The following is a 72,089-nucleotide window of genomic DNA, read 5'->3' on the forward strand; positions in this document are numbered from 1 at the left end:
TGAATACTTTGTGCATACATGATAACAAACCAACCCACACTTCAAATAATCAACATGGTGACTTCAATACTCTATGAATTCAAAGTAGCCTCTAGTAATCTAGCATATCCCTCAAAAAGAAACATATATGATTCAATACCACAAGCCATTTCAACCCAAACTTTTACAACACTCCTACATCACCCCACACTGAACTCATAGATAAACTCAAAATTAACACAACATAGTATTCAAGTTCAAGCAAAAATGTGTATACATAATCACCACTACTACAAGCATGTTTTCAACTCAAGATTTGGAACAATAAAAACTTCACCCCACACTATTTTCACAAATCAAACCAACTTCAACACATTACTTTATGCATGTTTACTCAAGAATTCACCACACATTGTTCATAACAACCAAAACATCCAATTTGTTTCTAATCATCAAAATTAGGGTTAGATTTCAAGAACTTTCCCAAAATCAATTAACCACAACAAACAATTTCTAAGAAATTTTACACACCCATAAGCATTTCAATCTAAGAACAATGAAACTCAATTATATTGATTCAAAACCTAAGGCCCAAGAACTTACTTATGTAAATGTCAACCATTTATATCATAAAAGTAGTTCAAGAACACATACCTTGTTGGTGTGAAGTAGAAACTCAAAAAACAATTCTTGAATTTGTTGTGTGCGTCGCGGATTTGCCTTAGAAGAAAGGAGGTGTTGAGAGTAGAAGAGAGAAAATGGTTTAATTTGAGGGAAAAAATGAAGTTGAAAAGGTCTTTTTTGGTGTTTAAAACTGATTTAGTCGGGTACACCCATTAAAAATGGGTTAAACCCGTCTTTTTAAATGAACGATCCCAAAAAATATCTCAGGTCCACGATGCGGACTTGTCGTAGACTTTACTGTTTAGCGTACCAAAATTCCAAACTGCAGTTTGTGCTTAAATAAGATAGGTCCGCGACGTGGACTTAGAGCGGAATTTACTTGGAACTTATTTTCACCAAAAATATTCGAAAACATACCTGGGAAAAATTTGAACTGAAATGAACAGGTTCGTGACGCGGATTTATTGCGGACCTTAGTGTCATCCAAATTCTCTTTTTATTTTCTTTTATTTTTATTTTATACACTTACTTATATACTAAAACAAAATAAAATTTTAGCAAACAAAAAAAAATCCATTATAACCTCTAATTAAAATTATTTTACACTATCTTACGGGTTGCCTCCCGTGCAATGCCTAATTTAAAGTCGCGGAACAACTAAGGTGTAGCTTCATTAATTCTCGAGCTCAATTCTTTCTTCTTTACGATCGACATCTTATCTAAAGTAGTGCTTCACACGCTGGCCATTTACCACGGATGTGGTTGATTTGGAGTGATTCCATAGTTCCACAGCTCTACGTGCCGACATTCGCACCACCTCAAATGGTCCACTCTATTTTGATTGAAGCTTACCTATAAAAACACACAAACGAGAGTTAAAAAGTAAGACTTTTTGACCTGGCTCAAATGTTCGAGCGACTATATGCTTGTCGTGCCATCGCTTCATCTTCTCTTTATACAGCTTTGCATTCTCATAAGCATTGATTCTGAATTCCTCCAATTCATGAAGTTGATCCATATGCTTTTTACCTGCCAATTTTAGGTCTAGGTTCAACTTTGATAGCCCAATATGCTTGGTGCTCTAATTCTATCGGCAGGTGATGTGCTTTTTCAAAAACCATATGGTATAGTGAAGGGCCAATTGGTGTTTTATATGCAGTTCGGTAGGCCCAAAATACTTCATCTAGTTTGATAGCCCAGTCCTTCCTCATAGTATTGATGGTTTTTTGAAGGATCTATTTCACCTCATGATTTGATACCTCAACCTGTCCACTAGTTTGGGGCTGATATGCCGTGGCGACCTTGTGCCTGACACCAAATTTAGCTAACAGATTCTTTATCATTTGGTTTATGAAATGCTTACCTACATCGCTGATGATATCCTTCGGAGTGCAACACCTTGTGAAAATATGCTTCTTGAGGAAGTTATTTTCCACTTTAGAGTCATTGGTTGGCAATGCAACAACCTCGACCCATTTAGAAACATAATCAACTACCACAAGTATTTACTGATTTCCATATGATGATGGGAAGGGACCCATGAAGTCAATTCCCCATACATCAAAGATCTCTACCTCCAGGATGTTATCCAAGGGCATCTTGTGCCTTCTTGATATTGTGCCCAACCTTTGGCATTGATCACAGCCCTTCATAAATCCTGCAACATCTTTAAATAAATTAGGCCAAAAAAACCCTGACTGTAATACCTTATGGGTTATTCGTTCGCCTCTATGATGTCCATCGTAAGCAGACGAATAGCAACTATGTAGAATTTGTTGAACTTCAGACTCAAGCACAAATATCCTTATCATCTGATCAACACCTTTTTTGAACAAATAAGGTTCATCCCATACATATAACTTTGCTTCATACATTAGCCTCTTCATTTGTTGGGAGTTTTCTCTCGGAGAAATACTCAACTCACAATGTAGTTCATAATATCTGCATACCATGGGAGGTCTTGTACCTCTATTTCTAACGGTTGCTCATCCAAATGCACACGCAAGTTATGCAGTCTCAAAAGTAATATAGTGACCCTTTTTAAGAGCCAGATATCGAACCCATAGGAAAATTTAATTAGGCGTTAGTTAGCTTTTCCATGAATCAAATTATTCATGTGTATTTTCAAAGAGTTGAGTTCATTTATATCTAAAAAATAATTATACCAAAAATAATATGAAAATCTGATTTAACGATATTAGAGAAATTTTATCAATTTAAAGTAGAGTCCCAGGGTTTTAGCACTCATAGATTCTCAGTCTAACCTCCTTTACTTTGGTATTCAATGGGTTTTTCGATTACTGATTTATAGGGTTGATTTTATAATTATGATCTTTCGACCTCTAATTGCCTACTCTTGTTGATAGCTTAACTACATCATTGAGCGGGGATAATCATGAACCAAAAAAAATGCATTAATCATATCATCTTGTTACCAACCAAACATGGTGTATAGATATGCGTCACGATCATTCTATACACGAATTATTCTAGATAATTCTAGGACAAACATGCTCCTTACATTCTAGTGTTCTATCCCCTTTCCATTTTTTGAGTTCTGTGTGGACAACAAATTTTTTCTAATATTGATCAAGCATGAAAAAAATCAAAATAATAATATAAGATTAATCACATACAAAAACCCATTTTCATCCAAAGCAATAAGATTTAAAACTTCATCTTGTGCCTACAACCCAAGAACAGGGGGATTTAGCCACTCATTGTTTGTAACATAATTATATAAATTAGTACTAACATAAAAACTTGAATTCCAATGAAAAAAAGAAGAAAATATCATCAAAGTAGTTCTTCCTTCGTCTTCTTCAATCCTTTCCCGACAATCTAGACTAATTTTTTAATAAAGTATGTAAAAGTGTTATTTATAGCACCAAAAACACAGAATTAAAGTAGGTGCATTGAAGTCCGTGATGCGGACTTGGTTTATTTCAGTGCAATTTTTCAATTTCTGTGTCGATAGAAATTAGTTCTATCCAGAACGAGGTCTGCGAGGTGGACCTGACGCGTACCACACTGTTGAGTCGAATAAATTCCAAGTTTAGGAATGTAATCACTGAAGATCAAGTCCGCGAAGCGGACATACTTTTTTATAGCGCATTTTCTTCACATTTTGTTCCCAACTTCTCCTTTGAGGTCCACTTTCAATCTGATCAAGCTTTGAATGTCCATTTTTTCTCAATTAGCCCTGAAATTGTCTAATCATGTTGATTGGTTACAACAATACACAAATATGCAAAAAATATGAACTAAACTCTAGTAATTTGCTCTCAACTTGACTAATGAATTATGGGTTTTATGTGCTATTGGACACATAAATGTACCCAAGATCATTGAGCCTTGTCATTTGAGAGATAATCGCCATTTTGGACTAGAGTGTTAGTTTCAGAAGGTTGAGCTTCAGCGTGGATTATTTGTTTCTGAAGTTGAGATTGGAATTTTAAGAGTTTCCCTTGCTTGAGTTTCTTATTTTGGCGGGTGTCGCTTCCCAATGTTTAGATAGTGTCAGAGGTATTTAGGTTAGCTAAAGATTGGTAGAACACCCTTGGTGGCTAGAAGAGGATGGATTTGGAGCATAAGGCAAGTATTTTGAATTGTGAATTGAGTAACATCTGTTACGGCCTTGTGTCTCTCATCTCAGTGGTTTCAGTTTTTTTTTGGTTTTCCTTAGATGAATTTGGTGCTTTTGATCAAGTTGTTGGGCGAGGGTTGGAGCTTAAAAGGATTTGGAAAAGTTTTGGAGCTTTGAAGTGATTTTAGAGGTTTTTCCTCTCAGACTAGGTTTTGTGATGGCGTTGTTTGAATCAATAGGGTGTTTGAGGGTCAGACAGAGTGTGCAGGGCTGGTATCTTCATCTTTTTGTGCCTTCAGGCTGAACTGTCCTTATATTTTTGCAAACAAAAGTCCTTTTAATATTGGATGTTTTAATCACCCTACATGTCATTTCCTATATTTTCCAATATTTTCACCGTTTAGAGTTATCCTATAGTGACCCCAAGTCATTTATGACTTTTTGGGACTGATAGTTCAATTGTCTGGTCGTTCGTTTGGTTTTTATACCCATTTCCTTATTTTGGAGCCCATAGACCTATAATAGTTGACTTTGGCCATAATGTTAGGTTTATTGTCTCAGAATGGGTTTTTGATGGTTTCATCAGCTCTAGAATGGTCATATTATGCTAGTTGCATGGATGACTTAAGTCTCGAGGCTTTCAATGTGAGTTTTAGCTATTAGGCGTTTTAGCCTGTAAGCTTTGGCCTAAGTTTGACTTTGCTCAAAATTTTTGGTAAACATGCTCAGATTGGAATTTTGTCACACAATTAGTGCCAAAATATCAATTTTGGTCTAGAACAACCTTTCATGTGCTTCTTGAGGTTCTGATCTCATTGTGAGGCCCCTTGTAGAATTGGCAAAAACAACACTTGGGTATGGACCCACTTTTTATCAATATGACCTCAGATGGAAAGTTTGAGTGCATCGTTAAGACTGAAATGTCAAATTTGGTGGGTAGCATAGTTCATTTATGTGCATGGGGTTTTGAAAAATTCCGAGCACCCTTGGGAGACTTTGGAATTGGCCAAAACTAGCTGATGTGCATCAGTTGGTGCATGCCAAATTTACCCTTTGTATTCCCAGCAAGAAGCCATGGTCATTCCAAGGAGCTAGTTTTTTGGAAGCTAGTGTATTGGCCTCCGCGTTCATGAGGCTTGAGCCGCATTCGCGAAGGCTTAACAGTTTCCCCTCAGTGTTTGCGATGCCAGGGCTGCGTTCGCGGAGCACTAGTGGGTTTCCTTCTGCTATCATGGGAGACCCTCTATGTTTGTGAAGGATAGTAGGCCTGGTCTCTGCATTGGCGGACCTCTTCCTCAGCATTCGTGGAGAATAATTTTGACTGGCTTTAAGTTAAAAGACAGGCGTGAACTCAGCCCATTTATTTATGTTCAACTCGCGATTTTGAGAGTTATACACTTTTATTTGGGTGATTCAAGTTGCATTGGTCCGAAATTGGCGTAGGTTTGTAGAAAAGTTTTTGGAGAAGTGCGAGGAGCTTCGTTTTGAGGTAATTTCTGCTCGGATTAGGCTGCTTTATCTCTTGAATTGTGCTTGAATGGTAAATTTATTGCATGGGCTAATTTTTTCATCTTTGAGCATCAAATTGTGTCATATTTTGAAACACAAGTTTAGTAAGTTCAAATGATCCTTTTCAACCAGTTGATTTTAGGATTCCCACCGCGAGTCCCACAATTCTGTTTTAAACCTTATTTTTGATCAGTCTCCGAATAATGCAATTTTGGTGTCAAAATATCTGTATTGATGTTGTGATCAATATTTTATTAGCGTGGTGGAAACTAGAGGTGATTCAATAGTGAAAAGCTTCAAATTGGTGGGTCTATACACTTGGTTATGATGATCTCTGAGAGTCACTAATGATGATGCTGGTTTTCTTCAAATTTGCATACATTCGCATCGCCTATCACTAGTATACTTGTTTGATGTTTGGTCCCCTGGTTTTATGGGGGCTAGAGGTATGTTTGTATTGTTTGTACCTTCCAGGGGTATGGGCGCTCGATCGGTTATTGTTTAATTATAATTGGATTTATCTTATGTTGTATTTGTTGTTAGTACTCCATGCTAGGCTAAGTTGGACTAGTCCTTAGGTGACTAGGTAACTAACAGTGATCTTCGGCTTTCGTCCTTTACTAGTTGACTCTTATAGTGTTTCATTGTTGATAATAGGTTATTGGCTTGCACTTTCATGTATGTTTTTTGACTCTAGTTCTTTTGTGGCTCCGGGCTATGGGTCAGGCTTACCTACTAGTGAATTGGAGTAGGTGTCATCACAGCCTGAGAAATCGGATCGTAACAGTTGCAAACCCCTCTACTTTAGATTTGTTAGAGTTTGTTGTGCTTTATTCAAGGATTTGCTTCATGAATGGTTTCAAAATGGGTTAATTTGGTTAAGTTTTGGGTTGTAGTTGGTTCTCCCACCAGAGGGTTAGTGTGAGTGCCACTCACGGCGGGTCAGGATTGTGACAGTATTGCTTAAATGTTTCAATTGCTTCATCCTTATTGCCAAGCAAATAAACATAGGAATATTCAGTGTAATCGTCAATAAAAATTATGAAATACATTTTCCCATCGTGAGATGGTACTGACTTCATGTCACAAATATTTGTATGAATTAAGTCTAAATAGTTGGAATTCCTTTCAATAGACTTATAAGAATATTTAACAAACTTAGATTCAACACATATTTGACATTTTATTTATTGCACTAGAATTTAGGCTACTTATAAATTAATTAATTTTCACAAGATTTTAAATTGACATGTCCTAAATGAACATGCCATAAAATCATTTGACTTCAATAAGTAAAAATAAGCTGATTTTTTATTTAGTGTGTCAATAACCATGACATTAAGCTTGAAAGGACCCTCATTGAGGTGGCCCTTTCATTCTGATTATAACTTTCTCCGAAACAAAAACACACTTAAACTCATTCTTAACGAGAAGTGCAATAGAAAGTAAGTTTTTCCAAGTAATAAGAACATGAAGAACGTTGTTGAGAGTTAACACCTTGTTAGAAGTCATTTTTAAGAAAATACTTCCACTTCCTTCAATCTTGGATGTTTATGTAGTTTTCATGAATAGCTCTTCTTTTAGTCTAGTGGGAGCATATGTAGAAAAGGTTTTTTTAATCGCACAGTCATGTTGAGTGGCTCTAGAGTTAATCCACCACTCTTTCAGATTTTCAACTGATTGCATTGAGAAAGCAAAGTACATAGATCATTAATCTCGTTAGTTTCTCCCATCATGTTTGCTTGATCTTTTTTCTTACTTTTCTTTGAAGCCCAACAATCTAGAGCTTTGTGACCAGCCTTACCACAATTATAGCAACTCCCTTTGAACTTTTTCTTGTTCTGCTCCATCCTTTATCCAGAGAGCTTCTTCCTTTTGTTGCTATTTGGATTAGTCTCCTCAACAATATTTGCTCCAATCATTGCAAAACTTTCACCTGATTTTTTTTGGCAGATCTGTTGTCCTCTTTAATCCTCAGACGAACAATTAAATCCTCCAATGTCATTTTTTTGTTTTTTCTTTAGGTAATTTTTAAAGTTCCCCCTCCCCCATAAAAGGGGTAACTTTTCAATGAAGGCTCCTACTTGAAAGGCTTCGTTAATGATCATTCTTTCAGCAATAAATTTATTGTTGAAAAACTAATTAATCAATATTTAAAAAAATATATTTATTTGTATCATTCCCTCAACAACCAAATCAAGAATGACCACTTGCAATGTCTAGACCTTAGACATGACAATTTTACTGTCGATCATTTTGAATTCTAGAAATTTGACAATAACAAATTTTTTTTGGTCCAACATCTTCGATCTTATAGTTCTTGTCTAGCGTGTTTCATAATTTTGTTTGGAAGTTTTACACATGTTGTATACTTATACTAGCTATATTATTCAGCATGTAGTTTTTATAGATAAACTCTGAATGGGTTCATGCCTCTGACACTATGAAGTGTTCATTAATCGAAATATCATCAGATATGACTGAAACATTCTTGGTTATAAACCTTTGCTAACTGAGTGTTGTTGTAACGATCTATTATGTCGTTATTGAAAATATTTGCGGTAAGAATATATGAATCTCATTCGTCATAGAGTTAGAACTAATTCTATGTTATGTGAATGCATTAGTTATGAATTAAGGTAGTATAATTCCCCTATCACAAAGTTAGGTTGAAAGTGCCTTACTGATTTAATTTCGGGCTTAAGTTTAAACTAAGGTCAAATTCAAACGACCATAACTCTTAACCTATGATAAATTAGGTGGATCATGACATATCAAATTAAATGTCTATAAGTATTCTTTCCAACACCATAAAGTTTGCACCATTTGGAGTCCGAAGTAAAAGGTTACGATCATTTTGCTGAAGATTTTTCGTGCTAAAAAGTTGAGGCCACTATAGCGAGAATTAGGCCACCATAGCGGTTCAGACCTTAAACTTTATTTTACTCACAAAACTCGTCCAAGATCAAGCTAGGACAAGGGAGGGGAGATTTCTTCAATTTTCCATTTATTTCCTCCGTCAAGGTAATTCCTTTCATCAATCTACACCCGTTTGATTCTTTAATCATTAGAATAACATTAGATTGATCATAATGGGAGTAGAAAGTTAACTTAGGTGAAATTTTTTGGTGTAAAGGGAATTAATAGGTTGAAAATCTCTTGAATTTGAGTTAGTGTTGATAGATTATGTCCTTGGGACTAGAAAATGATCTAACCATTTCAAAATATAAAATCTCTGAGTAGATTGGAGGGTAGACTAGTGAGTTTGAATTTCTAAGTATTTGTTGGAAGAGAAGTTTATTAATTACTCTTATAATTGTTATTATTAGATGATTTAGCCTTTGAAAATGTGAAGAAGAAGTAAGATCATGAGCAACATAGTTTACTTGTTACAACAGCTTGACACCCAGGTAGGCTAAGTTTCTTAATTGAGTAGTTATAGACTTGTTCTCATTGCATAATATATTGTATATTGATGGAACATTTCATGTCTAAACCTTCGGGTACAGAGTCTGGATGGCTAAATGTGTTATTATTGTTGTTTAAGGAAGGAATGTACTATGCGGGTTATGATTATTATGTGACTAGCGGTGGTTGTTTTATTTTTTATTGTTAACCTTAATACTTCTTGTTCAGATGATTGCTGGTTCTTGTAAAGTTTGTGTGTAAGAAAATTGCTGGATTATAGTGAGATCTTGAGATTCATGGTAATCAAGGGGAACAGAATGAACTGGAAGAGTATTTAATCATGAGATTTGGAAGGTAATTCCTGGGAATGAATGGATACTCATAAGGGGGTCCAGTATTGGGCGATTGATATATAGGTGTATATATCTATGTGTGTGTTCTTGTTAACTATTCCGCGTGAAATATTTGTGTAATGCATACTTAGGAAAAAATAAAGGGCGAATGTGAGTGACTTCATGTTGAAAATATCATGCAATGAACCTATTTGATTTACTTGTGCCTTCGACGTGTGGTGGTTGTATTTTGATTTGTGATTGTGATACATGATTTACTATGGATCAGGTACTACGCCGTCACAATTAGATCGAGTACCACATCGGTAAATTTGAAATGGGTGCCACGCCGGCATAATTAAATCGGATACCACGCTAGTACATTTGTAACGAGTGCTACGCTAGCACAATTGAATTGAGAATCATGTCGGTACACTAAACTATGTTTGAAATCGAATACCATGTCGGTAGACTTACAGTTTGAATGTGGGTTGCATGAGAGAACCAAATTAATTATAGTAATTGTTATTAATCATGTTCATTGTGTAAATTGATTCAAGCTAAGGACAAAAAGTCCGAGTGATGGTATATTCGTGATGTGATTGTGTATCATCTGTTTTATAATGTTGTGGCTATCTACTCGTATTTCATATTATGAGGTATGAGGTTGCGTGTGATCAAGTGGAGAGTAGTTGATATGTTGTTAAGTTAAGATTTGGTGACTTTGAGTCTGATTATGTTGTGGTCCTGTTGTTGCGTGTGATAATGGGAGTCTGAGGTATAATTTCTGAATTTTGACTCTGTGTGAGCCGCTATGGTGGGGACGCTATAGAGGGATAGTCATGGATTTAATATAGAAAGGTCTCAAACCATTTTTACCTCCACAGTCTTGTAAATGGTTTACTAAATAGTCAAGGATCAAGGTGTTGCGTGAGAGCTTGAGGAGAAATGGTAGTCTAGTTAAGCTGAATTAGTAGTGGTGTGTAGTTGGAAACTCCCTTATATGATAAAAGGGTTAGGCTTGGGAAGCCTTAGTATGTGTCAAGTGTTAGGCTTTAAAGGCGTTAGCATGATAAGGGAGCAGAATGATCAATGATAAAGTTGGCAGTGGAATAGGGTAGGAGGTTGGGATCAAGTGTACTAGTTATGGTTAAGGTAATCAGGATGATAAGAGTATGTGAATAAAGATTTGGGTGGTGCATTTTCTTATTGCATTTTTCTTCTGTATATTTACTTTATATTATGTGGTGGATTCAGGTCGATTAAGAATGCCTACCATTACATATTGTTTGTACTGATACTAGTCTTACAATGTCACTTGACATAGTCTAGTTGCAGGATAAGTGATGTTTCTTAGATGAACACGATGATGATCTTCGACATCTTCGACAGCTTCTACTCTTTCTTTCCTTATGGTGGGAGTTGTGACTTATTTTTTTTTTGTATATTATACTCTCTTAGTAGCTCTTATACCTATTTAGACTAATTCCTTGGGGTGTTAGTATGTTTCATCGAGAGGTTTACGTTAATTCATGGTAATTTCATAACCATTTAGGGTGTTATCTTACAATTCATTTATTCTCCGCATTTTATAATTGATTGGGGATTACAAATTCTCATATCTCGATGTTAGAATAGATACCCGCACAATCCGATGAGTTGGATCATGACAATTATTAAATAGAAGAACATTTTTTGCTGCCAACATTCGAAATCAATATCAAAATGTTTTCCGAATTTCTCTGCTACTGCCATATCAGACATATGTGTAGGACGACTTGAGGAGGCACAAGTCGTTGCAACAACATTTGGCGTTTCAGCACCAACACCATTTTCATTAGTCATTTTTTTTTCAAGACAAAGAACTTAATATTACCAAATACTAACAATAAAGACTTATTTTTATTCACACTATTTCTACAACGACGAAGTTTTTATATTCTATCGCTATCCAAATGAATTTTAAATCCTGACAAAGTTTCTATATTCTTCAAATCAAAATAAAATTCAACAAAGTAGAAAATCATAAGGTTTTAATCTCTATAAATCAAAGTACAGATTTAAACAAGCATTACAAGATGAAACACTGAAAATATAAGCCCACCGAATTTACAAAGTGTTTTTAAGGTAATTATTCCCCTAAAGCATTTGAGATTATGAAATATATTCTCCCAAGATAGAATGATTTATTTCTACGACGACAACGCGAAGCTTATATCCTTATCAACCCTTCAACAATATAAAGAAGTGCTTCTATATTTAAACACTTGAAAATTCCTTTCCCCCACCAATATGGAGGAACACTTCTTCCAAAAAAAAAGTGAAGAAGCTTTTTCACTTTCCTCTACTTTCCATTCACTTTCAACACTGAACTCGATAGTTGAAACTTAGAAGATACTTGGGGGATAGAATTAAAAGAGACTTGAGTTATCTATTTGAGGATTTAGGACACAACATATTCTCTCCTCTCTTCTCTTCTCTTTTCATCAATTTTTTTTTTATAATTTTCACAATCAAATCGGAGTGAAAGAATTGGGGAAAAGAAAAGAGAAGAGAGGAGAGGAGAACGGAGAAAATCGAATAAAGGAGAAAGAATTGGGGGAAAGAAAAGAGTAGAGAAGAGAGGAGAGGAGAACAGAGAAAGAGGAAGAAATGCGTTTAGAAAATGGATGGAACTTTTGATTTTGTTAAAAGTTTTTGATCTTTTAATTTTTTACCCTAAGTTTACAAATATTTTAAATCAACCCATCTCTTCATAATTAACTCCTAATTAAATGTTTATAACAAAAGAAAAGAAAAAAAAAATCCCCTATCCTTCATTCCACTCTCAAATAACCCTTAGCTCATTTTCCCAAGATACTTCCTCCGTCCATTTTTATTTGTTCACTATACTTAAAAATAGATATTCAATAATACCTGTTCAATTTATGAAATCAAAAGATAATTTACACGTAGTTCCTAATTTACCCTTATTATTAATTAGTAGTCATTTCCCTATTACATTTTTCTAGACATTGTATTTATTATATTTAAAGAGTGATATGGTAAAACTACCCTTCTATTTATAGTTTCTTAAGAATTGTGCAAAGTCAATAGTGGACAACTAAAGATGGAGGGAGGGAGTAGCTAATGAGAGATGATCTATGATTACTCCTACCACATTCAGTATCGTATTAGTATATGAAGATGTTATACAACAATTATTGACTAAATGATATAACTAAAGTAGAATTGACAGATTATTAAATTCTGTCATAGAGATGGTAAGATATTTTCTATGCATGAAAAACAGGTTATATAAATTATACTTCATTTCATATTTTGCGTTCAAGTGATTGACAATTTATTCCATAATTTCAGGAGCATATGATGATTTAACACTGCTGAACTACTTTTGTCACTATTTGTGGCAGTAATCTTCCCCACACCAGTGTATTAATGGGATAGCGCTTGCACGGAATATAGAGACATCAAGCAATGCAGCTGATGCATACCACATTTTGGTGCATTAGAGTGAGAATTATCATGAATACGTTTATGATCATCACTGTCTGCAGCAGTTAAAAGGGCCGGCAGACGAATTTGGGGGTAAGAAGAATCATAAGCCGGGAAATACTTAAAATCTCTTCAAGATCACTTATGCCGTTGAACGATGACCTCAAATTATATCCAGATATGCCAAATGGAAATGAGATTTCAGGGCCACAATATGTAAAAGCAAAATGGATATTCTAGTAATAATTACAAGTTAGTGATGCTATATTTGTATCAACCTGCACTTGATGTTCCTCTTACGCTACAAAATTTAGTTTATGGAATCTTCAAACGTTCTGGCCTCCAGCTAATCAACCTGCAAATAGATAAGAACTCAATCAGGTCTCAATTTTATGACCATCAAAACACTGCAATGTCCCACTTGCACCAACATGGCGCAAAAACAAAAAAAAAGAAACATCTTAACCCTTTTTCCTTTGAACTTATGAAAATTAGTATAAACGGCATGTGTAAAGTTCTATGCTTTCTTATTCTAATGTTGTCAAACACATGTATTAGAACATGGCAACAACCGCATACAATGCCCTTTTTAGGGCACTATACAGCATCAAGCATTTTATTTAGTTTCTCTTTCTCCAGTTTGTTGTATAAGAACCACCGCGTTATGGTATATATTACAAACAATAAGATCTGAATGGTAAGCTTGCCAGATTGATGATTCCCTGGATTTCAAACTTCTTTGCTGCTGCCGGATTTATTGTTACTGGGCTGTTCTACTGGCTGATTCTGCATTTAAAAGCCAAGTTTTATAAAATGACAGATCACTAGAGAAAGCATATGGAGCACATCGAAAGAAAAGGAGAGACAGGCTTGGACTTTTTCAAGCTGCATCCATCCTATAGGCACTCATTTAAGTAAAACTCGATTTGGCAAGTTATAGAAGTAATGCAAGAGTATCTCTTTCTTTTGGAACATAAATTCAATCTAGCACACAATCTTCTATGCAGTGCAATTGACCAATCAGGCAATGACCAAGGTGAAAATAAATCCTCATCGCAAGATGCAAAGAGTAAACTTGTTGCTGGTGGCCTCTACATGGACATAGTTATCACGATAAGCAACAAGTAGACTTGTTCATGGTGGTCACTACATTGACATAGTCGCTATGAAATGAGTTAAGGACCAAGTAGAAGAGGAAGGACTTGCCTGCGGTAATGCGACTTGCGCCTGCTGGAGACCAAAAATCTGCTGATATGGATCATTAAAATTCGGAAGTCTTGGCTGGTTCGAATTATGTGCAACAAGTGGATTTAGAATTGGATCTGGCTGACCTGAGGCTTGCATTCTGGATGGATGTGGTACTGGAACTGGTGGCAAATGAAATGGTGGGATAGGAAATCTAGGACCCATTTGTGCTGCTGCAGCTGCATTCTGCATCGCTGCACCTGGTAATAGAGGTGGATATGGCACCATTGGCCTGTTCATGCCAATCTCCATACCCATCACCACACCCATGCCCATTCCCATAGGCGGCATGTACGGCTGCATTCCAGGATACATCATCGGGACCATGCCACATCCCATGGACATCATCTGCAGACAAACATATATGATCAAACTACACTCTGATGAAAGTACAAATCCCTTTTAAGATAATAACAAATAGGAGTACATGACTATATCAACAACTAAGTTCAGCATAAATATTACACAACCAGAGATAAGTAGAGACACTCTAATAAAAGATACTCATGAAAACTTCTTCGACACTGAACATATGTAAACCAACTAAGACCAAGTCTGAGCTGGAAAAGCAGGTCAATAAGGAGAATACAACAACAACAACAACATACCCAGTAAAATCCCACAAGTGGGGTCTGGGGAGAGTAGGTCAATAAGGAGAATAATGAACTTTATTTTTAAACAAGCATGGAATGTCACTTTTGGAAGAGGAGGTTAAAGGCAGTGAGAATATGATGAGTGAACCCTTAATATTCACGATGCAACACTGAAGATGTACATTGATATTTTATCTATTTAAGGTGAAAGATTTAGGTTTATTGTTCCAGTGAAGGAGTTATATTTCCATTCACGACCAACTGAAAATCAATAATAACATTTGAGCACCTTTGTGGAATTTGAATCAAGAGTGTGCTACAAACAAATCAACCACTTAGCTCCACATAGTAGAATTTGATTAGCAGTACTTAATTTCTAAAAAATGAAAAAAAAACAAATTTTACAAGGTGAACTGCTCTTTTATGAGCAATGATGGAACAAGGAAAGAATAAACACGGTAAAGATTTTTGTTGCCGCGTGTAACTCAACCCCAAAAGCCAGCTCATGAGGTGAGGATTGCCCAAGTCCATATAAGTGGACCGTCAGTCGATTCACAACCAATGTGGGACTTTAACCCACTCAAACACTCCTTTCACACCTAGGTCCAATTGGAGCGTGAACTGGAAGCCCAAACAGGAATGGACCTGACTCTTATACCATGTTATCGGATGGAAGAGGTTATCTCATTCCAAAAGGTAAGCAATGATTAAATACAATAGATTGTTTGCTAACTTAGGAAAGAGAAGATGATTCCTACGAATCTACTTTCTAAATATGGCAATGTACTTTCCAGGAATGAAGTCTATATACATTCTATACCATATAAAGATATGACAACTGAGCCTAACTCAACTCCAAAAACTAGCTCGTGAGACTAGATTGTCCAAGTCCATATAAGCAAACCGACAATCAATCCCCGCCATTGCGGGACTTTAACCCACTCTAACACCCCTTCAAGCCCCGATCCAACTGGAGCATGGACCAGGAGCCCAAACGGGGATGAACCTGGCTCTGATACAATGTAACCGGATGGAAGAAGATATCTTATTCCAAAAGGTAAGCAATGAATAAATACAATAGATTGTTTGCTAACTTAGAAAAGAGATAGAAGATGATTCCTACAAAACTGCTATCAAAATATGGCTATGTACTTTACAGGAATAAAGTCTATACATTTCTATACCATATAATGATATGAAACCTGCGCCTAACTCAACCCCAAAACCTAGCCCATGAGAGGAATATTGCTCAAGTCCATATAAGCAAACCGTCGATCCATTTCCCAACCACTGTGGGACTTTAACCAATTGTAACACCCCCTTCACGCCCCAAGCCAACTAGAGTGTGGACCGGGAGCCCAAACGGGATGGACATGGCTTTGCTCTCATACCATGTAATCAGATGGAAAAAGTTATCTATTCCAAAAGGTAAGTAATGAATATATACAAAAGATTGTTTGCTAACATAGGAAGAAGATGATACCTACAAATCTGCTATCTAAATATGACTATGTACTTTACTAGGAATGAAGTCTATAACACCTGAGCCTAATTTAACCCCAAAAGCTAGCTCATGAAGGAGGATTGTCCAAGTACATATAAGTATACCATCAGTCCATCACCCAACCAATACAGGACTTTAACCCACTCTAACAAACACTAATGGAGCCCAAAAGAGTTCTCCCAAGCAGTTTTTAGGGGATAAGCGTTGAATGCCTTAAAGTGGCACAATTTAGTTATCCCTGCCCTTAGTAAGGAATCATTAAACTTTGGTCATTCTTATAGATAGAAGATGAAGAAGACCATGGTAATAACAGCACGGGTCGTAGAATTAACTTAATTAGTGTAGACACTGAAAATATTAGCAAATAAAAAATGAGGATTTGTTGTTCTATTTATAGAAAGGCTACCATTCTGTCGATTAAAATTCTCTATTTCCTCCTTCAACAAAAAGCAAATGTAATCTTTTAGCAGTAAATATTTGGAAACTAAATAGTTGTGTCATTATGTAGTGAACATAAATATATTGTATGCATTACATTTTGGAATCAATAGAAAAAATGAAAGTATAGCACCAGAGTTATGATTATACAAGTCTCCAATCGAACCCGAGCAACATTCACAACTTCATTTGAATAAGTTATACCACAAAGAAACACATAATTTTATACTTAAAATAATGTTAGGGAACACACACACACACACACACAGTGTGTGTGCGTGCGCATGTATGTGTTTATATACATAAAAATATATGAAAAATGCAATGTTATTAGATGCATGGGAAAGGCATGTGTTATAGCTTTCACTTTCGTAAGAAATCTGGTAGTGAAGTAACGACAAGATGACATTTGGTTTCCTTAGGAGAATAAAATTAAAAAATAGACTAACGCTGTAGTATTTGATTAACATGCAAGTTCTTAAAATTTGGACAACATCCAAATACTGTATTAGAATCATCAATATTTCTACATGAATTACAAATAATTCAGATTCTATATTTCTTAGATATCATATGATTACTTTATTAGATTTTTGTTTATTTGAGTATGTGTAGTGCTATGAGATCAGAATATTCTAGTCAACCCCAATTATCGCTCTGAAAAATCTAGTTACCATTACTACTTCCTACTAATACTGTAAACGAGAAAAAGTGTGTTTTGCCAAAAGAAAGGCTGTAGTTTGAATATACAATGTTGTTGATATACTCATAACTTACTAAGAGCATGTTTGGATTGGCTTTTGGCTTATGACTTATAAGTCGCAAGCCATAAGTTAGAAATCCTATTTTATGGCTTTTGCTTGTTTTTATGGTTTTGGCTTTAAACCAAGTGCTTTAAAGAACTGTTATTTTAATCCAAGCACTCTTAAAAATTATTTTAGCTTAAAAGCACTTAAAATAAGCATATCCAAACGGGTTATAAAAAAGAAATAAGAAGGATTTGACCATATAAAAACATTGAAATAAAGCAATGAATAGTGACTTGTAGACAACGAAAAAAATATAATATTTACATAAAAAAGAAAGTTCTAAATATTTCTAGTAATATCTTGACTTTCTATTATTTATATTTAAGATGCAAGCATTAATAGAATGATGTTTTTTAGGTGTAAAATTATCCAACTTTCTGGTGTTTAAGCCAAAGATTTTATAGGACTACCGTAAACTATTGCCTCTTCAGATAGGACTATCAAATTCCTTTACTATAAAGAAATTGAATAAAAAGGATTGGAAGTATCAAGCGGCAATACATGAAAAAGATGTTAATAAATGTACCTGCACTTGCAATTGCAGTGATTTCAAATACTCAATTGCCTCATCAAGCATTGAAGCTTTGTCCGTCTGAAATTCAACAAAAGATTAACTTAATATAGTAAGAGGACAGTGAACTATATGTTCTATATATTGTAGAGAATTCAACGAAGAGGCCAAAACCTTGTTACAGCGTGGTATGAGTTCCTGCAGGGCCTTCATCTTCTCATTTATTCTGTCTCTACGTCTCTATGGTGATTGGAGCATGGACATGTTCATTAAACAGTCAAACGAGAGAAACAGCTAAATTATCAAAACCCTCAAATAAACAATTCCACAACACATACCCTTTCGGAAAGATTATGGACCTCCGCAGCACGAGATCGCTTTGTAGATGTTGAACCGCGTGCTTGCTTTTTTGTATCAGGAGACCCAAATTCAGCATCCTAGGGAAATTGATACATAAGTTAATGAAGCATTTATAGTAAAATCTGAGTCATCAGAATCTATCAATGAGGAGCAGACTCTCAATGATCAAAGATAAGAATCATGATAACATCTGCATTGCTTCAAAGGTTATGCAGTTATATATGATGTGGCAAACTCAACAGAAAAGTAGAATTTGTTCTCAACTTCCAGTGCTTCTTGTCTTTCTCCTGCAAGACGGGGCATCACAAAAGTCGAGTTTAACAATCTTACAACAGAAAAGTTCGCGTGATCTCCCAAAAAAGTAAGATCACATATACCTTTCTAAGTACTCCTGAGTTTTCCATTGCTCCCACTTGTTGATAACCTTAGAAAGTATTTAGACTAAAATGTACCGCACTTCCTTTCTTTACTTCACATTTTATTTTTTCTTCGTTTCTTACTTATGGCAAAAAGGAAATCAACTTCATTTCCACCAGACTCCTTGTACTGTTCTCTAAAATAAATACAAGTGTCATGTCCTGCCAAGTATCAGAGTAAAGCAAAAGGGAAGAAAGTGGGATTTCATGTGACTAATAAATCCAAAAGAATTCTGCTTGAAACATATTAGTGATCCTTCAGAGGAACAAATTGATATAGAAGTAATATACAGGTTGGCCTGGTGCAATTCGGAATGCTGTATACAAACGAGGGTGTCAGGAGAAGTAAGGAACTATGAGGTGGGTTTCATCTGATGTAAACATTACGGTACTGAGGTATATATCCTGTTCAAACAGTTATTCACTCATACTCTGGTCCTTTATGGGAATTCAATGTTCCAAGAGAATTGAGAAAATGAGATGCTTCTCGAATTAATCGTGTAGTGAGGACTCGCTTGGAAAAGAGATTCTACTCTTTATCCACTCAAAGTTGTATCCTAAAAACTAACTACCCTGATTTGTTATGTAAAACTTACAAATATCCAGAGTACACAGTAGCAAACACAGAATTCGAAGGCAAATATGGTGCGTTCCGTATGGATGAAAACATTTTCATTACCTCACGAGTTGGGTATGGAACAAACACAGTTATTCACGAGTTTCATACCATAACTATCACTCCCTTTGTATTAAAACAAATCTCAATGTTTAGTTGGCCTACTCACACCTGTTGTCGTTGAGGGGAACATATATTTGGCCAACTCAACATCATTTGTTTTAGTATATTTTTTTTTGGGTATGTGTTTTAACATATAGGAAATGATAATTTCGGTAAGCAAAGAGAACAATGAATAGTTGAGATATGAAACTCATAAAAAATTGAGTTTGTATGTTTTTACTTTTTACCATCAATTCATTTTATTTTATAGGTGAAAACAATGGCGGAGTCAGAATTTTGATTTAGAAATTCAAAATTTGAAAAAGTAGACACATGAACTTGTCGAAGAAGGTTTAACATTTATTATATATACATAAAAAAATTATTTTTACCATGTATAAATAGTATAATTTTCTGCCGAAAAGAGTTCGGACAAACCCCTAAGCAATAGGTGGCTCTGCCCCTAAGTAAAAGTGTCATAAATGCCCTACTAGCATTCGAAAGTTTGGCACAACCATGACCCTACTTTAAAAATATGGATAAAATATTTGAAATTCTTCAACACTATTTAGTTTAAGATTTTTTATTTAATTATTACTAAATAAGCTCAGATGCATAGAAATCACATGATAAGTTTAAAGTTAGGAGTTCTAGGGATACTTTTTTAACTTTTTATCCACGACATGAAATGAAACAAAGAAGCTAGGTAAAAGTTTTTTTGTTTTCTGTTTTTTTTTCTATTTCAACCAAACACGAATATTTATCCTCATATGACCCAGTGATTTTAAAACTGTCAGAGTGTTAGAATATATGAAAATATATTCTTACAGATTGTAACAGATTGTATATATTTAATTCTTAATATATAGATATTTAGTTTCCTTAATTATAGCCTAATTATACTCTGGTATTTTGTGTATATAAACTGATGAGGTTAATGAAATAAATCAAGGGATTAATCTCTTTCATGGTATCAGCTATCTAGGGCACGATCCGACCTTCTTCATTCTTCTCGGATTACCGCTGCCGCCGCCCCTCTCCTCTCCCTCTTCCACTCTTCACAATCACCATGTCTAACTCTAAATCTTCCTTTCATCCTGCTCTTGCTGTATCCAACATCAAGAATCATGTTCCCATCACTCTTGAGATGGAGAACGAACAATATTCCATATTGGCGGAACTCTTTAAGATTCATGCAAGATCTCATCGGGTAATTGATCATATTATTCCTCCTGCAGCGGGCACGGAGAAACGGCCTCAACAAGAGGAGGACAAAGAGCTGTGGTCCACCCTTGACGCCACCGTTCTCCAATGGCTCTATGCTACTATCTCTCATAATCTATGCCATAATTTCAGGAGCATATGATGATTTAACACTGCTGAACTACTTTCCGTGTGTTTTTTTGGAATATCTGTCACATCATCGTGGGTATAAATGCTTTGATTTGTCATCTCGAAAAATCATCATTAGCCGTCACGTAATATTTGATGAGACGCAATTTCCTTTTGCCAAGTTACATACTCCTTAAAATCACACGTACCAATTTTTAGATGATGGACCCTCTCTCTATGTGGTTCGTCATCTCACTACCTCCACAAACCCACCGGATCGTTACTTTCCTCCCACACTGCTGCCCATCCCGCCGTGTCCAGCCAGCGGATCTGCCCCCTCACCTGGGCGGATTGCTCCTTTGCTGCCTGCTGGGCCGACCCCAACGTCTTCTTCCGCTCTCCCACCTAGCTCTCCTCCTTCACCCACTCCCGTCTCTCCCTCTAGTCTACCCACCGATCCTGTTACTAGGAGTCAGCATGTGATCTATAAGCCTAACAGGTCATTCAACCTTCTTACATCCATCTCGAAGTCCCATCTACCCCGTAACCCTGTGTCTGCTCTTCGTGACCCGAATTGAAAAATGGCTATGGATGATGAATATAATGCTCTTATTCAAAATAAGACGTGGGAGTTGGTGCCCCATCCTTCAAATGTTAATGTTATTCGGTGTATATGAATTTTTGCTCATAAAGAAAAATCTAATGGTTCGTTTGAGCGACATAAAGCTCGTCTTGTAGGTGATGGTAAAACCCAACATGTTGGCGTGGATTGTGGTGAGATATTTAGTCCAGTTGTCAAACCGGCGACTATTCGTACGTTTCTTAGTTTGTCTCTCTCTCCAAGGCGTGGCCGATTCATCAACTTGACGTCAAAAATGCTTTCTTACATGGCAAACTCAAGGAGACTGTTTACATGTATCAATGGGCTATCAGGATCCTGATAGACCCAATCATTTGTGTTTGCTGAAGAAATCTCTTTATAGGCTGAAACAAGCTCCGTCGGCTTGGTATAAGCGATTTGTTGATTATGTCCATACCCTTGGATTTTCTCATAGTAAAACCGATCATTTCTTGCTTTTTTATCGTCAAGGTACTTCTATGGCTTATCTTTTATTGTATGTCGACGATATTATTTTAACTACTTCCTCTGATGCGCTCCGTCGGTCTATCATATCGCTTCTTAGCTCTGAATTTGCTATGAAGGATTTGGGCCAGTTGAGCTATTTCTTGGGCATTGTTGCCACTCGTCATACAGGCGGTTTATTTTTATCTCAAAAGAAGTATGCGGCCGAGATCATTGATCGAGCTGGCATGTCATCGTGTAAGCTATCTCCTACTCCAGTTGCTCCAAAACCGAAGCTCGGGGCTCTCTTTATCGGAGTCTTGTAGGGGCACTGCAATATCTCATGTTCACGCGATCGAATATTACCTATGTTATGCAATAGGTATGCTTATTCATGCATGACCCACGGGATGAGGACATGTACTCTCTCAAGCGCATCGTGCACTACCTACAAGGTACTTTGGATTATGGTCTTCACCTTTATCCCTCTTCCACAACCACTCATCTCGTATACTGATGTTGATTGGGGTGAGTGCCCTGATACACAGCGTTCGACGTCGGGTTATTGTGTCTTTATGATCGATAACTTGATCTCATGATCCGCCAAACGTCAAGCTATTTTGTCCTGTTCGAGTGCAGGTTTCTGAGTCATGTTGGTTGCGAAACTTGCTTTTGGAACTTCATTGTCCTATTCCACGGGCTACTTTGATTTACTGTGATAATGTTAGTGCCATATATCTAGCTGGTAATCCTGTTCAGCCTCAACGCACTAAGCACATTGAGATGGATATAATTTTGTATGGAAAAAGGTGGCTCGTGGCCAGGTTCGAGTGTTACATGTCCCCTCTCGTTATCAGATTGCAGATATCTTCACCAAAGGTCTTCCGTTGGTGTTACTTGAGGATTTTCGAGACAGTCTTAGCATTCGGCGACTTCCCGCTTCGACTGCGGGAGTGTGTTAGAATATATTTTAGATTGTATATATTTAGTTCCTAATATATAGATATTTAGTTTCCTTAATTATAATCTAATTATACTCTTGTATTTTGTGTCTATAAACTGATGAGGTTAATGAAATAAATCAAGGATCACACAGAGAATTCAGCACAGTATAAGATTATGCTGATTTTTGAAAAACATTCCCAAGGAGATCACATATAGCCCCCCTCCTCCTCTAAGCTCAGTTGTATCATGAATCACGAATGGTTAATAATACACACAACGGGCCAAAGCGAAATAAGTCCAAAGAGTTCAGTGACCTTTGCTTGAAACAGGGGGCAATAAAAGCAAAAAAAATACTTTCTAAAAGATTCTAGAGTCTTCTTATTATTTTAACCACTAATACAAGATGTTTCGGTTTTTTTTCCATCTCATAACTAAATATATAAACTTTATTTTGTGGTTAGTCATCTCACACGTGTCCTGAACCACACCACAAAATTGCCGGCTCGAAGCCCTATCACGTCACAGCGCAAATCGGTGACGTTCCCAAGAAAAATCATGGTAACGTTAAAATGCACCGTAAGTTAGATAATCTTGGGAGCTACAAAAAACGACAGCGCCTGATAGACAAGTGCGAGTAATTGGTAATTACAAAACAAGAAAACAACAAGTAACTGCTCACCTCATTCTGACCTTCGTCGTCCGTTTCTCTTCCTTTCCGTTTCCGATCATCCGCTGCTGCTTCCGTTGCCGTTGGTGCCGCCGAGGCCTTATGCGACGGTGCTGGTGCTGATGGTTCGGCACTGGCGCTTACACTATCTCCTGAGCCACCCGGAGATGACGTCATCGAAATCTCACATGTAGTCACCGGTTCCCTAATTGCCGTTGACGTAATCGCAGTTCCGGTGCTTTTTATAGTACTACATCCTACATTTCCGCCAGGAACTGGTACTACATTATCGGCTACGTGTGAAACTCTAGATTCCTGTCCTGCAATTGGAGTTTCATTTGAATCCACCACCGTTGAATCTGTCAGTGACTTGGTCAAATTTGCCGGAGCAGGTTCTAACCTTGCTCTAGGCAATCGCGAGAAGTGTCCAAAGTTCTGGAACCGATTTGAACTATCTGTAACGGAGCGTCTAGGAGGAGGTATAGGCGGCCGACGAGCCGTTGCGACCGGCGCTGCCGACGATGGTTGTGGCGGAGGTGGACGGATCTCCAACGTAGACATACGGCTTTCTCGCTGCAGCGCGGCGGTGTTTACGGTAGAACTCGGCGTGGGATATAAGAGATCGGAGTAGAGATCACGTTCGAAGGAGGGGTTATCGAGTGGGTAGTGAAGCCATGAGGCCATCTCATCCTCCTGCATAAACAGATGCTGTGGAGTAATTTCCTCTACATGACGGATCTCTCTACCGGCAGCTTGGTCGGAGGGAATAACCGCATCACCACCGCCTCCACTGCCGTTGCCGATGTGAGATTTCTTAAGAGATCTTTGATTTTGACTCTGCATAACCACTTGACCATTTTGCCACAGTAGTTCCATGATTTCCTCTTCCGCCCTATGAAACCAAGATAACAAAAAAACTCTTGCACTTCAAAATCACAAATCAGAAAACCTTTAATTCAAATAAAACAAGAACATCAATAATTGCGGGAAGCTTACATTGCGGATTTCTTAGTTCTGGTAAGACCAGAAGAAGTAGGAATAGAAAAGTCATCATCCATATCAAAATCAGGAACAGAATGATTCATCGTGATATATGCAGCAGCTTAAATATCCCAGAAAACTAAAAGAATTCAAAATTGGTCAGGTACAGCAGCAACAAGCAGTCCCAAACTCACCATAACACTGGAGCTTACTAACACCGTCCATAAATCTACCAAATTAAAAGGCCCACACAAAAGGCTGCAACTGTTCAAACCGTCTTTAACAACCTTCAAAGTTAGCTCAAAACGCCTTTTACGGATGGTACTGTTTTGTATAGCAACTTGGCTGTTCAAAAATGGAGAAACTGACTGTTGATTGAGTAGCAGAGAGCAAGAAGGTGGGCGATTTTCGGTATGAGTACTTTCCTCTTTCTGTTCACCTTTTTTTGTTCTTTCCTTTTTTTCTTTCTTGGTTTTTGCCTTTCTTGTTAAATGTCCTTTTGCAAGGGAGATAAGGTCCCTTCTCTCTCTCTCCTCCTCACCTTGCCTGCTTTTAATCTTCGAATAAAAATGAAGGAAAAAGACGAAATTGATTTTTGACACTATTGCATCGGACACAGTTCTTTCACTGTCATTATAAACACATTTCCCCACCGTTTCCAATCAAGCAGCTTATCATCAATTACTACTAAACTATTACTACTTCCTACTCATCTCTCACAACTTGGTTCTTTTACATTTTTGCCCTAAAGGGAGGGACTTACAAATTTGTCAAGAAATATTTTTTCAAAAGGTTCAATAAAGCAGCAGTTTTTGAACTCATCACTCACTCAGTCTAAATAATAAATTATTGGTCAATTATTCCTTTACACAGATAGGAGTACATAATTATTTGTGAAAATGAGTAACACATCCATAATTATTTTGATAAAATGTGAAACACGGACATAATTAATTTTGATAAAATGTGAACAGATATGGGAAATTTGCATTATATTAACTTTGGTGTGTGACTTCAAATTAGGTCGTGATGACTGATGATAAAGTGTTAATACAAAATCTCGTGTGCCGATTGGTTTAAAAATTAAACAGGAAAAAAAATAGGGGGACGTGGGGTTGGCGGAAGGGGGGCCGGGTGTTTGAGAGGTAACTTAAATCGTCTATTTGAATCAGCTCCTTTAAATTTTAATAATTCTTCTAAATTTATTATGTAAGCATAATTAGAACTGCTTAATGACATTATTTGTTGGTTTGTCTGGTGGGGTCCCTGGCAAAATTACATTATGTACGGTATATCTTACAAAAATTATTGGTTAATAAGATAAAGATAGACGTGATAAAGACATAGCAATAATATATGACTTCATATTTGGATAATTTGGGATTTCCAAGTAACACGTAGGATAATTTGGGATTTCCAAGTAACACGTAGTATGATTTCCTTCTCCCTTCTTTCAACAATACTGCATAATTTTTTAAAAATTATAAATAGAAGAATATAATAAATATAATATTTTTAAAAATATAATAAAAAAATAATTATTAATTAATAATAAAAATAAATTAAAAATTAAATATAAATTATTTTTTAATTTTATAAATTAAATAAATATTATTTAATATTTATTTTTAATATAACGAACGGATGAAAAATATATAATATATGCACAAATACTTTAATGATTAGAACAGAAGTCCATCTATTACCAAAAGGAGTGAGATTATCTATGTTGTGCAGTCGCAGTTTAATATAATGAATGTTCCATAAAATAATCTGCTAAGTACACGTTTAAGATACTTACTGTTGCTTTTATTACTTAAAAAATAACACTTTAATTAGTCGTCAAAAGTTAAAAAGTAGTGATTATTCTGTATGATAATTGATATATCATTATCCATTGTGGATCCTCCGAATACTAAAAGCTTTATTCGGACGTGAGCGCTCAGCAGTCCACAATTATTTATTTAACTAAAAAGAATTTAAAATATTTTTAAATTATATGAAATTGAATAAAAATTCTCCTAGTTCATAATTAAGTATAAAAATGTCTTTAAATTTAATAATTTGATTTTAAAATATCCTTATTATCACTTAATAGGTCAAAAATATTATTTTTGAATAAATAATTAATAGTATTTTTTAAAACATATTTTATTTCTAACAAAAATATTAGTACTATTAAAGAATTCAATTTCTATTTTTTTTCTTTTAAAATCACTTTAACTAATAGATAAGTAGGAAATATTTTTTTCTTCTTAATTTAATTTTAACAATTAAACTAGAATAACTTCATTGATATAATAAGTCATATATATAACATCATTATTATTAATTTTTATTTAGATAATAACAAAAACATTCTTATAAAATAGAAATATTTTAATTTCTTAATTTTTTTTTCAAATTGAAGTAAGATATATATATTGAAAAGGATATTTTTGACCTGTTACATAACAGGAGCATTTGGATCAAATTATTAGTAACAAAAATATTTTTAGATCAATCTATTAACAAAGATATTTTTATTGAATTTCGCACAATTTAAAAGATATTTTTAATAGATTTTTTGTTTACTTAATTAAGGCTGTATAAGTCGAAAATGGCCACTAACGGTACCCCGCCTCCAATTTAATATGGTCAAAACGGATTTAAAGATGGCATAGAGTTAAAACACTAATCAATGAGTACTATTTATAAAGTCCGTCTATTAAAATACTGCCTCTCGCATGTTCATATTAATTTTTCCACTATATTAAAAATAAATTTTTAATAATATTTATCCAATTTATAAAATTAAAAAATAATTTTATACTTAATTTCTAATTTATTCTCATTATTAATTATAGTCATTTTTCTATTATATTATATTTATTATATTCAAAGAATAATATGATAAAATTATCCTTCTATTTATGATTTTTTTAAAAGTGTGTAAAATTAAAAGTGGATAAATATTGTTGGACAAATCTAGTAATTACTCTCTCCTTTGTTGACATCGTAGATCTCATATTTTTCCATGGTTCAACTACCAATCATTAATTTAATTTTCTTTTTTTAATTTCTCAGAGAGCTTTCATTGTTTTGTTTTCTTGATAATTTGAATTCGTAACCTTAAAATTAAAGGTTGAAACGGCTCAAGAATGTAAAGAAAGAGGCAAGTGCGTTAGATCTCTAAATTTGAGGGGACTCATTTTAAAACAATGATGGGTTATAGAGTTTTTAAAAAATAATAATATCAAATACGTTTTGTAGAAAAAGTGAAGTTTTCATATAAAATGACTGAATTATTTGAAGAAATTAGACATATTTGAAATACTATGTCTCATGAAATATAATATAGATTGATTATATCATCACATTGAAAAAAGATATTAGAAGAAATCAATTATATAAAAGTTATAAATAATTTTTTTTTAAGTTTAAGATATCCGATAGATATTGACTTTAGACCATTAATGTATTCGAGCCACCCTTAGATAGAAGGTGCTTATTATCGGAGTGACCTTATTTGTCAAAATATGACCCTACTTAAGTTGGGCCCTTTCAATATCTTGAAATGTGAAGTACCATTTTTTTTTTGTTAGTAATTATTATGGTAATAGATATGAATAGGAACTGATTTATTTTTTTGAATTCTTAACGTACGTGGTCCTAAAAATGTAAGCTAACCTTTGGTCGTACTAAAGCATAATTCTTACTACATATAATTCAAGTTGATCGGTCCAAGTATATCGAATACTATATGAACTCGAGATATTGAGAACGATAGTGCTCTAAGAACAGAATATATTTGTCTTTCGAAGCTGGCATGTCAAAAAGATTTATCTACTTGTGGCATAACGCAAGACATGACCACTTTTTTATAAGAGAAATCATAAATTATAAATTACACATTATGGATAATAAGAAACAGATTACGTTAAGGCTCCGTTTGGACATGATTCGATGTTGAAGGTTTATTTGAACAAGCAATTCGAATTTCTTAAGTTAGTATTATTTTTTTTCTAAACATGAAATCCCCAAAATTGGTGAAAACTATCCAAAAAGAAAAATCAATTCTTGTATAAACTTACCAAATGAGTGGAAGTTCATAACAAAATATAATACACAACCACAAGGCCTTTCTAAAATATATAATATTTGTTGATCGAATTCTTTGATTTAATAAAGAAGGAAAATTGATGGACTGAAGAAAAAAACAGTACGATTTCAATTCTGACTATGAGTTACAACTTATCACGGGCTGATATTCCAATTGTCAAAGAATGTTATAATGAAGCAATATATATAGCTAACTTTACATTTTTTTGCAACCAGAGATTCTTTGTTCACTTGTGTTTTAAGTGATACAGGTGATGGCTCAGTTCCTGGGGTTGATGTACACTTGAACATATCCATAAGCAAAAACATTGAATTAGATTATTCATATGCATTTTATACACTATTATTGCTCTGTTCTATAGCATAGAGTAACAAACAAGAGAAATGAGGATATTCGAGACAAGGAGGGAGTGACTTCGGTCAAGGACAAAATGTGTAAAGCAAGGGTGAGATGATTTAGGTATATGAAGAGGAGATGCACATATGCCCCAGTGTGGAGATGTGAGAGATTGATTATGGATGATTTCAGGAGAGGTAGAGGTAGACTTAAGAAGTATTGGAGAGAGATAATTAGATTAAATGTGGTGTAGTTTCAGCTTACCAAGGACATGACTTTAAATAAGAGGGTGTGGTGAATACAAAATAGGATAGAAGGTTAGTAGATAGCAGGGTTTCATCTTGTTGCCCGTTAATATTAGTAGACATAGTATTGTTTTTGTAATTTCTTAGTGTCACAATCCAAGCTACGCCCTAGGCGCGACACGGCGATTAAAATCCTGAAGGACCCAACCAAGCCTCTTTGCATATCATTCAAGAGCATGCATAAAGTAGATAAGCAACATAACCTAAAGCATAGACACGGAAGCATAGTCTCAAAGTAGACCATAAGTCTCAAAATACGGAATGAAAGACAACATAGACTCGAAACATCCTACATGTCTCTACTAACTGGATGGGGGCATAAGACAAGCTCCTAACTCACTCATGACAACATAAGAAATGAAATAGTCAAATGACGCAATGAAAATAAAGTGTCTTGTTCTCAAAGCATGAGGACTCACTACAAGTGCTAGTCTAGGCTCAACTATACTCAAGAATAGAAGGTAGACAATGATCGTCCGTCCCTACATTATGATACAACGTAGGCAAAATTATGCTTTAGTACATAGAATGCACTAAGTATGTGAGAAGTATGCATGAACAATAAACATATGACATAATCAATATGAATCATGGGATGCAAGACTAATATTTTAAAACATAAGTAAAACCATGAAAACATTAAAACATTTAACTCATTGGTCAATGCATCAAAACATCATCATCATGAAAACTTTATAACTTTTCTTTAACTGATGTAGAATAAGACCTTAACCGACACTTAAGACCATGCGAGCTATAACATGAAATTTGATAATCCCCACATCGAGAAGAGGGAGGCTACCTTGCCAGTGTATACTACGTCATGGTACTCTCTTTAACTAGGCTATATGTGGATCCACTAGCTTCGCAATATTGACATCTTTAAACCTATGTGGGCAACGTAGTTAGGGACTAAAGGTTGATACTAAGATTTCCTTGGATAGCTATAGTGGCTATTGGACCTAACCTCACCTTAAAGTCCTCTCGGTATTAAGTCATTATCCCAATGGAACTTTCATGAAAACATAATTATTAACATCATTAGGAAAGATAATAATAAATATCAATCCATCTTTATAAAGATAACATAAGAATAACTCATCTATTAACTTCATCATGAATGTGTGAGGAAATTCCATCACAACCTTTAAGTTCTTTAACATGATTGTGCAAGTATTGTCCTTATTGCACCATAACTTTTTTGCTTATAGCATCATTGAAACATCATTCATATCTTTTTGCTTAAAAGAATCTTTGAAACATCATTCATAAAGCTTTCATTGAAATAACTTGAAAATCATGATCATAACTCATAAATCATGCTTGAACCAGAATATAACATAGGTCTTTGAAATCATGCAATGTCATGTGAATTATGCATAATTAGGCTAATAACATTGAAATATATCATAATTAAGAAGACCTAATGCAAATCATGATATTAGGACTTTTAGAATAGAAAAGCATAAGACATTTGAGAAGAAATCTTTGGGATTCCATGGGTGAAAGGGCTCAAGGATGAATTCCCACATTCCTTGACCTTTAGAAGCCCTAAGTTGTAGAGAATTAAAGCTTGACTTTGAAAAAATCCCTAGAATTCACTTGAGGAAGAAGGAGACTTAGATAGCACACTTTTTGAGAGAAGATTTTGATTTAGGGAGCTAGTGTGAGAATGAGAGGGTTAAGAGAGCTTAGAGTAATTAATAGGTTAGAATAAACTCTCAAAAATAGTCCACATTCTTTAATGAAAACATAGGAAAAGACCAAAATACCCCAAATTTAAACTGAAAAATCACCTGGACGGGGAATGTACCACGGTTCGTGAACATCACCATGGCCCGTGGTGATGGTCGTGGGCCTGCCTTGAACTCTGGAAATTTAGGACTCTAAGGGGTGACCTCCATGGAGGCCACCATGACACATGGTACTCACCACGTCTCGTGGTGCCCTTTCGTGGTGTGCACCTTGAACAAGCTTTTGGGGAGTGGGGTTCATAGACTACACCATGACTCGTGGTTTACATCACGGGTCGTGAAGCCATCTGTGGTACCTTCTTCCAATTCCCTTGCCATCAGTAACCTTCACAGGTCCTCTCCACGGCTCGTGAAGAGAACCACGGCTTGTGGAGAGCTTCGTGAAGAGCCACCTGGTGCCAAAAGCTTGGGCTTTTCTGAGAATCTTCCTTTGAGCCTCGTTTTTTGACTTTTTGACTTTTGGGGTCTTACACTTATTCTTTGATTTTTATTACTATATATTGTTTGTTAAACCTCTAGTGTCTTGTATGGTATGTACAATAGCTAAAAAGAAACTTACTCAAGATACTCTACTCAAGGAACTCACTCTGAAAATAGCTTAACTCAATAAAGCATATAGATATGTGTAAAAAAATGCTTTAAAAGATATGAATAGGTAATGACAACTCGCTATATAAAAATATAAGGTATACCTCACTCTTGGGGAGTTTCTGTAATCCACAATCATCACTTATGAGCTACGTGATAATACAACGAACTGTTGTCGTTGTCACTACCGTCCAATACCTTGCTAGGGTAGGGGACACAAACTCATCTCTGGATCTAATAAAAGTCCTCTTTGGGACTAAAAGTAGTCGCTCGAATGAACGGTACGATCCTATCCTATGTTGGCTACATAGGTTATGGGGTTTGAGTTCTATACTCTTACCCAAATCATTACTTAATACTACTCCCAAATTATAATTTACTATGCTCATAACTCAAGCGAGTGTATTTAATCAATTAACTCAATAGTCTCTTTTGGACTTAGCTCAAAACGCAACTCTTCTCTATTCATCTCATTTCTTTAAAAGTAGATAAAAGCTCAACTCAAGGAATGCATTTTAAATCATAAATTAACTTCTCAACTGAATCTCAAAAATAGATGTTTAAAAATAGTTATACTCATGCTCAAAATAATAATTAAAATACTCCTCAAACTCAACTCATGCTCAAACTCTTTTTCAATTAAATGATGAAAATAATTATTCTTTAACTCAAAATAGTACATAAAATAATTAATACAAAACTCAATTAGGGTCCATGTAAATGCAAACACGAATCCATAATCTCAATAACTCAACTCATCAAAGTATAATCAAATATATGTAGTAGAACTCAATAAGAAATTATATAGATGCTCAAGAATTCACTTTATCAGAATTAAAACTCAAACTCAAAACTCAACTTGACTGTATGAAGATGTAGGGAACAAAAATAAACTTAGTCCAATGTTAGGATAGCCTTACATACCTAAATAAAAGATTATCTAAGCGAAATTCGATGATCTTGCTACACTCTTGAACCCTAGTTCTTATCCTTCTCTCCAATTCTTGCTCTCAAAAGATTATAAGTGTTAATGAGAGAAAACCCTCATTGGGTACTGATAAGGGACTAATTTTAGTCCCCAAATGACTTGGTTTTAGTTTGGAAAAGTGGGAAAAAAACTAGAATGCCCCTACTTAAAATTGTCTCTAGCCACTACGAGCCCCTTCCTATGGACTATAAGGTCCATCTCATAGGAACTGGGGTCCAATTCTGGACCTCGCTGGAAGTGGTTTGGTGGGTCTATGACCAAGCTCCTACGGGCCGTAGACCTATTGATGGGTCATAGAGGACCACTTGTGGACTTCGATTAGGAATTGGACTTGGGGTCTACGGACCTCCTTCTATGGTTCATACCTACTTTTATGGATCGTAATACCCACTCAAGGAAAGCTTTGCACATTCCAGTAGCTACTGGAATGTGACACATAAGTCTACAAACTACCCTACTATCCGTAAGACTTTCGGTAACTCGTAACTCCCACTAGTAAGGACTTGTCTAGACTTTTGAAAATTTCACTAAGTCTTGAGTGACCCTACGAGTCTCATTTACTACTCGTAGGATCTCCTACAGATCATATATTCCCGCTCGTAGTCCCTGGGCAGGGAACTATTCTCAATTTTTCTTGGGTTCTCAAATTTATATAAGTTAGAATGCTATGAGGTGTTACAAATTTTCACCTCAACCATTTCCATAACATGATCTTGGGGTGGGGGAAGGGTTCCTTTTCTGGTTTTAGTCGTCGTTCGAGATCTACCCCTGGAAGGTGTTTATTTCCATTTGCCCCTGCCCCTACCTCTGCCTCTACCTCTACCTCTGCCTGCTGCTTTGGGCTTCATATTTGGAGCTACTGCCATTGTGTCATTGCATCTAGTACCAACCATCCGTGGATAGAAGATTGAAAGAAGTCAGATAACAATTTGGATCGCCAGATACCAATTGAAATCAAGTTATAGCACAAAGGAAGAAGGAAGAAATAGTTTCCCAAACTCTTGTAGCCTCTCGAAGAAAAGTATGGACATTTTCGTACTGTTCCACAAGATTCTACTAGACTCATTTTTGTACGACAAGAGGGCTCTGATACCAACTCTGTCGTGATCTGAACCAGCGTGACATGCATACACAATAAACCATCGATAAGAGGACCAACTACCAAACAACCTGTAACACATCAAGAACTAACATAACAATTTAAAATAATAAGATCGAGTTTCCATATATAAAAACAATCATCAAAGTCAATCGTAAAAATAATCCCCTAAAATCTGAAAGTCGTGTACCAAAACTCTAATCATCTAGAATAAGGAGGATGCAACCCCAAACAAGAACATAAGTCTAAAATGTCTAAATAGTCTAAGTCCAAACAGATGGACTAAGAAATAAAGAGGAATCCATGAAAACCCAGAAGAAATAGCTTACCCTAGGATTCAGGAAACTGAGGTCTCATAGTTGAGATCGCGAAAAGACACCTGAATATGCGCTATACTCAACAAAGAAAGAGCAAATACAGTATTAGTATATAAAATTCACAGTGTACTATTAGCATCGTCGGCCAGTTCCAAAGATATGTATGTAAACAAGTAACTAAAGCATAGTAGATACCAGACGACACAGGCATAACACAAGTTATAAACCAAGTCAGTAATACAATCAGACTCTCAGTCACCACTATCCTAACTTAACCTTTGTATAAAAATGTCCCACATTATCACATATATACATTTTTGGTCCACTCAAGGAACCAACACACATGTAAGCAATCACACATGCACACAACCAAATATGTACCAGGCGTGGTACCCGAGCCAATCGTATAGTAACATGCACAAGTGTGGTATCCGAGCCAACTGAATGATATCACATATCAGGCGTGGTACTCGAGCCAACCGATAATATGTACCAGCATGGTACCTGAGCCAACTAAAAAATATCATGTACCAGGCATGATACCCGAATCAATCAACAATCACATATATCATACACAATCACACATACAAGAAACAACCATACTTGTAAAGCCACAAGCAAACTAACAAGTTTATTGCAAGAGATTAACATCATGATATCATTTCACATTTATCCCCCGTGTTTTACTCAACATGCATTGTACAAGTAATACTATAGGATCAATTAACATGCACACAGTACATACCTTTGATAACAATAAAAATGTAACAACTTGAAAAATCATAAAATAAAATAATTAGTAAATAAGTAAATAAAAAATATACTAACCTAACCTTCGTGTATACCAAGAAAGAAAAACATTACACAACTTTGTAGATAACAAAAGAATTTAAACTAAATTCTAATATAACGTACTATTTAAAAGCTATAAATATATAACCGAACTTATTATTATTAACAATATAAATTATTATTATTAATAATAATTTAAATAATTTATAGTAATAATAAACTTAAAAGAAAATCTTAACTAACAATTTAAAATACTACTACGACTACTCATGATTGTAGGAGTTAGGACTATAATGGTCAATATGACTGCATCTATTAATTAATGGAGCATATTAATTGATTAATATTTGGACTCACCCATAATGACTTTAAAAGATAAAACGTTTAGAGAGTTTGCCTATAATGAGATTAGGGGTTCACAGCCGGTTGAATCAGTTATTGATTAAAATCAAAATCAAATCAATTTAGTTGATTTTTAAATTATTAAAATAATCAAATTAAACCAAATCAAATAAAATATATATTTATCAAACAACCCCTTAATTGTTGTGAATGTATTATTGCACTAAATTATTGAAAGACAAAATTAAAGATCTGAGCAGAATTACATACAACTTGAATTTCAGCAGTAACACTCGTAAAAGTTTGAGAGAATTATCAATCTAATTCGATTAGCTAAAAGAGAAAAAGGAATGGAAGTGCATCATATTCTTTGTGCTACTCCCTCCCTTTCATATTATTTGGTCCACATTGATTTGACACATCTCTTCAAAAAAATTAAAAAGAAGTATTTTATTAAATTAATTTTATTAATGATATTTTGAAACTCTAAATTTAATTATTACTATTTGATGTAGTTCTTTAACTAAAAGTAATAAATATTTTGATTTATTAAAATGAACAAGTAAAATAAAACACAATGAATAATATTTTGTACTTAGAGTCTATTTGAATTAATGAATAATATTTTGTACTTAGAATCTATTTGAATTGACTTATAAGTTACTTATACGTTATTTTTAGTTTTTTTGAGTGTTTGACTGACTTATTTAAAATTATTTTATATTTAAAATAAGTTCCAATAAATAATTGAATTTATTTGAATGGACTTATTTTAATTATCTTATAAGTTGAAACAAACTTATAAGTCAAAAAAAATAATTAAGTTGCACCTACTTATTTTTAAAATTTATAATCAATTTTCAAATTATAAGTTAGTATTCAAACATGGTCCTACATAATACACACATATGGGGAGAGAGAAATCATTCAAATGTGTGCGGAAGTTAAGAGTCCTGCGTGCAATGTTGGTACCTTTAACCAACAGATGAGATTCCATGAGGGCTTGGACCCACCCTGTCAAGTTTTCCCTCTATTCTCGCAGAATCTATATTCATTCTTTACTTACTGCCAAATGATTGGTCACCATCTTTTACTCACATATATCCCATTATTACAAAAATAGTGCATATACATTACTTTCATCTAAATGAAAAAACTAATTTGTAAATTTTTAACTTTAAAAAAATTCATCAATGAGGTATATATTTTTTTTAAAAAGTAATAAAATAATAAAATATATACATATACATATGAATTTCTTTTCAGCAAAGTTTAGGAATATATATAATTTTTTTCACACATGAATTATTTTTTAATTTATTTGATTATCATTATCCGAGTTTCTAATTCTTATTCGTATTCTTATTTTTATTTTTTTATTCTTTGATGTAAATATAAGAGAAGTAAAAAAAAGTGTGAATGGAAAAAAGAGAAAAAAATAAGAAAAAAAATTAAAACTATTTTTTGCAACTATATTGTAATTTAAAACTATTTTTTTTACTGTTATATTATAATTTAGTTTATGTATCTATAAAAAAAATTGGGGCATGTATAATAAATTTTACAATAAAAGTAGTAAGAAAAATAAATTTGACTATCAAAATAATAAATTTAAATTAGCCGTTGAATCAAAAAAATAAATTATGTGTGAGAAGGATCAAATATACCCCTATAATTATTATTTTTTAATAAAAAATTTTAAAAAAATAATTTTAAATTATTTTTTTTCCACTTCATTTAGAATAAAGGGTATATATGAGCAGTAGTGGTAAATATGAGTCACTTTCATAACGAGGGTTATATCAACTCTAAATAACTAAGTTAAGGGGTATATCAAATCATTTTTCCTTCGTTTTATACTTCAGGATTCTTAGCATTAAACTCGTATTTCTAAAATTATGGACAAATATAACATTTGTAAAAGAAATTGTCCGACCAAAAATACTAGGTACGGACAAATCCATTATCGAATGGTTGGATCCATTCTTGAGTGAAGGTCAGTAAAATTCACCCATGTCCATTTTGTAGCCCTATGTGACGACCTGCCACATCATCATGGCACATAAGCATCACGTAAGTGCCGAATGGCACAACATTGCTCATGTAGAAGGCTTACATAGGAAAAGGAGTTGTCCTAATGGATGATTCTAGAGAAATATGGATATTTTCCATAAAAGATTATAGATTTAAATGAAAGATCCCTAGAATACTCTAGGCATGTAGAGAGTTCTAGAGAAAGGACTTTAATGTAAATATGTAGGGACTTATATAAAAATTATTATTTACAGTTTAGCCCTTAGATGAGTAGTATAAATAGAGGGGCATCCATTTGTAAATTCATCAACCCAAATCAAACAAAATTCAATCAAAATTCTCTACAACATTCTTCCTAACAATTCTCTTGTGTTCTCTTTTACATTCTCTTAGCGATTCCTAGAATCTTAGGCTGACTTGACATAGCAAGATCGTGAGCAAGTAGTGCAAGAACGTGAACAAGTTGTCAAGTGTCGCACGTGCGCTTAGTAAAAGACTAAGAACGTGACAACGTGGTATCAGGGCGAGGTTACAACTAAGGGAATGGCAAACGACGGAGAAATCAACGCTGCTAACACCCAAAACAATGTCATCCAGGATGCCACCGGTAAGAATGTTTACAAGAAAAAGAGGAATATCGCCAACAAGAACCAGGAGGTGTTGCCCAAGGTTGAGCCAAATAAAGGGCTTACATCCCAAGAACCTTCTACTACTGAGGTGAGCGAGAATGATATGAAGGTCTTGCCCGAGGACGTCTCGCTTGGTAGAGAGTGGGTCACGAAGGTTAATGTAGAGATGGATGCAGTCAAGATATTTGGCCAAAGCTTAGGGAAGGTAGAGGGCGCTCTAAGCGCTCTTGAAGGACATACTCTTTAAGAGATTGAGAGCATCCGAAATGACTTGGATGGGCGCACACAGACTGAGATAGAGATGAGATAGACCATCGCTACCTTAGAGTGCAGACTCACGGAGGCGTTGAGCACTATCGATGCCATGAAGGCAAAGATAGAGACACTCGAGGAGCAGGTCAACGTTGGCGTGACTAAGACCGCCAAAAATGTTGTTGTGACGAGGGAGGCTAAGACTGAGGCTCCCAAGCCACCAGTTTTCAAAGGAATTCTTGATGCACAAGAAGTAGAGAGCTTTCTTTGGCACTTGGAGAACTATTTTCGTCATGGAAATGTAAGAGACAACGATGCCAAGATCAACACTGTAGTGTTGTACATGTCAAAAACTGCCATGCTATGGTGGAGACAAAAATCAGCTGATGCTGAGAGAGGTCTGTACACAATTACCATATGGGATCAGTTCAAGGCTGAGTTCAAGCGACAGTTCTTCCTAAATTGTCTTGTACGAGGCAAGACGCAGACTTCGAGAGCTGAAGCAGATAAGGAGCATACATGATTATATCAAGGAGTTCACCACCCTTATGCTCCAAATTCCCAACCTCACTAGCGATGACTTGTTGTTCCACTTTATGGACGGGTTGCAAAATTGGGCAAAGCAGGAGTTGCAACACCGACGAGTTACTAATATAGACCAAGCCATAGTGGAAGTTGAATCTTTGATGGAATTCAGGAATGAGAAGTATGAAAAAGACAGAGGCAATAAGTTAGAGGATGACATTATTAAGGGTGGAGGAGACTGTGGTAAAAGCAAGATAGTACATCAAGAACACCACAAGACTCAAGGTACCCACAAGTTCGATAACAAGAAGTCAATTGATCATTAAAGCTATATAGAATAGAAAGCACAGACTAAGCAGAAGGGATGCTACATATGCAAAGGGCCACATAACTTCAAGGATTGTCACTTAAAGAGTCTTAGTGCGATGGTGTGTGAACAAAAGGAGCATGCGCAAGGAGAGAGTTTAGTCACAGCTCAATTAGGTGTAATTGGACTATGTGGAGCCATCACAAAGTCAACTAACCAAGTTAACTAGAATAGAAATCAATATGTGGACCTTTTCATCAACAACAAGCCCGCTCGTGAACTAGTGGACACTAGAGCAACTCAATTTTGTGACAGAGGCTGCAACAAAGAGAATCAAGTTGAAGCTTGCTCCAACTAACTCTAGCGTCAAGACCGTGAATGTTGATCCTCAAAATGCTCATGGCGTAGCCAATGGTGTTGGTGTTAAATTGGGCAGTTGGAAAGGTACGACAAACTTTACCGCCACTACAATGGATAGCTTTGATATTGTTCTAGGGCAAGAGTTCTTTAGACATTGTCATACTATGATCGACCCCTACCTCCAACGTCTCTTGGTCATGGAACGAGAAGGGGCTTGCATGGTGCCTACAATAAATATACCACACAAGCAGAATCAAGCACAACTTTCAGCTATACAGCTTGTGAAGGGGCTCAAGAAGGAGGGGTCGATGTTCTTGAAAACCACTACAAGTTTTGAGAGAGATAGAGACAAAAAGCCATTGTCGTGTTCCACATCCATTGGAAGGGGAAATCATCGAAAAAAGCTACACAGGAATGAGGACTTGTGGCTATTCAAAGATAAGATCCAAGAGTTTATGCAGCAGCAATGCGTCATGATCATCGTAACATCAAGTGGGGGAGAGTAACGACCAGCCACATCATCATGGCACATAAGTTACACGTAAGTGCCACATGGAACAAAATTGCTCATGTAGAAGGCTTACATAGGAAAAAGTTGTCCTAATGGATGATTCTAGAGAAATATGGATATTTTCCATAGAAGATTATAGATTTACATGGAAGATCCTTAGAATATTCTAGGCATGTAGAGTTCTACAGAAAGAACCTTAATGTAAATATGTAGGGACTTATGTAGAAATTATTATTTACACTTTAGCCCCTAGATGAGCAGTATAAATAGAGGGGCATCCATTTGTAAATTCATCAACCAAAAATCAAACAAAATTCAATCAAAGTTCTCCACAACATTCTTTCATTCTCTTAGCGATTCCTAGAATCTTGGGCTAACTTGGCATAGCAAGATCGTGAACAAATTGTCAAGTGCCGCACGTGCGCTTGGTAAAAGACTAAGGACGTGACACCCTATGATTGAAAAATAGCCATTGTTATAGAATTTCAAACTCCACAAGACATTGTCATGGAATTTCACATGTGGAAAGTGAGAACACCATATTGACACCAATTAATTTTCAGAGCCAGGGCAAGAAGTGGCCAGTGGCGTTATTTCTGAGTGAAGGCATCTTACCAAATGGGAATTCTAATTTCTTTAGACTTCACTCTAAAACTTCATTTCTACCAAAGATAAGGTAATCAAAGCCCAAGTTGGAATTAGTTTAATAAGGTATTCTAATCCTACATAGTGTGGCAGGGAAAGTACATTACTGCTAACATGTGACACAGATCTTTACTGTGCCCAGCCAAAAAGTTAAGGATAGTGCTATTCCAACTGAAATCTGCAGACCTGCAGAGACAAGTGGGATCTTGCTGAATCACAGAATACGCATCTGTTCCTTCACATGAACCCAACATACCAAACCCCAACTGCATGCCCGGCTCAGGTGTATTTTCACTTCTTTCAACCTTCACATATGCACTTTTGTGCAACCGTCAAAAGAAAATTTGAGAATATTAAAATGCCTCACTTTAATATAATGGATCCTATCTGAATAAGATCTAATAATGAGAGCATAAATCTAGTTCCATACAACCAAAATGCTACCAAAAGAATCTTCTTTCAATCCTTCTCCTCTACTTTCTGTTCACCAGTGAGAAACCTCTAAACTTACAAGTGCTATTGTACACATTTAGGTGGAGTAAGTAGCTAATCAGTTCAATTACATGTCTCTAGCATTCAAAAATAGAACATCAAAGTGACAAGGAATATAGAAAAATTGATTGCTTCACTTCTCAAAAATCATAAACCGCCAGACCACTTAACAACTGGAGATGTAATTCAAAAGAAAAAACTAAGTCCAATCTTTCCAAGCCAAAAGAGAAGAGGAAATTGAGCTAGGGCAATAAACAATAGGAGATAATGATGGCTACTTGAATCGTACGTCCTCACCTCTGCAAAGAGAACTCTCTTCATCGTCTTCACCAAGAATATTCCCATGTACAAGCATGTCCACGGCATCAAAAAGTAATAAGAATAGTTCCATATAATTGTTCCCAAAAGAGCTATGGACAATCCTGCAAAAGCATATCCTGCATATGAAACAATGTCAAGGAGAAGAGCCTCTCCACTACCCAATGAGAACAAAGTCACCTTCGACAACGAAACTTGTAAAAACCAGCCAACCAATCCCTTGATAAACAGCCAACTGAGAGCTTCTGGGCTAAATCTGAACAGATATGACAAGATTAAGAATTAACACAAACAAAGGGAAGAGGATATAGTGCAGGGAGGTATTCCACTCTACAGAAGATATTGCAAGAAGGTAAAATGTCACAACTTGCAGTATACTGGAAACATCAAAACAAGGAGCATACACATGGGTAGAATAAGACTACACAGACCATATCCAGAAGTCAAGGATAGATCACCAATTATATCTGACATGACATACCGAAAACTCCACTTTGTCCAAAACTAACCATCCTATTTTCTGTTGAGTTGTTCAAGATTGTGAGCCCGTTTGGATGGGCTTTAAGTTGGTCAAAACCAACTTAAAGCCCCTTTTTAGCTTTTGGACGTGTTTGCCTAATGCTAACTTTAAGTCATAAAGTTCTTAAAGTCAGTCAAAAATGAAAAGTTAGGATTTCTAACTTTTTTTTTTCTAAGTGCTTAAAGACATTTTATTTGACCATGGAAATTACTTTTATATCCCTTATATTTTAACTAAATTCCCAAACTACCATTTTTATTCTTTTAACCCTAAAATTCAAACACTTATTTTCAACATAAGCACTTTTATCCAAACACTCAACTGCTTATTTATAAAAATAACTTTCGGCACTTCAAAGTTCTAAAAGCACTTCATACATAAAAGTTACTTTTTTTAAGCCCATCCAAACGGGCTTTGTGTCTACTTTCCTAAAGAAAACTGTTTATATACTCTTTGGTAGGGTACAATTCAGTATTTAGAAGATATCACATGCCCTTTTCTGTAATGTTAATTTTATCCTACCTTTTGGATGAATTTCAATCAAATATAACAAAATTTCAATTGTTACCTAGGTCATTCTGTCCAACCAAAGTAGGAACCTAGATTGGAATTGAGGAGATGACCCAAAAGAGCATTAGAACAAAACGAAATCATCTGGTGTAGCAGATAGCTTCACGCAAATAACTGAATTAAGTATTGTTACTGAAAACATTATAAAATTTCATACACTGCATGTTCAAGTATAAATGTCATGGCATTTGGCACTCCAAACAAATATGAGGTGAGCAACCATTAACCAAATTCAATGCAGATATTTGATTGGCAAAAGATCATGTACTTATTACTATTACTCACCACCACATTTAAAGCCTAAATGAAGCTCGAGGAAACAATAAGCTTACCTTCCCTGCAGACCCAATGATAAGCTAGCAAGAACAACATAGGTACCAAAGGCCATAAACGGAATGTATAAATCTGGAGCATTTATGTCATAGATTGGGGGCTTATAGGATAGCCTGCCACCAACAGGCTCTGTGATTCTTGTCCAATGACCCTGCAGACCATTGAGAAAATTACTACTAGGGGAACATAATGCTAAGATGATACTCCAATGAGATCGAGGCTAACAAAATCTTACTCTGTGTAGGAAAGGGAAAAGGACTATTGTCAGTTTGTTTCTCACGTACTGGTCATTCACTTGGAAGTAGTACTGGGGATCAGAAAAGTACCTACTTATCTGTTTACATAAAAGAAGTTGCAAGTTAGAACTTTATTCTACCAGCAAAGCTACACAAGCAGTATCATCCAAAAATAAAATGTTACGGATGGAATGGTAGGTGTTTTTATCTGAAAGAAGGCAAGTATTATGGAATGGCAGATGTTTTGGACACAAAATGTTGAAATAAGGCAGTTAATGGTACTATCGTTGAAAATATATTTACTTTGTTGCACAATCTCATTATTCCAAAACATCAATACAGTCAATGTGATACCACTGATGGTTTCCTCATTCTTTCCTTTATTTATTTTGCTAGTTTCTGCTTATTGCTTGTCACTAAAGAAACTGTAATTCAATCACTCTTTGTGACAAATAAATATATCATTTATGAAGAAAGCTTCTATATCACTTGCTGTGAGAGGGAAAATCATTTTCCCTGCCTTGGCAGTGCAGCATTTCCTAATCTAACAGTTAGCTAGACAAAATAACCTGTACAATCTCTTCCACTTTTTCCAGTCCCAATTCCACTTCCCTCGGCATTTTGCCACCCTATGCCCTTTCTCTAATCACCTTCTCCGTCATAGCTCTACCATCAGGGTAATTTCCTGGGTCAATTAATCTGTCATTTGCTAAATAAATTATAATCACACAGAATTATGTTACTTTCTTTGATAATGGTGGTACCCAAGTCATTTGTGCCTCCTTGACTAATCCAAAGTACCTAATACAAATCAGTTAACTCCACCCACCAAGGCTTAAGAGCCTGTTTGGCACTGCTGTTGGGAGGCCAAAACTACTTATTTCCAGAAAAGCACTTCTTTTTGAAAAATTAAGGAGTTTGGCCAATCAGTAAAAATGCTTTTAAATGGAAGTAGAAGCAGTTTTTCTACTATTGGGAAGAAGCTAAAAATTTCTGCTTCTTAAAAAAAGCAGAAAATTATTTTCTTCAAGACCAAAATATCCCCGGTCATATATACATACTTACTAATGTGTCCTTAATAATTAATTAGCATATCTCATAAGTTTGGCTAAGTTTCATTTAAAAATTATATTTTATATTTTTCTATAATAATTTTTTAGTTTTATTTTATGTTTATATATTATTTATTTTATATTTTATATATTATATATTATCTTATGCATTATTTTGCAGGATTAGAGAAAAAAGGTAACAACAATACTTTTGCAAAATGAAGACATTATCACAGAGATCGAAGAAGAAGGTGGGCATTCTGGTATAACTTCAGAAATATAAGGCAGATCTTCTATTGTAATGGATACACATTGCGTGATAAAATTAGAAATGAAACATTGAGAATTTTTGTGATGTATGAAGGACGTTATTTATTTTTGTGGTGAATTTTTCGTATGTAGTGATTTAATTTGTGGAATGGTTTTTAAATTTATTTTTCTTGATATTTTTAATTATATTTAAATCATCATGTTAAATATTATTTTATGAAGTAAGATGTTGTATTAGAAAGGCATCAAGGAGATGGAAATTACATATACAAAAACATGGTTAACTCCTGAGAACAAAAACACCTATTTAATCAGGGAATTAGCCACAAGCAAAAGAATGGTCGTTAAGCCATATTGAGGGAGCTAATGAAATCTAAGAGGGGTAATATAGGATTAACATAGATAGATTGCTCCAATGGAAAAGGTTAATAAGGCAAAAGGATTTCAAACTGCTAATTGGAGTTGAGATACTATCAAAACATCTGAGATTCCTTTCCTTCCAAATACACCAAAATATACATGATGGAATCATCTTCCATGTCTTCTTGATGGGGCTATCAACTTCTCTAAGGCTCCAGCTTCCCACTACTTCTTTGACACTCTGAGGGAGAATCCAGTTGATACCAGACGGAGTACCAAGCAGACTAATGATCCTTATGTAGTTGGACCTTGGAAGTACATTAACAAGCTAAGGGAGGAATTCTTCCAAGAGGTGTCCTTCAGGATTGGGAATGGTAACTCAGTTAAATTTTTGAAAGATAGGCGGCTTAACAATCAATCTCTCAATGTCACCCACCCTGTTAATTATAGGATAGCCTCTAATACAGACTCTTCAATGGCTCAAAACAGAGAAGATGGAATATGGGCACCTCGCTTTAGGAGGAATTTTCAGGACTGAGAGCTTAATGAGCTCTTTGATTTTTTCAGACTGCTAGAAGGAGCCCCAATGTCCCCTCACTTGCCTGATAGCTTAAAATGTGGCAGCTCTGAAAAAGGAATAGACACAGTGAAGGAAGGATACCACAAGTTGTGCTCTTCAAATGACATGATAGACTAGTGGCCATGGAAACTAATTTGGAAGACTAGACTATCTCCTAAAATCAAGTTTCACCTGGACTACCCTGAGGAATGCTATCCTAACCCTGGACAATCTAAATAGGAGGAAACTCAGCTAGTAAACAGATGCTTCATGTGCCTCAATAGCCTGGAATTAGTGAATCATTTGTTTCTGCACTGTCCAGTGGCAGCAGCTCTTTGGAATATGTTCATTTCATTTGCTGGTATCAACTAGATTCTCCCTCAGAGTGTCAAAGAAGTAGTGGTTCTTGAGCATATCTCCACCACTATTTCATTAATAGACTCTTGTTGTGCTTCTTTAAATTTCGGATTCCCAGACCTATGCTGCTTTCGCATAATTACATTTTCCCACTTCACAAGATGGAACTTGTGGGGTAGATCTTACTCTTCAACATATTAATATGTAGCCCCGCAATTGCTTAAAAAAGGAGTATTGTCAGATTGAGATATCACACCTGAGACTTGTTTGTCCCACAAAAAGTAAGAGTATCATCTGCATAGAGCAGGTGCGTCACAGAGATAGAATTGTCTTCATTGTTGCCCACCCTGAATCCTTCAATCCATTGCATTTGCTTTGCTTTGCCAAACATCTTGCTAAGACCTTCCATGGCTAGGATAAATAAGAATGGAGAGAGTGGGTCCCCCTGTCTAATCCCTTTTTGAGGAGAGAAAAAACCAACTGGGGATCTATTCACTAGAATTGAATATTTGACAGTAGTAATGCTGAATTTGATCCACCTGATCCACCTTTCTCCAAATCCCATACTCCTCAACATTGATAATAAATAAGACCAATTGAGTTTTCCAAAAGCTTTCTCCACATCTAACTTACATAGAATTCCAGGAACTCCACTTTTTAGTCTTCCATCTAGAAGTTCATTTGCAACTAAGGCTGCATCAGTAATCTTCCTATTTTTAAGAAAGCACTTTTTTCTCCAGATACTAGCTTTCACATGACTGTCTTCAGCCTCTCAGCTAGGACTTTAGCAATAATCCTGTAGACACAGCCTATGAGGCTTATGGGTCTGAAGTCTTTGAGTTCTATTGCACCTTTTCTTCTTTGGGATAAGGGCAATAAAAGAGGCATTGCAAGACTTTACCATGTCGCATTGTTGATGGAAATGAGAGATAGCCCCCATTAAGTCAGGTTTGATTATCCCCCATGCTTTTTGGTAGAATGTCATCAAGGCCAGATCATATTAATATTATATGAATATTTAATTTATTTTTTATTTATCTATGTATAATGGTGATTGAAAATTTGAATATGTATATTTTAATTTAATAAAAATAAAACTTAAAATTTAATCAAAATTTTTATAATAGATATTTAAAATAATTTTACTCTATAAAATAATTTTAATATTAAAAGTGCATTGATACTTGTCTTTTTTCGTAATTTGACTCTCAAAAGCACTTTTAAAAAAATATTTGAGAAACACAATCTACTTATCAAAAACACTTTTCAAATGAATTAACCAAACAAATTGTTTTTTTTCAAAAGCACTTTTTTAAAAAGCTATTTTAAAAAAGTGCTTCTAAAAATAAGCAATTTTTAGCAGCAATGCCAAACGGGCTCTTAGGCAGATTGGAAAAAAATGAGCAAGGTAAAATATGCAGATTAGAATATGTGTGGTTTTTCCAACACAAGTGTGAGTAAGTCAACATACGCAAAATCCTTTGTTTCATTAATGGATTGGAAGCCATGAGTAGTAGCATCTCTCTGTGTCCAATTTCAGACATTGATAGGGTAGTGTTTAGAGAAAAATTTGCAGCTACAAGAAGTAAAGAAGTCGAAATTTCAAGCACCAAATGTAAAGAAGGTGAAGGTGGCTGAAGGTAGTTACTTATCACTGCTTCAAGTCTTCACCATACCTTCTAAACACCGCCAACTAAGGGTGAAGGTCAAGAGTAATAGCAGGATTGAAAAGGAAGTGATGAACGAAGGAAGCTTGGAACCCATACCCTATTTTTGTATGCAGGTAACAGTATCAATTACACATAAACTTGCGCCTAGGATATGACAACTTGAAATGTGATATTGATGCTTTATACACCGAATAGTGGAGTACAAGAAGGGCTGATGGAAACATAGATGATAGAACCAAAGGAATTACCTGAAGTCATGCTTGGCGGGAAAGTTTGACCAGTTCACAGGAGTTGGTGGAAGATTGTGCCACGTCAAGAGTAAGGGTTTCTATTGGGAGAGGCATTGTTTGAACTCCCATCAGATGATGAAGCACATAGGATCAGAAGGGGGGAGGGGGTGCTCGAGCTCGACTGATGATCTATTTGAGATTGGGGAAGGGAGTAAAAAGCATATTCCATAACATAGAGTCTGAAACTCAAAGAAACTATGAGAACTAGAGAAGATTGCAGGGATGTCTAGAGAGAAACTGTCAATCTGCCAACACCAAAAGAGAGTCTGGGAATGTGCAATCATACATGTCTGATATTTGCCTCCTGTGCATAGTTCTGATCGAGGGGATGATGAAGACAAAACCTAGTCCAGCAGCCAGCTACTGGGAAATATCAGAGGTACATGGTTTCCATGATGGGGTCAAAATAGGAAGGGGAAAGACTGTATGCTATGGTCTGAAGAAAAATGCAGAGCTTTTGGAAGATTCTCTATCTACCAGTTGACAGGTCCGAGCAAGAGAAATGACAACTGACACAGAGTGAAAAGAACAGAGAGGCAACCAAAAGAAAAATGATATAAATCATAGATATCAACTTTCATGAGAGTAGTATAGGTTGGAACTCAAAATATTTAGAGTGCTCAGTCATCTATGATGAGAGGAAGTGGAGAAAAGCAATAAAGGTGTGAACGAGGCGAGGTTGAGATGCTGCTTCCATTACCCGTGAAAATTAAAATGCTATCATGGAATGTAACAAAGTTGAAATAATTACAAAAGAGATGTGAAAAAGGCATGTTGAAAAGTTGATGTCCTGATGTGTTCTACATTTAAGAGTCAAAAGGGAACCGATTACGGAGGCTACAATCCGAGCTAGGGAATTGATTAGGGGTGGGGGTAGAGGGGTTGCATGTGTCTTTGGAGAGAAGCCTAGCATACTTTGGTGAATTCGGAATAGCCAGATTTTTTCTTTATTAGAGGGTATTCCGATGCCACAGTAAATATCATAAACTTGTTGTGCATTAATGAGGATTTTAATGAGTCTATTAAAGAATGAATAGAAATTTAAGGTATAACATTACATGTAAAATAAAGTGTAATGCTGAAGAGTTTCATGAACTTTTATGTATAGTGATGGCAGGTATCATCACGAAGACACAAATTAAGGCCAGCTTTCATATAGTTGTTAAGACAATTGAGATGCTAACCTTACTGAAATAGTACAGTATAAGTTTAAATGGGTGTGCCTGGTTGGCAAAAGGCAAAACTTCACGTAATTGTGCACTTGGGTTTTCCAAATATCTGCAAGCAATAAGCACTTTTTTAAATAAAGATTCGCAAACACTAACCAATTAATAAAGGTTGCATTTTTCTTTTGATCAGACAAAGTAAAATAAAGTTATTTTTTCACACGGGGGAAGCTAAAACAATTGCCATGCAATCTCCACTTCAACCAGATGAACCAAATTCTAAAATTTCCACAACGTACTGGACTACATATAACAGCTGAAAGTCAGTCTCAGTACAAATTACAAACACATCAAAAACAAAGGATGGTTTTGTGCTGTATTAAGAAATTGATTTTAGTTAGTTGACTTTTAGAATTCTCAGTTTTCTTTACTTCTTTCAAGTTTCACACTTCCTTCCAATTTCAAAAGAATCTGTTTCATGAAGAAAGTCGAAGGCATGTCACACACCCATTTCAAAATTCTCAGCAGGTCGTACCTCCTAAGTAAATCAACAGTGTCTAACAATATAGACGAGGAAGAAATTTTATCTTCCTAAGTGTAAATTGCCAAGAAGAGCAAACCCCATTCACTAAACATGGGATAGATTCCATTCATTGAGGAGACTTTAGATTTGAACTATTGCATTGCCATCACCACAAAATGTGAACAACAAGTGTCGTTTTCCAAGCTTCCTCTATCTCTTTTTAGCAGTACCGTGATGAACAACTGCTAAAGTTAGTTACTTGATCGAATCCTAAAAACTTCAAATCCCCCCCCCCCCCCTCCAAAAAGAACAAAAAAAGTTATTAGGTGACTTGGTGCTCAAATAAATAGATACTACATGCATAAGTCATAACTGCAATCCAAACATATAATGAGAAAAGACAGGTGATTAATTTAGGTCCGAGAACTCTGTAGAACTAGACAACAACTGTCAGCAAGTTCAAATCACTTCCCACAGAGTAATCTATTTACAATAGCTCGGAAGAACATACATTGTTCCACGCACAAATTTTATCATCACGCCGTTTCAAATTAAATTATACCAGCAAAATATCTCATATCTTGTTACACAAAAGGGTGCAGATTTTACAATTTTCAAGAGCAGAAAGGGAACCCATAAAAGTAATATTTTCAAATTGCATTTCATTTTTTGGAAAAAGAATAGCCTAGTAAGTCTTGTTTATGTCTGGAAACAGCCATGGATCCATAATACCTGTACTCAAATCTCTATAATCAATCAATCCCAAACTCGGCAAATGCATCAGCTACAGATTAAAAGAAAAAAACAGATATACCACCCTTACATAAAGGATGGATCATATATTAATCATAGGATAAGGAAGATAAAATTTTACCTTTCTGGAAAGACGGAGATAATTGAAATGTAGGCAGTAATGAATATCTAAAACAGCAAGCGAAAACAAATAACGCGTTCAAGGGAAGATCCAAACTTAGAATCCAAGATTGCAGACGGACAAAATCAATCAATGGGTGGGTTTCCGGACTTTACATCAGAACCATATTTTTATGATCCGACCCATATTTCTATACCTTTTTCACTAAAATTATTCTGCACAAGAGTCGCACATTTGACCAGTGGATTAAGAATAGAGGAATTTTAAAAAATGAGTATAGATGGGGTCTTATTAACAATTTATAGCTATACTTTGGCTATTTATTTATGAGAAAATTTTTAAAATAGCAATATTTTAGTATTTAATAGGACTCTTTAGCTACATTTTAATATTTATTGAAAGTGGCAACAATTTGATTTGATATTTAGATACTTTTGTATTTTTTTGTTTTTTACTTAATAAAATACAAGTAATTAAAAACAGATAGGAGAAAATTATGAAAAGTATCTTTCAAACATGGTAAATGCTAATTATGTTATTTATTAGGAGATCTAAATAGGCGAATTCAAGTATCATTTTCAATCTTCTTCATCATCCTCTACTAACGATCTCCAATTCTTGTTCAAATGCAATTCGTTTGTTAAAATTTGTGGATACAAAAAGGAGATCGATCCGGAAAACACAACAAGCATGCTTATAGAAAATGAGTATAACTTGAGAAATGATACATAAAACAAAAAGATGGTCTGATGATAAAAAAAATTGGATCATAGTTCAGAAAAGATAAAAAAATGAATTGAAATATAAAGCAGATTGAATGGAATACAAATCTAATAAGCCTATAAATATTCAGAAAAGATACAAAAAATGCAAGAAAATACAAATCAGATAAAATAGAATACAGATCTACTTGTCTATAAGTATTCAGAAAGCATATAAAAATGTAATGAAATAAAAATCATGTATAATGGAATACAAATCTACTTGTCTATAAATATTCAGAAAGAATACAAAAATTTAATGAAATTCAATTTGCATGAAAAATATACAATACTAAATGATAAATACAAAATAAATGATCGATAAAGGATATCATTTTCGGTTAAACTATAAATATAATTAAAGGATACAATTACTATTAACAAAAATACAGATTTAAATGACATCAAATTACTATAATTAATTAAATGACATGCATTGGATTGAATACATTCTAATATTGTAGATATTATTCCAAATATAAGTGGCACACATCTCGATTGAATACATACTAATATGAATACAACTATAATAAGCCTATATATTGGAATGAATATTGTTTGTTAAAGGATAAAATAATCCTAAAATCTACAGATATAATGATAATAGTAATGAAAAATACAAATATTATTAAGAAAATACTAGATATAAAAAGAGATTTAGTAGGATGCAAATAATGAGAAATGATAGATAATACAAGTCAATAAAATTCTACCATGATATATGATGCATATTTTGTTACCTAAATCAGTGGTATTCTATTGGGAAGAGATTTTGAGAATTTTGGAAAACAAATAGAGAAAAGGAAGAGAGATAAGTAGGAATTGAAAAAAATATTAGAGAGAAAATAGGAAATGGGGGAAAGAAATGTGACCATTAAGAGAGTGAGTCACTTTACAATTAATTTTTTTTATTTCTCTAAAAACATGTGCATAACAAGCTGAGAAAAATTAGGAACTAAATTAGAATACTATTAATTTGTTATAGAATAATAATATAGTTATTATTGATAATGTTTTTAAACTGTAGTCCTTTTCACTAAATAAATTGAGAATTTTGACTAGTTTACTAATTTTTTCTTTATCATTTATAGCAATAGTTTGAGAGGAAAGAGATTGAGGGAGAGGCAGGTGAGATATGGGAGAAATGCTAGATGCACGTTGTATTCTACAAATATAGTCTGATACATACATGTTGTGTTTGATACATACAAATTGATACATGTCGTATCACTTGTATTCATTCGCGATAAAAAATACATATTGATGCATACAAGTTATATTCAATATATACAGGTTGATCCACTTGTATCACTTGTATTCATTTGCTCTGATACATATATTTTCTTCTTCTTTTTTCTTTGTCTTTGTAGACAGTGAAGTTATAAAATTCATATTAAATTTTGAATTAATCATTAAATTCATGATACGCTGATCAAGTCAGATTCGGTTAATAAAGTTGGATTAATATTTAAGTTAAAATTGTATGATTTAAATAAAGTTCAAATTATATTAAGGTCAGTCTTTTAAGTTGACAAGACAAGCCCAACTTATGCTCTTCAAGTCCAAGGTCCTCTAAAATTAATTGAAGACCAAAAGACCCTCAAAACTCTAGCTCACAACTATATAAAGGGGTCTTCATAAGACTAGTAAGAAGAAAAGGAAGAACAAAAAGAAATACATAGAAAATCTTTGCTCTTTAATGGTAATCCGCAAGTCTTCCTTATACAACAAAGTCTTCATCTTCAAGTTTTGAGCTGCAAATTCTCATATGTCCGCAATTATGATCAAAGTTAATTAGCTCCACATTCGTGGTGAAGTTTCAATAAGTATTTCATTGATTCAAGAACAAAGCGAAGCTCTTGAGTTGACGATAGTGCGGAGAAGAATCACGAAATTATATCTTTTCATTAGATTTCATAAAGATTGTAACATTCACATAAATTATTGAAATATAAATATTATTATTTATTGTTATTTCCTTTCTTGATTGATATTTTTTAGGAATGAAACTTAGTCGCCTACAAATTGGCATGCATAGTGAAATTTTGTCCAACAAGATGTGCTAATTTATTTGCAATAAATTTTAAAGTGATAAAAAAGAAATTGTAATCACAAATAAAATATGAAGAAATATAATTTTATTGATAAAAAACAATATGGGTACAATTTTGTTCCTCCCTTGATTCTTCTCTTGAATTTTTCTCCATGATTCGAAGGTCATTAGTAGCATATTTATCGAACGTAGGATGATTAGGACTTGATCTTCATGAAAGGATTTGTGGATCTTTTCAAAGTATTTAATTATGAAGAAGAGATTGGCATATCTTGATCTCTTTATGAATATCGACTTCTAAGATGCCTCTTCACAGAAATATATTACTCTTTATATAGGCATGAACTAGGGTTTAGGGTGGAGTAGCCTCTAAGAACCCTACTTGAAATTGAACTAGGAATGTAAATGTAATACCCCGTACCATTTTAACTTAGAATATTTTAAAAATAAAGAGAAAATTTGTGAAAAGTGAATCTCGGGACCAGGTCCACATTACGAACCTGGGCAGGTATTTGAGACAGTAGAGTGCGCAATGTATCCGCGTTGCAGAGAAGAAAAATTTTAAAAATTAGATCTGGGGATCAGGTCTGCATCGCGGACCTAGGAGTTGATTTTTGCCCATCATTTATTTTAATAAGGGGCGTTTCGATCTTTTTCCCATATTTTTCAAACTTAACCCGCAATGTTTTGGGACCAAAATTTGTCCCTTATCAATATCCAATGGGGTTTTTCCCTCATTAACACCAAAAACCTTTTAAAAACAAGAACTAAAGAAAAGAGAAAAAACTAGGGTTCAAGGATTTCAAGCCTAATCTTCAATTTTCGCTTAGCAAATGTTCGTTCTAGGTATGCAAGGTCTAAGTTTGTCCACGTGCCCTGCATCTCAATTTAGTTAGTATAAGTTCAAGTATGAGTTCCAATCATAATCCTATTGAATTCTCAAATGAGTTATGGTTCCTATTTATGAAGTCCCATGTAGGCTTAATGATATTATACTTAATTATGTGATTTTCATTCATGATTTGTTGTTCATGCCTAGTTTCATATGAACCCTAATTTCGTTATACATTGCTTAATATTATGCACTGATTTATTGAAACTAAAGTGACGTCATGGATATCCTTATAGTCCTTTGAAAAGAGCTTTACAAAATGCAAATGGTTTCAAATGCATAATCTTATTGAGGAAAGAGTCATGATTTCAAAAGAGTATAAATATTTTCAGAGAGTATTTCAGTAAAGTAAAGAAAAGTAAAGATCAATTTTTTCCTAAATAGGAATTTGAGTATTAACTCAACACAGATGATATATGAGCATTATTGATATTTCTTATTTTGAGAGTAGTATTGAGCACCAACATTGATAAGATTTTATATAACTCAAAGTCTCATAAACTACATAACTAGTGTAGGATAGATCATACCGCAATACGGACGACTTTTCATTGCCTCTAAGAAGGCCTATTATATGGATCCATACATTAAAGTTATTTTTCTATATCCTGGCAAGGTATAAGATGGCTATGGCAACGAGGGTGGGACGTTGTATCATTGTTGGGCTAATCAATAATGTTTTTGGTTAGAGAAACTCCCCAATAAAGTAAAGTATACTATTTTTATGTTTTGTTTTTATTGCATATTTCATTGTAAAGTTGAACGGTTTTTATTTCATGCCTACATTTCATTTTAATTAAGTTATGTTCAGTCATTTATGTTCAATTATTTGTTTCACTCCGTTATTTTATATACTCGTACATTTTATGTACTGAAATCATTCGACCTACATTATTTTATGATACAGATATAGGTGATAGAGATCCTCAACCAGTACACTGTTGAAGATCAGTTTCTATCCAACTTTTGGTGAGACCTCTTTGCATTCAGAGGCACTCTCGAGTCTTTACTTTTCAATTATTAGCTAATAGTTTGAGGTAGCCGTGGGCCTATCCTTGTACTTATTTCAGAGTCAGTATTCTAGAGGCTTCATAGACTAGTTAGACAGTGTTCAGTTTATTTCCTTAAGAATGTTTTGAGAACATCTAGTTAAGTCTCATACATTTTTTATATATATTTGAGTTTCATGTTTTATGCTAAAAAGTATTAGGTTGCATGTTTCATTGTTCCTATCTAAGTTCATTTATGGGTTAAAGACTTCCGCTGAGTTAGTTAACCAAGCCAAGTAGTTTGATTGATACTAGCAATGGTTTTCGAGTGACGGCCACATCCAGAATGTAGGCTCGGGTCATGACAAACTTGGTATCAGATTCACTCCTGTGTCTATGTAGGCAGAGTTCAACTAAGTTTAGGTTGAGTTTAGGCAAATTTTGGTAAGGTGAGGCAAACCTCAATGTTGAGTCTAGGAAAACCGCGGTGGGGCAAACCTTAGTGAGGACGCTAAGTCCATAGAAGGGGTGTATAAAACACTCCTACTTAAGATAAGAATTCATACATCGGCAAAAATACAAGAGAGATATTGGATATATAAGTAAGCAGGCTTTACCTACTAGTGACGCATTTTAAATTCGTGTGGGCCTAGGCCTAAAGCATAAAATATCATAGCGGATTGGGCCGTTACAAATGATATCAAAGAACAGAGTTCAAGAGTCCTAAGGTGTATATGAAACCGAGTCTAGTGAAGTCCTTCTCATTGGTGTGAAGCACACCACATCTATAACAGGGAGGGTACATGACTTTTAGGAATTATTTCACTTCTTTCATATTTCACCTCGTGCTATAGAGTTTAACCCTATGAAATCTCCTTCTAATTCATGCATTTCATGATTTATATCATGCCTCTAAGAAGAGTAGTCATACGTCTTGCCAAAAAGAATAGAAACCAACAAAATCCCCAAATTCCCGAAGGACCAAGGGGTCCATCTAAACCTGTTGGACAACCACCTCAGGCTGAAGTTACTAATGATGAGTTTTGTAATGCCATCCAAATGTTGGCCTGGCTATGACAACATAGGTTGGTCGATAAAGAGCAGGTCAATAAAATGCCCCAGATACTTTCAGAGTTGGTGAGTTCTTAAGAATGAATCCATCAAAGTTTACTGGGTTTGCACTCCATGAGGATCTAGAGAACTTTATGTATGAATTGCAAAAGGTGTTTCAGGTTATGCACATTACTGATGTAGAGCATGTTGAGTTGGCTGCCTATCAGCTCAAGGGTGTTGCAAGAGTGTGGTTCGATCAATGGAAGGAGGCGAGGGTAGTGGATGTACCACTCTTATATTGGGATGTGTTCGAAGAGTCCTTTTTAGGAAGTTTCTTTCCCCAAGAACTAAGGGAAGCCAAGGTAAGTAAAATTCTTAACTTGAAGCAGGATTCTATGAGTGTGCAGGAATACAGCCTCAAGTTCATCCAACTGTCTCGCTATGCTTCAGAAATGATAGTGAATATGATGAGCAGGATGGTCTTGTTCGTGTCAGGACTCTCCCATCTGTCGAGCAAAAAGGGTAAGGCCGCTATGCTGATTAGGGATATGGATATAGCTAGACTGATAATTTGTGTTCAACAAGTTGAGGAAGATAAGTTGAAGGACTGAGAAGAGTTTCACAATAAAAGGGATAAGACATCAAAACATGAGTCCGACAAGTAAGGGACCAGAAATGGTAACTGCCCATCTTTTTAGCAAAGATCATCTGGACCTGCACCATCGTCGGCCAGTGTGCCCATACCTAGAAACATAAATGACTAGAGGCCTCAAAATTTCATATCTCAAAGCTCCTAGTCACAGGGAAGTATGGCACAAGGAGTTACTCGAAACCCAGTTTGTAGTAAGTGTGGTAAGCCCCATTCAGGAGAGTGTTGTCTTGGCACCGATGGTTGTTATAAGTGTGACCAAATGGGTCACTTATCTAGAGAATGTTTGACATGGAAGAAGGGTAATGGGGGAAATAGAGCCCAATCCTCTTCAGCAACTACACCAAATAGAGGTAATCAGAGAGGTTCTACTTTAGCAACATGCGGAGGTTCAAACCATATGTATGCTATGGCTAGTCGCCAAGATCAGGAGAACTCATCAGATATTGTCACTGATATGCTTAGAGTCTTTTCTCATGATTTTTATGCTTTACTTGACCCAGGTGTAAGTTATTTCTTTATGACTCTTTATCTAGCAGTTAAGTTTGGGATCTGTCCCGAGTGTCTTCTTTAGCCTTTCAGTGTTTCTACTCCAGTTGGTGCGTTTGTTCTTTCTAAGAGAGTCTATAGAGATTATGTAGTTTCTATATATCACCGAGATACCATGGCTGACTTAGTTAAATTAGAAATGGTTGATTTTGATGTTATTCTAGGCATGGACTGGCTTTATGCTTATTATTCCATAGTTGATTGTAGAACTCGATTTGTTAAGTTTCAGTTTCCTAATGATCCTATCATAGAGTGGAAAGGTAGTCCTGCGGTACCTAAGGGTCAATTCATTTCATACCTTAAGGCCAGAAAGTTAGTCTTTAAGGGGTGTATCTACCGCATATAGTTTGAGTTAAAGACACTAGTATGGGGACACTATCCCTTCAGCGTTAATGAGTTTTCAGAGGTCTTCCCTGATGATTTTCTTAAAGTCCCTACTGATAGGGAGATAGACTTCGGCATAGATGTTCTCTCTGATACTCACCCTATTTCTATTCTGCTATATAGAATGGCTCCAACAAAGTTAAAAGAGTTGAAGGAGCAGTTAAAGGATCTTCTGGATAAGAGATTCATTTGGCCGAGTGTCTCACCTTGGGCTCCTGTCCTATTCGTGCAAAATAAAGATTATTCCTTAAGAATGTGTATTGTTTACCGTCAATTGAACAAGATTACCATAAAGAAAAAAGTACCCTCTCCCAAAAATCGATGGCCTTTTCGACCAACTTTAGGGTGCCACTTATTTCTCTAAGATATACCTCAGATCAAGCTATCATCAATTGAAGGTAAGAGAATGTGACATCTCGAAGACAACCTTCAAAACCAGGTATGGTCACTATGAGTTCCTAGTCATGTCCTTTGGTTTGACTAACACTCCTCTAGTATTTATGAACCTCATGAATAGAGTGTTTAAGCAATACCTAAATATGTTTGTTATCGTATTTATCAACGACATACTGATCTATTCGAGGAATGAGAAGGAGCATACCAACCATCTTAGGATTGTCCTCCAAACTTTCAAGGAAAAAGAGTTACATGCTAAATTTTCAAAGTGTGAGTTCTGGGTGGCATATGTGGTATTCTTAGGCCATATTATTTCTGGAGATGATGTTCGAGTTGATTCGCAAAAGATTGAAGCTATTAAGAATTGGCCTAGACCCACATCCCCGACTCATATAAGAAGTTTCTTGGGTTTGGCTGGTTACTATAGAAGATTTGTTAAATAATTTTTATCCATATCGTCTCCATTGACTAAGTTGACTCATAAAAAGACTAAGTTTCAATGGTTCGATACTTATGAGAAGAGTTTTCAAGAGTTAAAAACAAGATTGGCTACTGCTTCAATTTTGTCCCTACCCAAGGGAACAGATGGGTTTGTGATTTATTGCAATGCATCCAAAGTCAGATTGGGTTGTGTTCTAATGTATAAAGGCAAGGTTATCACATATTCTTCCAGATATCTTAAGGTTCATGAGAGGAATCATACGACTTATGATCTGGAGTTGGCAACGATATTATTTTCACTCAAGATTTCACAACACTATCTTTCTAGAGTGCATGTAAATTTGTTCACGGATCATGAAAGCCTACAATATGTATTCAGTTAGAAAAAGCTCAATCTGAGGTAGAGAAGATGGCTTAAATTGCTCAAGGACTATGACATGAGTATCTTTTACCATTCAGATAAAGCTAATGTATTTACCGATTCTCTTAGCAGGTTGTCCATAGGGAGTACCACTCATGCTGAGGAGGAGAAGAAAGAGTTAGCCAAGAAAATACATAGACTTGTACGTTTGGGAACTTGTCTTGTGGACTCTAAGGAGGGAGGTGTTATTATCTAGAATGGTGTTGAGTTTTTATTAGTTGTTGAGGTAAAACAAAAGCAAGATCAAGATCATATTCACCTCCAATTGAAAGATAATATTCATAAGTAGAAAGCAAGATCAAGATCCTATGTGCTCCAAGTGTTGACAACCTATGAGATAGAATAATGGAAGAGGCCCATAGCTCCAGGTATTCCATCTATCCAAGTTCTACAAAGATGTACCATGACTTGACAGAGGTTTATTGGTGGAATGGTATGAAGAGAGACATAGCAAAGTTTGTATCCAAGTGCCCAAATTACCAATAAGTCAAAGTTGAGCATCAAAGGCCTTGTGATGTATCTCAGAATATAGAGTTGCTAGAATGGAAGTGGAGATGATCAACGTGGATTTCATTACAGGCTTACCGCGATCTTGCAGACAACATTACTCAATTTGGGTGATTATGGATAGGATGACCAAATCAGCTCACTTTTTGCCTGTTAAGACTACAGATTCAGTCGAGGATTATGCAAGGTTGTATATTTAAGAGATCGTCAGATTGCATGGAGTTCCCTTATCCATATAGAGGTTGTTAATTCACTGCACAGCTTTGGAAGTCCTTCCAAAAAGGTTTGGGTTCGAAGGTAAATCTTTGCACCGCTTTCCTTCCATGGACATATGGTCAGCAGAGTACACTATTCAAACTCTTGAGGATATGCTAAGAGCATGTGTTATTAATTTCAAGGGTAATTGGGATGACTACTTGCCACTTATTGAGTTTTCTTACAATAATGACTTTCATTCAGGCATTCTAGTGACTCCATATGAGGCTATTTATGGGAGGAGATGTTGATCGCCAATTGATTGGTTTAAGATTGGTGAGGCTGAGATGATAAGACCAGACTTAGTTCATCAGGCTATGGAGAAAGTCAAGATTATACAAGAAAAGTTGAAAACTACGCAAAGTTGTCAGAAATCCTACATCGATGTTAGGAGAAGAAACTTGGAGTTTGAGGTAAATGATTGAGTGTATTTGAAATTTTCACCCATGAAGGGATTTATGAGGTTTGAAAATAAAGGAAGTTGAGTTCGCATTACATTGGTCCCTACCATATTATAAAGAGATTGGCAACGTCAACTATGAGTTACAGCATTCTTCAGAGTTAGATGTCGTTCATCTAGTGTTCCATAGCTCCATGCTTAAGAAATTCTTGGGAGATCCTTCCCTCATTGTTCCTACCAAAAATATTGGAGTTAAAGGTAGCTTGTCCTATGAGGAGATTCATTTCTAGATTCTTGATTGTCAGGTTCGTAAATTAAGGACCAAAGAAGTCGCTTCAGTTAAAGTTTTGTAGTGAAACCAATTCATTGAGAAAGCTACATGGGAAGCTGAGGAGGATATGAAGGCCAAGTACTCGCATCTATTTATTCCTCCAAGTGTTAATGTTGAATGTAATATTCCTATTCCCATTTGAGAATAGTACCTTCTCGAGTTTGATGAAATTGAGTGAGCTATCCTTGAGTTTGATGTTTTAAAGTTCTTGTGTTTTATTCGTGCCTTGAGTAAATTCTAAGCGAGGTCATCATTTGAGAATGAATGATCTCAAGGAGGAGATATAATAACACCACGTACCAATTTAACTTAGATTATTTTGAGACTGAAAAGAAAATTTGCGAAAAGTGAACAAGAGGACTAGATCCGAGTCGCAGACCTAGGTAGGAAGTTTTGCTACAAATAAAATTTTGAGACAGTAGAGTATTCGATATTTCCTCATTTTGGAGAAGAAAAAAATTAGAAAAATGGATCTGGGGACCAAGTTCGCGTCGTGGACCTGGAATTATTTTTTGCTTGTCATTTGTTTTGATGAGGGGCATTTAGGTCTTTTTCTCACCTTTTTCAAGTTTAACCTTCTACATTTTGGGATCAAAATTTGTCCCTTATCAATACCGAATGGGGATTTTCCCTCATTAACACCCAAAACCTTTTGAGAACAAGAACTAAAGAGAAGAGGAGAAGCTAGGTTCAAGGATTTCAAGCCTAATCTTCAATTGTCGCTTAATAAATATTCGTTCCAAGTATGTAAGGCTAATCACAATGTTGGACTAAGTTCGTCCACGTACCCTACATCTCAATTCAGTTATTATAAGTTCAAGTCTGAGTTCCAATCATAATCCTACTGAATTCTAAAATGAGTTATGGTTCCTATTTATGAAGTCCCATGTATGCTTAACGATTTTGTACTTAATTATGTGATTTTCATTTATGATTTGCCGTTCATGCCTAATTTCACATGAACCCTAATTTAATTATTATGTTGCTTAATATTATGCACTAATTTCTTAAAACTAAAGTGACGTCATGGATATCCTTATAGTCCCATTGAAAAAAGCTTTACGAAATGTAAATGGTTTCAAATGCATAATATTATTGAGGAAAGAGTCATTATTTCAAAGGAGTATAAATGTTTTCAGAAAATATTTTAGTAAAGAAAAGTAAAGATCCGTTTTTTCCTAAAAAGGGCTTTGAGTATTAACTCAACACTGATGATATATGAGCATTATTGATATTTCTTATTTTGGGAGAAGTATTGAGTATCGATATGGGTAAGAGTTCATATAACTCAAAGTCACATAAACTACGTAAGCAGCGTAGGATAGAATCGTGCCGCAATATGGATGACTCTTCACTGCCTCTAAGAAGGCCTATTATATGGATCCATAAATTAAAATTGTTGTCCTAAATCACATCAAGGTATAGAATGGCTCTGACAATGTGGTCAGGATGTTGTATCATTGTTGGGCTCATCAGTAATGGTTGTCGATTAGAGAAACTCCCCAATAAAGTAGAGTACATTATTTTTACGTTTTGCTTCTATTGCATATTTCATTGTAAAGTTGAACGGTTTTTACTTCATGCCTATGTTTCATTTTAATTGAGTTATGTTCAATTATTTGTTTTACTTTGCTATTTTAAATACTGGTACATTTCATGTACTGACATCATTCGACCTGCATCATTTTATGATGTAGATACAGGTGATAGAGATCCTCAGAGAGCACACCATTGAAGATTAGTTTCTATCCAGCTTTTAGTGAGACCTCTTTGCATTTAGAGGCACTCTCGAGTCTTTACTTTTTAGTTATTAGTTAATAGTTTGAGGTAGTCGTGGGTCTATCCCAGTACCTATTTCAGAGTCAGTAATCTAGAGGCGTTATAGACTAGTTAGACAGTGTTCAGTTTATTTCCTTGAGTATGTTTTGAAAACATCGAGTTAATTCTCATATATTTTTATATATATTTGAGTTTCATGATTTATGCTAAAGAGTATTAAGTTGCATGTTTCATTGTGCCGATTTAAGTTCATTTATGAGTTAAAGTATTTCGCTAAGTGAGTTAGCCAAGCCAAGTGGTTCGCTTGGGACTAGTAATGCTTTTCGAGTGCCGGCCACATCCAGGGTATAGGCTCGGGGCATGACAATAAAGTTCTTCAAATTATCAATGTCTTCAAATACCCCCTACTTCAAGGCTTGTTGGAGTGTGGACTTGATGAAACTCAAAGATAAGGCTTGCAGTAGCCATACAAATTTAGGTTCAATCTTTGTGGTTTTATGACTTCAAATTTGCAGATCTGATATGTGAGAGAAGAGATAAAGGGAAAATTTGGTCCCAGCGAGAGTGTCAATTTGTCAGCGATTAAGTTTCATTCTCCTAAAATAGAAACCAAGAAAGAAAAATTGCAACAAACAATAATATTTATATTTCAATAATTTATATGAATGTTACAATTTTTATGAAATCTAATGAAAAAGATGTAATCCCCTATTCTTGTTCTCACGATCGTCAACTCAAGAGCTTTGCTTTGTTCTTGATTCGATGAAATACTTGTTGAAACTTCACCACAAATGCGGAGCTAATTAGCTTGATCGCGTCCACGGAGATATGTGAATTTTTGGCTCACAACTTGAAGATAAAGATTTCTTTGTATAGGGAAGACTTGCGGATCACCACTAAAGCACAGAGTATTTCAATGTATTTCTTCTTTTTTTTTCTCTTCCAGTTCTCCTTTTGGTCTTATGAAGAGCCTTTTATATAGTTGTGAGCTAGGGTTTGAGGGATATTTTGGTCTTCAAGTAAATTCAGAGGACCTTGGGATTGAAGAGCATGGGTTGGGCTTGTCTTGTCAACTTAACAGACTAGCCCTAATGTAATTTGGACTTTATTTAAGTCATATAATTTGTCTTAAATATTAATTTAATTTTATTAATCAATAATTTGACTTGATTAACGCATCATGAATTTAATGATTAATTCAAAATCTAATATGAATTTATCAATAAAACGTCAATGTCTACAATATTCATTTCATGTATTTGATAGTAAGGTGCAATAAAAGTTACCATAAAAGAATTCAAACTATAATATAACGAGAATGTTTGCATCCTTAACTTGAGGTAAGGATGCGAAACTTAATAGGCCTAATGACAAAAAGAAAAATGTACGTAAAGACTTAAACACTATTCGAACCAGCACTCCTCATGCTTACAATTTTGTGCGCACACATAAAAGTGACCAAAGGTGATACAATAACTTCTGAGGGATGAATGTTTATCCACACGTCATAATCAGTTGACACTTGCGGAGTAAATCACACCAGACTCATCAATCCAAATCATTTATCAAGTGAAATTGCAAATACTAACACTCGAATTATAGCTCATGCTAAACTCATCAACTCAATCACATATAAAATGTGCAAAATGTATGCAAATAAATAGTCATAAATAATGCATCACTACGTAACTAAATATGTAACTAAACATGCAACACTACACTAGAATGATATAATGCCCAAAGCAATTAGAAAACAAATGAAAACACACAAACAAGTAAATCAACAATCGCTTTATTCCATATATATCATGAGCAATTTAAATTCCTGCATATATTATGTTCAAGTCGCGAAGGGAGGAGGGTTCTATTTAGGCATATATCAGATTTCTCGCAGGATAAATTTATTTTCTTTTATTTTTAGACTTATGATACTTGAATTTGGGAGGTTCTTGGCTTGATTTTCACCCACAAGCTTGGAGTAAGTGATTTTAACGCGAACGTATAATTATTTCATGAATCTAACATTAGATTTATCATTTGAACATGAAATCAAATATGAAACTTGGAGATTTTTGCCTTATATTTAAGAGAGTGATTTTGGATAGCTAGACGATCAATTCGAAGTTGTTTTGAGTCAATATTTTAGATATGAATACGTAAAAAAAAATAGGTAACCTGATTTTAGAATAAATTTTAATTTTGACCGTGGGGCTAGAGTTGGAGACTTTTTGAATTGACCTTTTTACCCAATTATTTTATTTTATAATATGAATATCATTGAACTCGTAGCTCCATAGAGCATGTTTTTTCATAGGTTAGACTCATTTGTAGAATTTAAACACAATAGAGCTTTCAGAAAATTAAAACTTTTAGTAGAATCGATGTAAATATTTCTTAGATTAAGTAGTTTGAAATAGATTAAAGATAAAAACCTATCATATATGTAAGGTGATAAGCACCTATAAGGGTATGAAAGTTCATGTCGGAGTACTTAGGCTATCATGCAACAAAAAATTTTGATTAACATAATGTATTTGTAATTGTTGAGCATGCCTCAGTTAAATTATAATGATTCATATATTATTGATTTGTAAGCTTAAACATCACTCTGAATATTTCATATATTTTTATGATAATTAAGTGCATTTATTCATTTTTTACAATTATGTATATGTCTTATGTGTACAAGTGAAATTCATGTTTTTTATGAACACCCCTGCTTACATTCTATGATGATTCATATGGTTATACTTTGATGAAATTTCATACTTGGGGGGGGGGAGTGTTTGTTCATATGGTTATGGCCCCATGAAAAATGGTTATAGGTGGAGTGATGTTTCATATGGATATGACCCTATGTAAATTAATTTTAAAAGCGATAGTATTATAGCATGGAAGGTCCATGGAGGTAATTACTAACACAATGAGATCTTGTTCTATGCTAGCGTATGGTCAATGCAGTTATTTCTCATGGGTCACAATCTTGGATGTCTCTATTGGAGTTAGTATGTATGCGAAGTGTTAAGATCACTAATGTAAGACCCCAGAAGTCGAAAAGCCAAAAATCAAGGTTCCAAGGAAGTTTCCCCCAAAACAACAGTTTCTTAGAAATAGGTGATGACCACGAAGACCACCATGACTCGTACTCCTCACCATCATCCATGGTGAGCTATCGTGGTAAGGCCACGGATCGAGGAGAGGCTCACAAAAGGGACCACGGCCCGAAGTGCCCTCCACTGTCTGTAGTTCCCTCCATGGTGGGCAACCCACCCAATTCCAACCCAAGAGTTCCTAGTCCAAGTCCATCACCACGACGGTGACCATGGCCCGTATTGGCCATCTGGATCATGGTGGAGTCCATCAAGGTGCCCGAATCTAGTTTTAAGTTAGGAGTAGTTTGGTCATTCCCTATGTTTTCATTAATGCATGTGGATGGTTTTAGGAACTTATTCTAACCTATTAACTACCCTAAGCTCTCCTAACTTTATCATTATCACCCATGTGACGCCCCGGAATTTTTTTCTCTAAGATTCGAATATTTCTTCACGTGAGTGTAGACTCAGACCGGAGGACTTGAAATTTTTCACATGAGTTAGGATGAGTTCCTAAGTAATTAAAGAGCGTTAGAGGTGATGTGGGGTCATGAAGGACCCCTAGGACCAAATCAAGCCAAAAGGTTCGTCGTGGCTAAGTTTGAGGAGGAGTTTGCATGAGGGGTTGACTTCTAACGACCCTATCTTTTGATAAATGACGATCTGGGTAGCCCACAACCTATTAAATTAAAGGTCGTTGAGTCTTCTTTCCAACGCCACCAAGAATGTGAATTTTGGAGTTCGGGGTTGAGAGATATGACGATCCTAAGACGAGCTAGCACTGCAGGAATTTCATTTTTGGCCTGGGTTGCAATTGCTGGAAAACTGGGCTTGGAGCCACAGTGGCGCGACGCGCCACTATCACACCAGGAACATGCCTCAGTAGTTTGGCCCCTGGCGCGATGCGCCGCTAAAAGTGGTGTAGGGTTTTCAGGCCAAATTTCTAGAACCCAGAAAATATGGCATTGGCGCTATAAGGGCGCGACGCACCACTATCGCTCCAGAAACATGCCTCAGTAGTTTGGTCTCTGGCGCGGTGCGCCACTGCGAGGTGTGCAGGTTTTAGGCATAATTGGCCTGGCGCTGCAATGGCGCAACGCGCCACTATCGCGCCAGGTGCATTTTTAGCCTATTTTCAGAACTTTTGAAGAGGGGCAATTTGGGAACTTACCCAAATTATATATGTATTGCCTTTGGTCTTTTGGGAACACATTTCTCAGCCTCACTCTCCCTCTAGAAAAGCCCTAGGAGTTCCTCTCTCTTCTTCTTCTTCTTCTTCCCCAAATCCATCTCCAACAAAGGGTGCCTACAAGATTTGAGTCCTCCATTGGAGATCCAACATCAAGGTTTCTTCAAAGTCTTCAAACAAGGTATGTAAAGCTAACCTAAAATATGGATTTAGTTCTTCCATATGCCCATAGGTGTGTTGGATAGGAATTGTGAAAGAGTTGAACCTTCTAAGAAGGTTTTCTTGAAAGTTTTCCTAAACTATAGAATGTTTTCAAGTACTATTAGTTGATCTATGTTTTTAATGACTTGAGTTACTAAATAGTTATAATTTATATTATTGATTTCAAATGTACCTTTGCATATAGATTTATAGATGTTGACGATATTCTTGAGTTGAGTTTTGTTGAGAGTATGGATTCATGTTTCATTCACATGAACCCAAGATGAGATTTCTTGTCATAAATGTCTTGAGGTTGAGATGAATAGTTGTGTGTATATATGTATTGATTGGAATGAAAAGAAGGAATTGGTTAGTTAAGAATGTCCCTTTGTTTCTATAAAATGAACATAGGGCAAAATAAGGATTTTGGAGTAGATGTTTAATGATTGATGTGATGATGATACTTGACAATGATGTGATGATAATGTTTGATGATGATGTAAATGATAATATATGATGATGATGTTTTGATGACGATGTGAGTGATGACGTGAATGGTGCTTATTTAATATGTGTAGAATGATTGATGTAGAGGTATATTGATGAGGATGTTATGTGATGAAGTGGATTGGAGTCTAATGTGATTATGTGACATGTGATTTACCTAATTTGATGTGGTTGGAGTCTTATGAGCATTTTGAAAATAAATGACTTTGAAACCATTTTTGCATAAACTATTCATACACTATTTTGAGTTTAAAGAGTAATTATTTTCATCTATGATTTGAAAAGAGTTTAAGCATGAGTTGAGTTTGAGAAGTCTTTTAATTATTGTTGAACACGAGTATTTTGAGTATAAGTGAGTTGAGTATTTTTACTTTAAAATGTCGATTTTTGAGATTGTATAGATTTTAAAGAGAAGAGTTTGATGATTTGAGATGAGTCGATTTGAAAGAATGTCCAATGAGACTAAATGAGTTGATTTGAAAGAGTTCAATGAGACTAAATGAGTTGATTTTAAAGAGTCCGATGAGACTGAATGAGCATTTTGAGTATTTTACTCATTTGATAGATATGAGCATATTGAGTCTTGGGAGGAGTATCGAGCACCGAATTGGATAAGAGTATAGTCCATACTCGAACCAATAAACTACGTCGCCAAACGTAGGAGGGGATTGAACCATTAAACTCGGATGCTTCCCCAAAATGTTTTTCCTGACATTATAGGACTCGATTGGATTGGATCCATGATTGGTTGATGCGTTCATACCCTGGCAAGGTATGAACGGACGTGGCAACAACGTCGGCTTGTTGTACTATCACTCGCTCATATGGTGATGGTTGTCGGTTAGAAAAACTCCCAATTGAATGGATTATGCTTGATCTGATTGGTTTGATTGTGATTGTAGATGATTGAGTTGAATTGTAAGACATTGCATAACTTAATTTGCATATTTATTGAGTTGAGCCCTTTGAGTTGATTGTGAGTTGATTGCATTGATCGGATTTGATTAGATGAATTGTGATTTGATAGTGTACGATTGGACTGAATTGGATTAGATGATAGGTTGATTGGGTTGAATGGAAGGATAGATGATTGGATTGGATCGGATCGTATATGATCGGGTTGAACCGATTGTATACGATTGGATTGAATCGGATAATATATGATTTGATTGAACTGTATCGTGTATGATTGGATTGGATTGTATGATGTGTGATTGGTCTTTGTCTAGAAATGTATTCTTACTTTAGATTTATGACGTCTTATGTGAGTCTCTCCTACCTTTCTGATTCGAGATAATTGATCCGATGTTATTCTTCCTTGAGGTATGTTTCATTCTGCCATATTACATACTCGTACATTCCACGTACTGACATCCATTTGGACCTGCATCGTTTCATGATGCAGAGACAGGTTTAAGAGATCGTCAATAGGAGCACCATTGAGGATCTATACACACTCAGCATATTGGTGAGTCCTTCCCTACATTCGGAGGACACCGCTTATGTAATCTTGCATCGAGTTAGCCCTTTCCATTTTTATTTGAGGTAGCCATGAACTTGTCATCGACACCAATTAGATAGTAGTGATAGAGGCTTCATAGACTAAATAGTGATGAGTCGATTGAGTATTTTTATCCTTGAGTTATTCTTGTCAAACTACTTTTAAATGACAAATATTTTAGTTGATCTGTCGGCCCATGGCCTTTATTCTTTGAGTTGGATGGGTGATTTGAGTTGCCCGCTAATTTATTCTTTATTTTTAAACTTTCCGCTGAATGAATGAATGAACGGATGTGTGATCAGGCTATGTGGTTCGCTTGGGAGCCAGAAATAGTTTTTGAGTGCCGGTTACGTCTAGGGTACCCTCCCGGGGCGTGACAACCCAATTACTCAAAACACAAAATCCTCTCAACAATTTCCTCTCAAGAGTCTTCTTCTTCCACAAGTAAATTCTAAAAGTTTCTTCAAGATCAAGCTTCAATTTATTCAAGTTATAGCATCTAAAGGCTAATGTATGTGTCACTTCATCCATGGGTACCTTTCACCCATAGAGTCCCAAGCTTTCCCCCAAATTTCTCTATGATTTCTAGACAAAAAGCCCTAATTTTATGATGATTGCATTGGATCTTCTTATTCATGATATATTCTATGACTATTGACTAAATTATGCATTAAATTGTTATTATTTTCATGAATTAAGTATGGATTGATATAAAGTATACGATCATGCATCTTTTCAATACAATTTCATGATCTTCAAGTAAATTGATCATGTATTCATGTTTCTATCCTAATTTCAAATATAAGCTATGATCATGAATACCAAGTATGAAAGATTTTTTTATGAATGAGGGTGATTTAAGACTTAATGACATTTCTATAAAAATGATTTGTAATGATGGAAGGCCTACATCCACATTACATGAATCAAATGACAATGAGTTACTCACATGAACAAATTTCTATGAAGTATGATTTTGAAAAGCTTATGATTTATGCCAAGTATGATTTATGATTATGATATGACATGTAGTCCATGGGATATTGACCTAGCACTGAAAGGACCTTGAGGTGGGGGTTCGACCTAAGCCTTAGTATCAACCTCTAGTTCCATAAATTATGTTTCCACTGTAGGTTTGCCAGTATGGCCAAGCTAGTGGATCCACATATAGAGCTTAATGATGATAACGTTGGACGGAGTCTACCTTGGAAAGTATCCTCTCCCCTTCTCGATGTGGGGATCATCAGATTCTATGTATTATCTCGCATAGTCTTATATGTCGGTTAAAAGTCCTAGCCACACTAGTTAAAGTAAAAATATAAAATTCTCAAGATGATATTGTTTTGATGAATTGACCAATGAGTTTAATGTTTTAATATTTTCATGGTTTTACTCATGTTTTAAGATATTGGTATTGCATTCTATGATTCATATTGATTATGTCATATGTTTATTGTCATGCATACTTCTCACATACTTAGTGCATTCCATGTACTAACACATACTTTTTGCCTACATTGTATCATAATGTAGGATCTGACGATCACACTCACCCTCATATTCGTGGCTAGAGATATTACGTTGTACTGTTGGTGAGTCCTCATAGTTTAAGGGCATGATACTTATTTCATTTTTCCAGTTGATGACATCATTACTTTTAGTTGTCATAGGAGAGCTGGGAGCTTGTCTTATGACCCATATAGTTAGTAGAGGTATGTTAGATGTTGAGAGTCTATGTTGTCTTACACTCCTCATTTTGAGACTTTTACCCTTTATTGAGACTATGCTTCCATGTCTTTAATTTAGATTTATTTACCTTATGTATGCTCATGAGTGATATGCTAAGATGCTTGGTTCGGGTCCCCTAGGATTCTAATCGTTGTGTCGCACCTAGGGTCTAGCTTGGTCATGACAAACTTGGTATCAGAGCACAAGGTTTAAAATGTCCTAGGGACTCTAACATGCCATGACAATTAGAGTCTTGCTCATTGGTGTGAAGCATTCCACATCTATGAATAGGAATCTACGAGGCATTTAGGAAATTCCACTTCTTTCATAAACTTATCGTGTGATAGAGTTAAACTTTAAGGCTTTCCTTCTAACGCTTTCTCTTTGTTATTACAGAATCATGTCTCCACGAAGATACCCCGTGTGAAAGAATATTGAAAATGAGCAACAAGCTCCCAATGATCCTTTGAATGAACAAGTGTCTCATGCGGAGTTCCGAGCCGCTTTTCAAGCTCTTGCTCAAGCCATGACTACTCAAGTGAACCAAGGAGTAGCTGCTCTCCCAAATGTGTCTACACCGGCTTCAAAGGTTAGAGACTTCACAAGGATGAACCCTCCCAAGTTTCATGGATCTAAGGTTAATGAGGATCCCCAAAAATTTGTTGATGAAGTGTATAAGACTGTTACTATTATGGGAGTGTCTTCGTAGGAGAAGGCAGAATTGACATCCTACCAACTCAAAGGTGTTTCTCAAGTATGGTACAATTAATGGAAGGCCTAAAGGGTTGAAGAAGGTCCCATAGGTCAAGAAAATTTCAAGGTTGTATTTCTTGACCGCTTCTTTCCACTTCAATAGAGGAAGGAGAAAGTGTTGGAATTTATCAATTTCAAGCAAGGAAACATGAGTGTGAGGGAATATACCCTCAAGTTCACAAAGTTGTCCAAGTATTCTCCTGCTTTAGTAATCGATTCTCATGCCCGAATGAGTAAGTTTATTTCGAGTGGGTTAGACTTGGTGGTGAAAGAGTATCGAACCGCTATGCTCATCAAGGAGATGGATATTTCTAGGCTCATGAAGGGGAGGAGCTTAAGAAGATGAAGGTGAGGGAGTCCAAGAAGGCTCGGTTTGAAAGAGGGTTTTTGTAGTACAAATCTGGTAGTGGTAATGGTCGTTTCCAACAAGGCCAAAGGTTTCAAGGCCAAGGTTCCTCACAAGCTCCAGGTCAAAGGTTTGATAAAAATAGGGCCTTCAACCCTAAGTCTCAGGGTGATGGTGTTAGTAGGTCTACTCCTCTTCAGTGTACCAAGTGTGGGAGAAAACCAAATGTTTGCTTGGTACTGATGTCTGCTTTGGGTGCTGTAAAATAGGGCACAAGATCTCTGAATGCCCTAACAAGGGGAGAGAAGGGCATCCTCAAGGTCAAAATACTCAAGGTGAACAAGTTCCATAATGTGGTGGCCTACGCCAAAATAGGTTATTTTCTGTAACACCCCCCAAAATTTTTCCTTAAGATTCGGACCTTTCTTGTATTCGTGTAGGGTCGAACTCTATTATTGTGAAGTATATGCATGAGTTAAGATGAGTTCCTGAGAAATCGAGCAGTGTTAGAGGTGATGTGGGGTCACAAAGGACCCCTAGGACCAAACTAAGTCCAAAATATTCATCGTGGCTAAGTTTTAGGATGAGTTCGGATAAGGGGTCGACTTCTAATGACCCTATCTTTCGAAAGAAGACAATTTGGGTGGCCCACGACCTATTAAATTAAAGGTCGTCGAGTCTTTTTTCCAACGCCATCAAGAATGTAATTTTTGGAGTTCGGAGTCAAAAGATATCACGATCCTAAAATGAACTAGCATGGCAGGAATTTTAGGCCTGGGTTGCAACTGCTGGGAATCTGGGCTTAGCACCGCAGTGGCGCAATGCGCCACTATCACGCCAGGAACACGCCTTAGTAGTTTGGTCCCTGGCGCAGCGCGCCACTACGAGATGTGCAAGGTTTTCAAGCCTATTTTCCAAAAC

General features: G+C 35.5%; 2 protein-coding genes across 3 annotated transcripts; both read right to left on the reverse strand.

Annotated features, from left to right (window-relative positions):
- Nucleotides 1–13,019: 13,019 nt before the first annotated feature.
- LOC129882683 (transcription factor PIF1-like) lies at nucleotides 13,020–24,681 on the reverse strand. Of its 2 annotated transcripts, XR_008765819.1 has the most exons (9): nucleotides 24,531–24,681; nucleotides 23,547–24,426; nucleotides 18,372–18,470; nucleotides 18,208–18,273; nucleotides 18,049–18,114; nucleotides 14,265–14,526; nucleotides 14,140–14,178; nucleotides 13,641–13,719; nucleotides 13,020–13,288 (listed from the first exon to the last, which is right to left on the reverse strand). XR_008765819.1 is itself a non-coding variant. In XM_055957088.1 (8 exons), exons 1-7 carry the CDS (start codon nucleotides 24,617–24,619, stop codon nucleotides 13,663–13,665), a joined length of 1,644 nt encoding a protein of 547 aa, XP_055813063.1. In that variant the 5' UTR covers nucleotides 24,620–24,681; the 3' UTR covers nucleotides 13,020–13,288; nucleotides 13,641–13,662. The 2 variants fall into 2 exon arrangements, 1 of the variants encoding a protein (XP_055813063.1); XM_055957088.1 differs by having other exon boundaries at nucleotides 14,140–14,526.
- Nucleotides 24,682–40,997: 16,316 nt separating this feature from the next.
- LOC129883603 (uncharacterized) lies at nucleotides 40,998–55,680 on the reverse strand. The gene is made up of 6 exons (XM_055958230.1): nucleotides 55,618–55,680; nucleotides 49,992–50,038; nucleotides 48,613–48,706; nucleotides 42,870–42,968; nucleotides 42,634–42,785; nucleotides 40,998–41,467 (listed from the first exon to the last, which is right to left on the reverse strand). Exons 1-6 carry the CDS (start codon nucleotides 55,678–55,680, stop codon nucleotides 41,080–41,082), a joined length of 843 nt encoding a protein of 280 aa, XP_055814205.1. The 3' UTR covers nucleotides 40,998–41,079.
- Between the last annotated feature and the right edge of the window lie 16,409 nt (nucleotides 55,681–72,089).

Source organism: Solanum dulcamara, chromosome 3, assembly GCF_947179165.1.
Source record: "Solanum dulcamara chromosome 3, daSolDulc1.2, whole genome shotgun sequence".
NCBI classification, from domain to species: Eukaryota; Viridiplantae; Streptophyta; class Magnoliopsida; order Solanales; family Solanaceae; genus Solanum; species Solanum dulcamara.

Excerpts from the sequence above, each read along its gene's own strand:
- LOC129882683 (XM_055957088.1), bottom strand. The coding sequence starts at position 24,619 with ATGAATCATTCTGTTCCTGATTTTGATATGGATGATGACTTTTCTATT. Across the intron at positions 14,527-18,048 it reads CACTGCAATTGCAAGTGCAG|ATGATGTCCATGGGATGTGG; the intron begins GTACATTTATTA and ends GTTTGTCTGCAG. Across the intron at positions 13,720-14,139 it reads CGCAAGTCGCATTACCGCAG|AATCAGCCAGTAGAACAGCC; the intron begins GCAAGTCCTTCC and ends TTTTAAATGCAG.
- LOC129883603 (XM_055958230.1), bottom strand. The coding sequence starts at position 55,680 with ATGGACCCCTTGGTCCTTCGGGAATTTGGGGATTTTGTTGGTTTCTAT. Across the intron at positions 50,039-55,617 it reads TCTATTCTTTTTGGCAAGAC|ATATTCATTACTGCCTACAT; the intron begins GTATGACTACTC and ends TTGCTGTTTTAG. Across the intron at positions 48,707-49,991 it reads ATCTCCGTCTTTCCAGAAAG|ATATTTGGAAAACCCAAGTG; the intron begins GTAAAATTTTAT and ends TATTGCTTGCAG.